The following is a 72,089-nucleotide window of genomic DNA, read 5'->3' on the forward strand; positions in this document are numbered from 1 at the left end:
TTCTCAAAAAACTGTTTTGCAAAGTAAAATTTGAGAACAATAAAACAAGTGCCAAACAAATCAATACTGGTGAAGTAAAACATTTTTTTTATATATAAAAATAGAAAACTGTTTTCAAATACACTTGCCAACAAGCTACATATTTTGTTATGGGAGTGACAGGAAATGAATACACTAAAAATTCCATAACTACTTAAAGAATTCATAAAAATGATTAAACTAGGCCATAATCTCATTATTCTTGAGAGTGGGAAACCCTACAAGGATGATGCAGTCCATTATCCAGCAGAATTCTGCTTCATTTTCACAATGGAATTTCAACAAATTTTTGTGTCTACGCATACAACATGCACTAACACTATTTTGCTTATGGTGCACCACGTCTGAGCGGTGTGTAACGTTCGTTCGTGTGAGACTCTGCAACCAAACAAATGTAGCTGGAGGCAATCACAGTCTAAGGTGTGATACAAAAGGCTCTATGGTATTGAAATTTCTCCATGAGCACCACACGCCCATGGTTTTTTATGATCAAGATCGTGGTTAGATGTATCACATCTTACACTCCACTCATATTTATAACTTGCTACAATAATTTTTCATAAACCTTTTCATATATCCACACTTTACACATTAGTCTAGTCGCTCCTAAATTCGACAGGATTTGTCATTGGAATGATCTGATCTATATTTGTGCCACACGCATAAATTTGTGACACCCTTTCATTGAGGCTTACTAAGGTGTTATAACATTCATGCTCTAAGAAAATGATTAAATACTTGACTAATGCTAAATTATTATTTACTAGAAAATATTCATAATTTGAACGTGTAGAGATGTAACCTCACTTGGCAAAATGACTCTGGCTGAACAACTCTCAAAGTAGCTAATATTTTCCGATTTCAGACTTGTGTTTTTAAGCGTTCGACTATCTGTTCAAAAGCTATTCTATGTGGTCTACTAACTCTGCGTCACATGTTATCAACTTGTTGGAAAAAAATAAATAGAGTAGAAGTCAATGTAAAAATATGGCAGCAAGAGTGAGAAATTTATATAATCTTGAATGGCAAATTTTTGTAACAACTAGCCACATGAACCACTTTGACCCACGTCAAATAAACAAAAACTTTCGAACGTCATCTGTCATTTATTTGCTATTATTATAAGTCCAGAAATCAAGCTTTTAAACCATAATTCATATCCGGCCAATTACCATACTGCAGTTAATTTATTTGTGGCCTAAATTTATTCATTTTTAAATGTTTCTACTGTTTCTAAAGTTAAAAATATAATCTGTGCCATTTCTTCAAAAGAAAAACCATATATGAAATTCATGATTTTGGTGCAATGCAGGATACAAGTTTTCATTGTTGAGAACAACTGAGACCTGCACCGTGCTCCATCAATGGACTTCCTGGACCAATTTTGTGTTGTTTTGCGGAATTAGGCGTTGTTTCATCACTTTGGTGAATTGAGATGATAGGAAGTTCTATTTGCAATTCCCAGATTCTTTGCCAACTTTGTTGGAGCTTCACTATCTACAACTTGGAATGATCGGAAACTCCTCTGAATGAACCATAAAGAGACTGTGATCTTCTGAAAGAGAATATATCATCAATTTTCACAGAGTAGGGTTGTACTGGTTCACTTTTCTCTGCAGTGTACTCTGAACTATGTAGGTTTCCATACACTCCTATACTTAATGTCTTCCTCTGAGGCGCACCAACTTTTATACATTCATTGAAAAAATCTATCAATTCTTGTTGTGTTAGCTGCCTTAAGGCTGCAACCTGTTTCAACATCATCCACAAAGATCAACTACTTGACTCTGTCAATCTTATATGAAGAATAAATTGTCAACTCATGTATGACGTTTTGCCTCCAAATTCAAAATTTTCCAAGAGATTCTTTACACTGTTATTATTATTATTATTATTATTATTACTATTACCATGATACTAGGGTAGGACTGCTTGGAGCCTCGACAAAAAAGGATCAGATAGAAGATGTTCATACCTCAGATTCTCTCCTATCAAACTTGAGGGTCCCATCAGAAATTTCTCCCCAGTAAAATCTACATTCTTCTCTTAAATTCTTGTGCTTCTCAAGCTTCATATCAATTAAGGCATTCACATTGCTCTGCATGACAAGCAATTCAGCAGTCAATTCACCGTGAAACCAAATCAAACCAGAATATAAATATATATATATATATATATATAAATAATAACAATTATTATTATTTAATTTCTTTTTTGCTAAGATAAAAACAAGAATGATGTTAAGGCCATCCCAATCATCAAGCCTGTAAAAATTCTTTCCTTTTGGTACACATAAAAACATCAAGATTTGAACCCAATTCCATCTATGATGTTCCACCCAAAAAAAATTACAATAATTAAACAATAATTTATCTAATTTACACCCAAAAAAGGACCCAAAAAAAAAAAGCAATAACAACAACTAAGCCTTATCCCCAAAATTTTGGGTTCAATTATGGATTTGCAACAGCCATAATGCTCATCTGTCCAGCATCCTAATCTGATGATTATTTGGAACACAGATCATATAAAATTGCCAAACCACCTAGCACTGAGGAAGTTCTGGCTGTCTTTTTACTTGGGGTATAAGATATTGTGATCTACCAAATGGACACAAACAATTCATTTGACAACCTTTTAGTAAAAAAATGTTCTCAAATGTTACATTATTGGCTTGACTGGCCAATAAGTGGCTATTATAAATAGTTACTCAAAATATATTTTAAAATCCACTTAAGTCAAAAGTCCATTCTCGTGTTTAGAAACCCTCCATTTTCATGTTAAAAATAATTGATATGCCTTGACAAACATGAAAAGAAACTCTTGAACTCTTTGCCTATGAGAATGTAAATTGTACTTTTCTAATTACTCAACTCTGATTCCAAATTATGTGCGCACAAATTGTAATCCTAAAGATGATGCATGAATCATTTCCATTTTGAGGAGATTAAAGGTTGTCATCCACAGAAATGCTGTTACATACCTACCACCTATATCTCGAGTAAAGAAACATCACCTTAACATGGTGCACAGGTCATGATAAAGCCCACATACAGACAAAAAATTAGACGTGTTAAATACTAGTTCTCACCTTGAATTCTTCATTGGTCATCTCATAAAGTTTACTCTCAAACATCTTGAGAAATGCCTCAACTCTCAAATCAATATTTCCAGGACCCTGTTAATGTTAAGAGAGAGTATATGAGGATTAAGCAAAGGGTCAACATTGTAGAAAGAAAGGGCCACACTATATACCTTCACCGTGGATTGGATGATAAACTGTACTCCACGAATACCAGAATCATTCCTACATTGAGTAAAAATTAGAAATTAAAGAGAAGGGCAGATATCCATGCAGCTGTGATAATGAGGGGGAACATATTTTACAAACCTCTGCATGAGCACAGTTATGTACCCAAGTTGCTCAACTGATCTAAGCTGGTGGAATGCTGGTTGCTTTGCAATAAGTGCAAAAAGCTGAAGCTTCACATTCAGCACAAAATCATCACGATGAACCTAGACATTGTTTCAACAGGATTGCATAAAAGAACAGTCAGAGCCACCACTGTGATATTACATCCAGGTCGCAAGGATATAAATTTCTATAATGATGCACTAAATAGAAGTTTGCATTACATGTTCTATTCTTAAAACAATAACATACCAGAGGTGTTGATGCTACACACATGCTTCCCATCCCACCTTTCTATACTATAAATCAGTTTGTCTTTCACTTTCTCTTAAATGTGGTTAGCTTAAAGGACTGAATGGATTAGTAACTGCTAAGTGGATACTTCCATTGAAGTTTTCCATAGGAGTCATTAAGTCAAAATATAAAAAAACCTTAAAATTTTCGCAGAGAAAATGGCAGCTTAAAATATTTTGCCAATTTCAGACAGAACCTTCTTGAGGATATTTTACCATGCTGCGGTAAAGCAGGAGAGAATAAAACAATACAGAAAAGTTAATTGCTAACTTCCCCTAGGAACCATTAAGTTTGTGACAAACTCAAGAGAGTAAAAATTAAAAGAATAAATCACTCCAGCATTAAACTGGACCACACCATCTTTTATAAGCACGTACCTGAATATAGTGAACAAGGGCAGAATTCTCATCATTTGGATTAAGGCCTTCCGCAGGGTAGAAGTAACTCATGCCCCTTTCAAGTTTAACAATTCTATTTGTCACATGTTGGGACGGGAATAAAGCTTGGCATATAGGGTTTGGACCACTAAAGAAAACATCTTCAATACGCTGAATCATTGACTCTGCTTCACTGGTTTCAATATTTCCTGTGAAGAGTAGATTTTTTTTTTTTTTTTTGTTGGGGGGGGGGGGGGGGGGGGGGTGGTTGGTAAGAATAGTAACGAAATGAATTAAAATCAAGACAAGGATGTTTGTTCATAATTGTAATACCCAGAAAAGAAAAGAAAAAATTTAGGTACTTAAATAAATTCACTTTGGGGTTAATAAAAGATTATATTATTATTATTATTATTGTTGTTGTTGTTTCTTTAGGGGTTTCTAGAAAAACTAAGATAATAATCCCTTGTTAGTTACCAAACTCATCAAAGTTAACGTATGCTATAGAGAGTTCTATAAAGGAGTCTCAAAATTCACAAACGAGAGGAGATTGTGGTGGAACTTTAGAGCCAAGATATATCAAAGCATCCAAGAACCCTAAGGTAAGAAATTCTAATAAGGAGTTAAGGACTCTAATCTCTTCACATTTCCATAATCTAGGGTTTTGGAAATTGATTTTTCAAGATTTTGAGGATTTAAGCAAATTGATTATGTAAAACCTCATACATCGATTTTGGGTTTTAGGTTTAGATCATTGACTTTAGGATGTTCACAACTTAATTTTTTAAGGGAATTTGTAAACAAATTAACCCTAAACATGATCTTAACATTGAATTTTCAACAAAAAAAAAATTATATATATATATACTGCATATTGAATTCTACTAGAAAAATTTGAGTGGGAACTTGATTTGGTTCTTAAGAAGGAATTAAAGAAAAATAAATAAAATTATGGAAAGAAAAAAATCTGGGAAATTGGATAAAGATATGGAAACTAAGGGTTCCTTGCTGGCCACGTGGTTGCGGTAGAGTGAGGCTCACTCCTTCGCCCAATTAGGCCTGAAAAAAGCCCATTATGGCCCACTTGCCTAGAATAGTCTAGTGTACTTGCCTAGAGCCTTATAACTCAATTGGTACTTCTTGGTGTTTCCAATGAAGACGTCTAGAATTTAAATCCCCCCTCTCCCAATTATTGAATTATAAATAATAAATAAATAGAGAGAGAGAGAGAGAGTAGTGGACCCCAGATTGGGCCAAAATTCATCCTAAAACATGTGATTTCTAAATTATTATGAAGTTTAAAAGGCTGTTTTATATAGGTACTCTCAAAATGTTTAGGTCAGATAGTTAAGGCTAGTGGTTAATTAATGATTTGTTGAACTCACCCTTTTCTTTCTCTTTTATAGATCTTGAAGAAAAGCAATCATATTGGACTAGTGTTGTGGGTGGTGTGTGATAGGAGCTTAGGCTAGTATCAGTAAGTGTTATGTGTTGACATTTAAATAACTTTTAAAATTTGTATTTGTGGAACTTCTACTGGTTGTAAGGAGTCTTCGAAAGAGCTTCTATTTATTTCCTTAGCTAATAAGATTATTTGAGATGAAACAGTTATTGTAATTTTATTGGATTTGAATAATTTCTAGAATCATGTTTTGGAATAAAATTATAGCATTTGATCAAGGGCTCTAGCTCAGTTGAAAGAGCACCTCGTTTACAGGCACGCCAATATAGGGCCTTGCACACCGAAAGGTGAAGTTCTTTCATGCGCGTGGCTGCTGTCACATGCCTAACTCATACATTTGGGATCATAATGTGACAATAATAAAGAATGGCTGTTATTAAATAAAATTTGCATAAAAAATTAAGAGACTTATAAGAACCTGCTATATAACACTCAAGGAAGGCTCTTGAGAGCATCACTGGAACGAATTTTGCAAGATCTTCAGCTTCAAGATGAGGAAGAATGCAAAGTTCTTCCATCCAAGGCCACGTGTGGTCTTGTAGTATTAAAGAGCAATAGTACATAGCCTGCTGATAGGGTTGTTGGAACTTGTAATTTTGATACTCCTTTGTTACCGTTTCCTGATAAAGAACATGTGGATATTATGTAATATGCTTTTGTCAAATACACAGCTTGAGATTTTTTATGGAACCCATAAGTTATAGGCTCTATGGATGAACCCTTCTCTTTTTAATAAGATAAACTAAAAGGGAAAGGTTTAAGCCCAAATGCACATGATGTCTACAAAAGACCATACCTTAAAGAATATAGCAATTACACGATAAAGAATAAAAAGAGAAAAAACAATCAAGAAATTTAAATTTAAACGGAAAAAAGGGCCATCAAGTGGAGAAAAAGGCCTCCCAAGGAACATGGCATCATGGAAACATCAATGAGCCCATAAAATACATGTAGGCATAAGTAACAAACACCCCCCCCCCCCCCCTTTTCCCCCCTCCCTCTCCCCCCAAAAGCCTGCCAAAAAAATGTAAATAAAGTTTGACCACTTTGTTGTGTATGATTATGTTCATAACTTTATCATGGGCTCCCAAATACTTCCACCTTCCACTTCAGGCTAACATCATTAGTGCAAACCCCCCCCCCCCCCTCTCCCCCAAAAGCCTGCCAAAAAAATGTAAATAAAGTTTGACCACCATGTTGTGTATGATTATGTTCATAACTTTATCTTGGGCTCCCAAATACTTCCACTTCAGGCTAACATCATTAGTGCAAATTAGTTAAATGAGAATAATTGGACACCAAAAGGTGTGTGATTAGAGAGAGATGTGGGCAAGTGAGTATACGCAGTCATGTGCATCTTGTATGACTAACTTCCAGTTTAAGAAGTTGACAAAGTATTTGATTAGACAATTTACATCATAAGGGCTGTGATACTACCGTTCGTTTCTCAGTTTTAGTTAATGGATCTCCTGTTGGTTTCTTTGGTAGCTCTAGAGGTCTTAGACAAGGTGATCCTTTATCTCCCCTTCTCTTTCTTTTGATCGTGGAGGCGTTAAGTTGTATCCTGAAGAAAACTGAGGAAGGAGGTTTCATTCAGGGTTTTCATGCGGGTCCTACTTTTTCTAATGGTATCTGTATTTCTCACCTATTATTTGCTGATGATACCATTCTTTTCTTTGATGCCTCTAGAGAGCAGATTCTTTCTATTAGGCTGGTTTTGACTTGTTTTCAAGCTTTTACTGGTTTGAAGGTGAATGTGGGGAAAAGTGAAATTATCTCTATTGGGGAGGTGAGTAACATTCAGACTTTGGCAAATATTCTTCAATGCAGGGTGGGCAGTTTGTCTATGCTTTATTTGGGTATGCCATTGGGAACCTTGTATAAAACAGCCTCTATTTGGAATCCGATCCTTGAGAGGATGGAAAAGAAGCTTTCTGGCTGGAAGCGGCTTTATTTGTCTAAGGGTAGTAGACTCACTTTGCTGAAAAGTACCCTTTCAAGCCTTCCGATGTATTACCTTTCCCTTTTTACTATCCCTAAAGTTGTGGCTAATAGATTGGAATGCATTCAAAGAAACTTCTTGTGGGGTTCGTCAGTTGAGTGTTTCAAATATCCTTTGGTGGCTTGGGAAAAGGTTTGCCTACCGCACAAGTTGGGTGGGTTGGGAATTCAAAATTTGGCATCCTTTAATCAGGCCCTACTTGGCAGATGGCTATGGAGGTTTGGCCATGAAACCACTTATCTATGGCGAAGGGTCATAGTCATGAAATATGGGGAGGGAAAAGGGGGTTGGTGCACTAAAGCTAGTAGAAGGGCTCATGGTTGTGGGTTATGGCGGAGTATTAGTGAAGGGTGGGATACTTTCGCTATGCATTTCTCTTTTGTGGTGGGGGATGGTTCTCGTATTCTTTTTTGGCATGATAAGTGGACTAGGGATGTTCCTCTTAAAATTTTTTATCCTCAGTTATTTTTGAGCTCAACCAATAAGGAGGCTTGTATTTCTGAAGTTTTAAGCCTTCCAGTGGGTGATAATGACAAACTGTGGAGTTTAAAATTTTATAGGGAATTCAATGATTGAGAGTTGGCGGCTTCCTACTCCCTTCTTCATTTCATCCAAACCCATATCCCGAGGGGTGGAGGGTGTGACAAGCTTTGTTGGGATCTTAATAGAAGTGGGAAGTTCGATATTTGGTCTTTTTATCATAAGATTTGAAATTAAGCTCTTGACAAAAGAAACTAATCATTAATCTTCGCTCATATCAAGCTTGGTTAGTTTAAGGCCTCTTTCCAAGTCCGTTCAATTGAAGGAGTGGAAAAGTGGAAGGATAAAAAATGGGGAGAGGATAGAAGAGATTTAGTTTTCTCCCATTAGTATTTGGTTGAGAGGATGGAAAAGTGGAGAGATGGAAAACTTATTTGTTCAATTGAGAAAAAAAATGAGAGGATGAAAGATGAAGTTGGTATAAATTTACAACTATGTCCCCCATTAAATTTAAAAAAAAAAAAAAAAAAAAGCAACACATTTTTTTATTAAAAAAATTGTGTAAGGACACTTCAAAATTAAAAATTAAAAAATTAAAAATAAATAAATAGCACAAGCCAAAGGAAGATAAGCACACAAAAAAACAAACAAACAAAGAAGTATAAAAAAAGAATAAAGGAACCAAAAAAAAATCTGGCAAGAATGACGCTCAGAAAAAAAAAAAAAAACCCTGGCAAGAAGAATGCCCATGTGCAAGTGCACATGGGCATTTTGGTCAGCTCAAAGATTGAGCTTTTCTCCCCATTTTAGGGAGAAAACACCCCACCACTTTCTTCCCTCCCCCCTCCCAATCAAACAACCACTAAAATGCTATCTCTCCACTTTTCTCTCCTCAATTTTCCATCCTCCCTAAAATCCCTCCAAACAAACATACCCTAAAGAAGGAACCATGAACAATAATATTCACAAGACATTGGTCTCTCTAATTAAAAGGAATCCTAATATCTTTGAACTTGGGCAATGAACAACTCAAGTTAGTGCTTTTATATAATAGAACTAAAAATTCACATTAAACAAAAAGAAGCAACAAGTTTCTCTCTTATGCATATTGGATACCCAACCCAAGATCATGGAAGAATCTACTCTGGATGAGCAGGGGATCGATTTTGGAGAACTTTCTTTTTTTTTTTTTTTTTTGGTAAGTAACCAAAAATTGTATTAGAAAGAGAAAAACCCTAGCACAGTGGTGGTGTACCAAGAGAGAAGTACAATCAAGTCAAAATACAATGATCAAACAAAAATAAAAGAGGAAAACAAGGCTGAGTTTGTTGCTAAGTGTTTTTGCGATAAAGACAAATCGTAAGGATGTAATTAAAAGCATTGATATAGTTCTATTTTCAAAAGTCTGCCATCAGAACTTTGAGATAACCCACAAAGTATGGACATGGACATGATACAACACAAGACATGGCTACACAAAAATTATTGAAAAATTAGGACATGACATTGTGGGGATACCAAAATTAAATATATATTAATTTTAGGACAAAACACTGGGGATTATCAAAATTAATTAATATATATATTTAAACATATCTAAAATCAAAGGAATATTGTTTTTTTAAATAACAAAATGTTTTTCTCCGAACTCATAAGGACACACGCATGCAGAAGTGACCCTGTCATTGGACATGGACACACCAGGGTTTTTGAAGTGTCCTACTTGTGTTCAAAGAAAAAAATTTAAAGGAATTCAAATGATCAGCTGTACAGTATTGTCAAAATCTAAAGCAGGAAAAACAAAGATAAAGAAATAGAGACTAAAACTAGTTCAATAGACAAGCATCAATCTCCAGAAACAAATCCAAACGATTGATTCTTAAGCTGATCCACTGGAAAAATTACTTCTATGTTTCGACTGGAAGGGCAAAGGGCTCTCTATGCATATGTGAGTATGTGACTATGTGCATGGAATTATTGAGGAATGTAAGGAAAGAAAAGGAATCCATGGACCAAGCTTCTTTGTCACTGTAAATCCATGTGACCAATTAAGAGTGTAACATAACTAAGCCACATCCTATGGGAAAACAGAACAAGATAAATCACGTCAAAGGCTAGAATACCGTATTCAATAATTGTGCCACACATCTGGCAGGTGATTTACTTGTATGCTCAGAGCACTTGCGGAAGCAAAATCAGCAAAATTTGCAGGCGGCAAACAGTTGAGATCTTTTAGGAAGAATGGGAATTACCTTTATCACAGAAAACCTATCAGGTTTTACTTTGAATGTTGCAATTTTTTCCACTACACTTTCCAGTAAAATCCTCAGTTTGTGATTGTAACCAACCAGAGTCACCTAAAAAAGTAAACCATACGGTTAAAACAAATAGCATCATGCTTCCACAGATTTTTTTAGAGAGAGAGAAGTGGAAAGGAAAGATAAAGAAGAGTAATTACAACTGAATGATGGATTTCATAATAATTTTCAGTTTGAAAAATTTTATTCCAATCATGAACATAATGCAAAAATGTTAAAATTGAAATAATACAAAATGTGGAAACTACTTTTAAGTCTTATGAATCCAATTACTTTGAATTTTCTCAATCAAAACACTTCTATTCACCAACCGGTCCATCCCAAATCACTTATATTATTAATGAATGCACACCAAGTGGGTCAAACCCACGACCTCACCCAACAACCAATTATTATAGGAGAGAGTGTCAATTGAGCTATGGTTCATTAGCATTGAAGTGCTTTATCCATGAAAGGCATTTACAGAATCAGATTATCGAAGCAACTCAAAAAGCTTAATAGTTTTGGACTGTGGGAAGAGTTAATAGATATTAGATATTCTCTTTAAAGGCCTAGAAGAGCACATTTTAGAAGCTCTATGACCTAAACCAGTTGATACCACCTTATATCAACCCATTTTAGACCCTCTTTCCAGATTATGAGTCACTCTAGTTAGTCCACGAACATAATGATTCCAGTTCTTTTACTGTATTAAAACTAAATTTTTTCTGAAATAGCACTCAGAAACTTCTGTGAAAGTCCCCTTGCTAAATTTTTTTTTTGATAAGTAAGTCCCCTTGCTAAATTCTGAACTTTCATTTGATGATCTGCCACGTACTTCAATCATATTATCAAACTTAAACATATATGTATTAATCAAATCAACAATCTAATATTTTTCTAGATATGCAATCGTCATATAGACAACGCTTTTCAAGCTTCCTTAGATCCCTATGAGATAAGCGCATTACAAAATATTTAAAGTTGAGTATCAATTTGGAGTATAAGAATCTAAAACCTAAAAAAATTAGAAATTTTGATTTTACAATTGTTGGAATATACACCCTGAGGTAAGGTCAATGCACGGAGAATCTGGGAGAACATAAAGTACTTGTGTATGAAAATCCAACACATAAATAGAAAATTAACCTATTGGAAATTGACAGAGTTTTGTGAAGATACCTGGAAACCACAATCTGTGTGGCCTATGCCATAATATAGACCAGCAACCTGAGCATAGTATGCTGGAATAAACAACTAAAAATAAGCTCTTCTCCCCAAAAAAAAAACCCTCAAAATATAGCATTGAATCTTCTATTTACAGGATATACTATTGAAATAAAGTTGTACTGCCCTCTTGCCCTCTTTCTGATAAAAACTACTCAGAAAAAAATTTTAAAAAATAAACAAAAATAAGAATCCCCGCTTGATTTAAGTAAATCTTATGAGCTTCAGCTTCTTACCATATTCATTCAAGCAATCCATTAACAACCGTGTGAAAATATCAGTTAGAACTTCTGCTTCAGGAGAGTTGCCAGCATGGGGACAATTAAAATCTATCTTAACATATGCCTTAGGCGTAGAAAACATTGTGTCAGGCTTGAACCATAATCTGGAATATGATGACTTTCTTAAGAGAACTGGAAATTTGACCTGTTTCAATGTCAATAAAAAAATTAACAGGAAAAATAAAAGAGAAGAGACGAGGTCACATGAAATTAAATTATAATATTCATCATACGTTCTCTTGAGCGCTCTTAAGTGACAAGTCAGTGGGAATGAACACATTGGGAGCTGGTAGATGCAAATTTTCATTAGGAGCGCAAAGCATCCATTCCTGTAATTAAATATATATAATTTAAAAGAGCAGTCAATATTTACTTTCATCACAATTTAAGTTTCTAAAGGACATGACAAAATCAATTGAACAAGCAAGAAAACTCATTTAAGTCCAACTCGTCTACAAACCTGAATCATGGAGCTGGTAATTTTCTCAATGGAATATGCAGTTCCATACCATGGCTCAACCTTGTCGGTATGACCTTCAAATTTCTTTGATTCCCAAAAGATTCTGTAGAAACAGCTCATTAGGAGAACTACTATGACTCAACCATAATGGAACATGCAAATGGAAAGGACTATATCGTATAATGAGAAACAACCAAATCCCCAAGTATTAATATCCAGTATAGGAAGGACTGAATCCTATAATCATATGAGAAATTGTAATTAACATTGATAAAGTTTGAACTATATGCAAAATTCTTATGGCTGCATCCATTCCATTTTAGCTGAAGATGAAGCATACTTAAGAAGATCACAAAAAGATGGCTACACCTTTCATCCCCATTTCCAAATGCAACCATCAAATTTTAAATTTAGAATTTTGGCAAAACTGCTGAAGGGTACACATCATTTCCATTGAATTGAATCTGCTTCTTAATATGAGCATGAGGGCACAATTACTAGTGCCATACTGGCAAAGAAGTGATGTGTAATTCCTATATAAAATTATGTGGCAGCCACTCATAGCATGGTCAGGGCGCCAAATAAAAGGGTAAGGCTGTCTATTACAAATGGCCTACTAACGATACAGATTTGTACAGTATTTCCTAATTATAATAAGGAATCCAACTATTGGTTTGAATGTATTCTTGTTTTACACATATTCCCAGTAGTTTTGAGTATCTTTTTAATAAATAAAGGCTTTCTTACTTTATCAAAAATAAATAAATAATGCATATTAGAAGACAGATAGCGTAAACTCTCCAATGAAATCAATAAAAGAGAGGACCCCGGATCAGGGTCAGTCACATGTATTCTTCTACTCCATTCTATTCTGTGCAAGGCCATAGTCTCTATCACTTCCTTAATTGACATGTTCTTTTTAACTACCACTAATAATGTTATTTTCAAAAAATTAGTGTTAAAAGAACCAAAAACAAAGGAGTCTACAAAGGAAGGAAATACTATAGTTTTTTTTTATTTTTTTATTTTTTTATATATATATATATATATAAGTGCAAAGGAAGGAAATACTATAGTGGAACGTACAAATGTCCCATAGTTCAGATTGATGCGAGAAAAGCAAATAATTTAGTCTTTTTCAATGTTGCAAGTCAACTTGTATTTTTAATGGGTCAATGGAATTTTATTATAGGTGTTATCAGTTTTTTGATTAGTTAAACCACATGAATTTGTTCACCATGGTGAACATGATGTACTTCGTTCAATAAAAAATTCATTACCTATCAAAAAAATAGATAAGATACCAGTGAGGCAAGGTTTTATTAGTTAATTAAATCAATTAATATTTTATTTTATATCCTAGAGTCAAGGGTATTTTTGTAATTCAATAAGTTGGCTTTCCTAAGTCAATTAGATTTAGGTTTAGTTTAGTAGTCCATATAAGGGTGCTTTGGTACACCTATGGAGACAAGTTTATGATAGATAAAATTTCAATTAGAAAATTTTCTAATGATCTAGTATCGACTCCACCCTAGGTGCTGACTCTTAGGTTTTCTACCCATTTTGTATTGATTCGTACGCTAGTTTTTTTTTTTTTGGTTCTTTTTCATGTTGCATCAACTTGTTAGGGTTCATCCTAGCGGTTGGAGGCTTGGGATTAGTTGTAGACCTAGACATCCTAGGTTCGATCCCCACTAGGAGTTCCCTTGTATTACCTAATACACGGTTTTGGTGGGTGGGGGTTGTGTATCTCCCCAAGGGTGGGTCCAAAGGGTCCTGCTTGGTGAGGCTCCATGTCATAAAAAAATTAAAATATATATATGATGTATCAATTTTGGTTTGTCCTGCATCACGAATATACCACTATAATCTATGCAGCTTCTCTGAGCAGTAATAAACAACTCACCGGATGTTGTCAATAGATAGCTCCTTTAGTACCATTTGGATACTGTCTTGACTAAACATAGAAGGCAAGGATGAGCCCACCAGCCAATCTTTTGGGGGATATATCTGTAAAACAATTTCAAATAACCAATTAAAGAAGTGAAAAATTATTAATGTGCCATTCCCATGCAATCAAGATTATTGTAACAGAAATAACAATTATAAGCTCCAACTTCCTTATTACAACCTACAATACTCTCCCTGCCCAACAAATAGACAGAAAAAGGAGCAAACAAGTTTATAAATGTCAATCAGGAATAGAATATAATTAATTAATTTTTTAAATTCCCTAGTTCTAGATCAATTCATATGAACCCGTTATAAGAACTGTGAATGCACTCTTCCAAGCTTCAGGTATGTGAGTTAAACAAGGATCATTCCACTTTATTTACCCAAGAAGAAATACAATGTTCTGTTTTTGCTGGACCCTTCAACCAGCCGAAGCTTAGTTGACACAACATGACCTAGGTACAGTTTTTGATAATAGGCCTAGGATGCACGGACACGGGTACGGGTACAATACAACAACATAAGCAATTTTAAAAAAATTATAACATGATACGGCAAATAGGACAATCCTCCCAAATATTAGCACAATGTTTATAGATGAACTTTAACAAACAAATGATAAAGACCATTAAAAGATGATAACATATATAAAGCAAAGCAAAAGAAGTATACAAATAACAAAAATTGCCTACATTACCTGCATATTTGATGCAACATTGACCGCATAATCGATAGGAGGAATCTTGTCCTGATAATGGAATTTTGTCTCGCAAACAGCTGAGAGCTTCATTAACATATTAAGTTGACTTAGTTCTATGAAAAACCATAAAGATAAACACAATATGTCATATACACATGCATACATAAAAACATACTAACTATATGCACATAATACCTCATCAAATATCCATTTGTGAATTCCAGACTGCTTTAAGAGGTCAATATATTTGAATAGCAATCCAATAATATCTTGCATGTGCTCTGCAGTTTAATAGTAATCGATCAAATATATGATTATATGATCCAGATTATTAGCAGCTCACCACAGTATAAAATGTAGTATGTACGAAAAGTTATGTAACCTGTGTCATAATAAAATAAGTCTATGCTTATTGAAAAATCCAATTAAAGCTATAGGGGAAAAGAAGAGAGAAAGGGGTGGGGGGGAGCAGAACAACTAACCATGACCAGCATCAGTAAGATCAATTACTACTTTGAAGAATGAAAACTCCAAAGTCCATTCTGCTTCACCTGCAGACAAACCCGTTGCCCATCCTGGAATTTTTTTTTTTTTTTTTGGGAAGGGGTGGGGGGAATGGAGGAACTGTATTAGATGGCCTTCAAAGATTATGAGATTAACGAGGACCATAAACTGATAAACAAGCATAAACATAACCTAGAAACTATAATTTGTACACAGTTAACTCAAGCAAGATCATCCAGGGCAATTATGTTAAATGCACCTCATCACTCCCATAAGGTAAGCAGGACATATTAACATTCATCAATCCCATGCATAAATATATTCCTTCTTTAGGCACTATGCTTTGAATCTTAGAATCTGAATTTGTAGTTCCTAACTTCATTTCATTTCCTTCAAGACTGACACATCCCAGAAAAAATTGTGCCTTAAAATTCCATAAACAACCCTCTTCTAAAACAATCTTGTCCCTTGTCCACTTTGAACATGTTTGCAGCATCTTGAGTGACATATTCAGCAAACAGGGACTACTCTTAGGTTTTGCTTCAAATGATCAAACTATAATTTACTTTTCCTAGTTTACTACTTTATAAAATTAAAAAGAAAATAAAAATTAAGCTATATATTTCTGCGGAGAATCTGTTCTTAGTTGCCCATCACTTAGCTCAGCATTTTTAGTTCATTGGAGGTCAGTAGGCCAATGGTCTACAGAATGATAAGTCCCCTCCCATCACTAGAGGTCCATCTTTAAAAAAGTGTGATTTACTCAAAGGTCTCTGGTATGATGCCATTAGGCTTTACAAGAAAACTTGTCTTCACCAGTCAAGTCATGAAATGACCGATCTAATGGTGGTGGATCTCGATATGCTCCAGATCCAGATGTGACTATAAGCAGGTAAGTCCCTGGCATCATAAGATGTGCCTTAACCAATTCCAGAGGAGAATCAGTCCTTCATTGTTGACACCCTGATCGTGTGCTGTATATTAAATATGGTCATAGGGTTGTTTATGATGCTGCAAGTAGACCGGATGCAAAGCTTTATAGAAAGCTGAGAGATGGCAATTAGGTTTGGAGCCCTGCTCATTCTGATGATCTGGTGGCAATTCAGAGTAAACTCTGCTTCGTAGGAATGGTTGAGGACAGACCACTTTGGATTCCATAGAAGTCTGGTCAGTTCACAACCTCATAAACCTGGAATTACATTAGAAGAGTAGACTAGAGGTTGGTGAAAATTGTTGTGGTTCCCAGAAACCATTTGTAAGCATGGCTTTATAGGTTAGTTAGCTATTTTGAACAGGCTGCCAACTAAGAATATAATGCTTCAGTGAGGGTTTAGAAGGGATTTTCTTTGCGTTTTATGTAGGAGACAGCTTGAAAATAGGGAGCATCCTTTCTTTGAATGCTCTTTTGCTAGAAGAATCTGGTTGTGCATCATGAAATGGTCTCCTGTTGTAAATCCACGGTTACAATGGAATGATATTTAGAATGGGGTGTCTCTTACTGGAAGGGGAATGGTCTCAGAGCCACAGTATGTAAATTAGCTTGGTGGGCTGCTGTTTATCGCATCTGGTGGCAAAGGAATGCAGTGCTACACCAGGGACTTATCAATTCTGAGGAAGGCATACTGAAGATAATTAGATGGGAAGTTAAATGTAGGATTGAGTCAGGTGGTCATTTCTGCAATTCTATCCTAAATAGGACTGTTTGCTGCTTATGGGGCAATAGCTTTTGTCTTTTTCGGTTATAGGTGCTGTTAGTTTAACTTGTTATTGTGCTGGTTATTTACTGATGTTGGTATTTGTGCTACTGGCTCTGCCAGTTTGAAGTTTTTGTTGTTTCTGATTCTTTGATCTGTATTGAGCCTTCTTTGTGGTAATAAATTTGCTTTTTCATCAGGGGAAAAAAATCAGTCCTTCATGAACATATACTAAGTATTGACAATATAGATTGTTTACCATATTAAATTTTTTTTTTTAAATTGGAAAAAATTAAAAAGATGACAGAGAGACGAGATAAAAGAAAAATCATAAATGTGGCTCAAAGAGGGAAAATAATAATAATTTTTTGATAAATAATTAACTTCCTTGAAAAAAAAAAATGACAGAATACAATGACCCAAAGCACACAGAAACATTCAATAAGCAACTGGCAAAAATATTTCACTCCACCCACCAAGCCCAAATGAAGATGAGAGACACAAAGCATTATTGAAATATCAACATTTTGACAAATGTCACCAAAACTATTTTATAAACTAATCAAATACATAAATAAAGAAGCCTTAATTGCTTTAATAGTGATATCTTCACATACACATTACTGCACGAAAGTCTTGTGTGTAAAAAGTGGGTATACTACACGAGTAGGGAAAGGGGATTGCCCCAAAAGGGAATGACAGAGTACAATACACAAGTAGGGGAAAGGGATTGGCCCAAAGTGAGTATAATACACTTCAATGAATAAAGATGCATTTAATGTACAATAAACACAATAAATATTTGTAACACTTTTTGGATACTCATGTAAGTAACTCTTATATGCAAGAAAAAGGGACAACCCATTATAAATAAATAAAAATCCTTGTCCATCCAAGTTCAGATCTAAATTCGGAAGTTAAAAAATACAATCTACAAACAATCTGCCTCTAGAAAAAGGACAAATTTCAATTTGTGTACCAAAAAAAAAAAAAAAAAACAAACAAACAACCCATTTATGTCAATAAGGGAGAGGGAGAACAAGAAAAGGCTAATTATCTCTGTAATTAAAATGAATTATAACCGAAGGTCACAGTAAGTACGAAGCTGAAACATGTTACTAATCCTCATTTTTTAATAAATAAAATAGACACAACATCTCAACTCTAAAAAGAAGTGTCTCAATGTGTAGCAATAGAAATAATTATTATATGGGAAAGTTCTAACTACATCAAAATTTCAACCTTTTAGAATATACAGATGAAATCTGCTAGAAATTGATAGTATGAAAAATGGATATGCAAAACCCACCCAATGTCTTCAAGATGTAAAACAAAGATCCTTCTCCTTCATGGCCAATAAGATGACCAAGATATCTGCATGGCCCTTCCTTGTAATGTCTAATCTCCGGAGTTACTGGCCATACAATTCTCAATTTGTGACCTTGTTTTATTGGGACAGTTCTGACAAGTATCTGAAACAAAAACACAGCTAAAACAATCCATACACAACATAAAAACTTTACTGCATATGTTCAAAAAAGTTTCTCTAGAAGTTCAACACATGCAACTTTAGCTTAGCATGTAAAAAATTTATCACTTGTATGCATACCTGTAAATGTTCTGATGTGCAAGGCTGACCAGGACAATGGAAACAACTTCGGTCAGTGTTTCGAATGTCCTGGAACTTGTCCTCCACCATGTTTTGAATTTTATCAAGCTTTTCTGTATCCATGACATAGGCATTCTAATTGTTGATGATTAAAGAAACTACAGCATCCTCAAGCACAGAAGTACTATAGGAAAAGTTAGTTACCTTTTGCATATATAACCAGATGCATGAGGTTGGCAGAATAATTTTCTTCATAAAATTTAATAAGCTCATTTCTGGTATCCAATCCTTTTGCTTTTGGTCTAACCTCCAAAGTATCCCAGTTCCCTGCACACATAAAAGATATATATGTGCGTGTGTGTAAAACTTTTATTGATATAAAAAAATAGACCACATACACAGGATGTGTACATGAAAGATATTTAGCAACCATAAGAAATGATAAATATGGTGAACTACAATATAAGGGTAAACATCAGTGTTTCTTATAGAATAATCAGTATTAAATTAATAATTTATATTTCTTTTCATTTTTTGCTCAAGAACCAGAAGTAAAAATGAAAATAATGGACAGCTTCTTTCTTCACACTTATTTGGTCCAGTGGTCCTTCAGTTTCAATAAAAAATTTGTAACTTCACCAAAATGAAAAATGACTACACATATCAGAAAAAATTATATATGCCAACACAATATATGAATTAAACTATGGAATTAAATTACAACTTCGAATTAAAACACAAATCTTCCAAGAAAATAATAATTAAACTACTGACCTGTGCTGAATTTATGATATGGATGGCCCTCCATACTTAAATGTTTCTGAAGCTGTACATAAGCAACAAATTTCACATGGAGAATGCAATTAGAAGCATATTTTTCAAATGAACACTACCAGTACCACTATGGAAACTAATCAACATGGTTTGATTCACATGAAAATGCGATAATAAAATGAACAAAAATACATAATCTGTAATGGTGGCCATTAAATTTTCCTCTGTGCAACTTAAGCACTAGTTTATCTTGCTCAAAAGCTGAAATAAAAGACAACTCTAGCAAGAAGTTACTGCCATTTCCTTAGTCATTCTAACTAGCATAGGAACACCAAGTCTTTAATGGTCCAATTGGTTGGGTGGAAACAAGGGAGGAAGGAAAATGGATGAAGGAAAATGGGAGTTTTCTAATGTTTGGTTTGGTGGAAATGAGAGAGGATGGAAAATGGAGTGGGAGGAGTTTTCCATCTAGGCCCACCAAAATCTATCCTCCCAACTGAGCACCCATAATTTTGGTAACTCCCAAGAATTTTAAATTCTCAACTTAAATTCTTGCCAACTAAACACAACCCAAGAGACACTAGAGGAATGATTATCTATTACCAAAAGAAGTAGGCAATTCATCTTTATTTGATTAAGTTAAGATGTTAATCAAGTCAAGGAATAAGAAACTTCCGTAACAAGGGAGACTCAAAGTGCAGCCTAGTGCCATAAAAGGGGAAATCATATCCATAGGAGACTACACACCTTAGCAAAGACATCAGAAAATTATACGAAACACCAGATCCCTCAACCCTTCATGACTCTTTCCACATAAGGGTACTTGATGAAACAAAATTGATCAGAAATGCTAATTGTGAGATCCCACTATTGCTCGATACTAACAACCATGAAAGCATGCTTATTGTGAGATCTCACTAGAGCCCAAAACATGAAAACCATTCAAACACTGATCTTATAATAACCTTCCCATTTTTATTTGAGATTGGTACTTATAGGGAGGCATCTGTGGCTGATATGGAGCTTACCAGGGATCAGCTCCTAGCTTTATTTGCAGGGACCTTGTTTGATTGGTCTTGTGCATGGAGTTTTACTTCTAAGGAATCCATTCCATTGTTTTTAGATTCCCTATCTTCCTGTACATAATTTTTTTTTCTTTTTTTTTTTCTGTTGTTTGTACATATTTTTTTCTGGCTATTTCATTTTTCTAATGAGGTATTCTTCTCTTAATACAAGTTTTCTAACCTATCAAAATAAAAAATAAAGATAATTTAAACTGAGTACTTGATGTTTCCACACCATCAAATGTAGGTGGATTCTGCTGCCCCTCTCCAAAATAGGCACAATGGGCTAGATTCCAAACAAGGGAGTATTGTTTACCAAAACAGTTTCTCCAACCAAAAGTAGCTCTAAAACACTGTTAGAGATAACCTAATTTTCCAGATGCAACACTGTTGAGCCTTAAAAGCCTCATTATAAAAAATAAACATTACATATACCATTGCTATTCAACCTCCACCTCATGGAATTAGAAGCCTCATTACTTGGAATATTAGAATATACAAATCTAACATAGAGTCTACCAACTCCAACTCCCAATTAAAAACATCACAAATGAACATGATACTCAATGAGCACGTCCTCCCCTTATTCTGAGTCCCCAAGTAGGAGCTAAATGAGGAATATTTCCCAACTACAATGGCATACAACTCAAGATTCATGTCTCTTAGTGGTTGGGTCTCACACCATAGACCGTGCCATAACCTGATGCAATTAACATCCCCTACTTTCGGCCTATTAGCCTTGTTGGGGGGTTTATAAAATTCTTGCTAAAGTTTTGGCTTCTCATCTTCGCATGGTTTTAGGAGAGATCATCTCTGCTCCTCAGAATGCCTTTGTTCTTAATTGGCAGATTCTTGATTATGTTCTCATTGCTAATGAATGTCTTGATAGTAGATTGAAATCTGGTCAGCCAGGGTTGTTATGCAAATTGGACATTGAGAAAGCCTTTGATCATGTGAACTGGGGATTTCTTACTCTCTTGCTTGAGCGTTGTGGTTTTTCTGATAAGTGGAGGCAATGGATCTCTTTTTGTGTATCCACGGTTCGTTTTTCTATCCTTATTAATGGTACTCCTCATGGGTTCTTTGGAAGTTCAAGGGGGTTGCGGCAAGGTGATCCTTTGTCTCCCTTGTTATTTGTATTGGTTATGGAAGCCGTCGGTAGAATGTTGGATAAGGCTGTCCATGAAGGTTGTTTGTCAGGTTTTAATGTAGGTGCTTCTGCTGGTAGATCTTTGATGGTTTCTCATCTCCTTTTCGCTGATGATACTCTAATTTTTTGTGATGCTAATATTGATCAAATGCTAATTCTCCGAATGGTGCTCATTTGGTTTAAGGCTGTGTCTGGTCTGAAAGTTAATTGGGGTAAGTCTGAGCTGGTGGTTGTGGGGGCTGTTCATAACATGGATCTTTTGGTGGCTGTCTTAGGCTGCAAGCAAGGGTCCCTCCCAATGAAATATTTGGGTCTTCCCTTGGGGGCAAAATTTAAGGACAAGGCTATTTGGAACCCAATTCTTGAGAAGATGGAAAGAAAATTAGCAGGTTGGAAAAAATTATATTTATCCAAGGGAGGTAGAGTCACATTAATTAAAAGCACTTTCTCTAATCTTCCTACTTATTTTCTCTCTCTATTCCCTATTCTTGCTTCTGTGGCCAACCGTATTGCTAGACTTCAGCGGGATTTTCTGTGGGGTGGCCTAGGAGATGAGCCCAAATTTCATCTGGTTGATTGGTCTATGGTGTGTACACCGCTTTCTTCTGGTGGATTAGGGATTAGGAATCTGAGAACTTTCAATGTAGCTCTTTTAGGGAAATGGCTATGGAGATTTGGGCAAGAAAGGGATGCTCTTTGGCGTCAAGTGATAGAGGTGAAGTATGGTTGTGATTGGGGTGGTTGGTGTTCTAGCTCTTTCTCTGGTCCTTATGGAGTCAGTTTGTGGAAAAATATTAGAAGGGGGTGGCACTCTTTATCTCGGTTTATTATGTATGAAATTGGAGATGGATCAAAAGTGCAGATTTGGCTAGATTGTTGGTGTGGGACTTCTTCGCTCGCAATCCGCTATCCTGAATTATATAGGATTAGTTGTAGTAAAGAGGCAAGTGTGGCGGATCTAATGAGGTACTCCAATGGAGCCCTCCATTGGGAGATTCAGTTTTGTAGGGAGGTGCATAATCGTGAATTGGAAGCTTTCAAGAGCTTCATCAATTCCATTTATAGCACTCCTGTAAGGGGAATCGAGGAGGATAAGAGATGTTGGCTGCCTTGTAAGAGTAAGGGGTTCACGGTTAGTGCATACTACCATCTTCTTGTTGGCCATAGTGAGCAGTTTTTCCCTTGGAAAAGCATTTGGAAGCAGAAGATCCCCTCTAGAGTGGCTTTTTTTGTCTGGACCGCAGTCTTGGGGAAATGTCTGACAATTGACAATTTAAGGAAAAGAAAGGTTTGCATTTTGGATTGGTGTTTTATGTGCAAGTGTAATAGTGAAAGTGTTGACCATCTTTTCCTCCATTGCCCGGTTGCTTCGGAGCTATGGGATATGGTTTTTGGTCTATTTGGAGTTAGTTGGGTCATGCCATTGTCTGTTGTTGGCTCTTTGCTTGTTGGCAAGGTCGTTTTGGTCGCCATTGTAATGGAGATATTTGGAAGATCGTTCCACTTTGTTTGATGTGGTGTATTTGGAAGGAGAGAAATAGTAGGTGTTTTGAAGACATTGAGCGTTCCATGCCTGATCTCAAGCTTCTTTTTCTCCGATCCTTACTTGACTAGTTCTCTGTGTGGAGAAACCAACCTTTTTCTACTATTTTGGATTTACTTGACTTTTGTAATTTTCGTTTTTAAATTGTTCACCCCTGTATACTTCCTGTGTACTTGGGTGTCTCTCTTATTTTGATATCAATGAATCCTTATTACTTATCAAAAAAAAAAAACATCCCCTACAACATACTATACATAACTCACAAATTTATCCCAATCCACTAATACTCTTCCATAAACTACATCCATGGCTGCCCCTTACATCCTAAGAAGCACATGTGCGGGTTCGGGTTCGGGTTCAGGTGCAGTGCGGCAACTCGGCAATTTTTAAAAAAGTAGGGTGCGAGTGCAACGGGATACGTTTATTAATAAATTATTATATATATATATATATATATTTTCTATATATTGCTAAGCATATTTTCTCATATAATGGTAAACATATACCAATTTAAGGGCAATAGTAGATAAGGAACTTTTGAGATCAATTTAATATTTATAGCTGATATTTAGGGGGGTAAATTTTGCAAAATAATATTATTTTCTAATGATAAGTAATTATTTAAATTGATACAATTACCAAATGGTTTGGCTATTATTAAGCTAAATGACATAAATGGTTGAATTTAATATAGTGTTTAAAAAAATCATAATAAAGATATTCAAATTTGGGGGTTTTACTATAAATAAACAAATGTGTTGGGATATTTATAAACAAGGAAGCTTCCAAGAAGCTCCATTGCCAAGTCCCACCACTACCCACATGCATTGCTTTATTAATTTCACATTCCAAGGCTTTATTTGAAAGTCAACAGTAATCTGTCATCAAACTTTTCCTTGTTGAAAGTTCCAAAGGAGAGAGTTTCGTTGGTAGCAGCCAGCAGTTGAGCTTCATCCACCGCATCTCCACATCGTCTTCTTCTTTTCTCTTCTTTTTTCCATTTTCCTCACAAATCATTTGGTAGCAGATCTTTCTTCTTCTCCTTCCCTTTTTTTTTTTTTCTCACAAATCTTTTGGTAGCAGATCTTTCTTCTTCCTCTTCTTATTTGGACAGAATCGGACCGAATTGGAGCTGTTTCGGCCTTAATCAGAAATTAAAAAAAAAAACAAAGGATTCACCTCGGACGTGCGTGCAGCCACGTTGACGGCCACACAGCGGTCCGTGCATGTCAGACGCAGGTGCAGCACACCTAGAGCTGCACCCATGCTTCCTAGCTTACATCCTATGTAGACCATTGATCCCAATCATCCCCATACTTTCAAGCCAACAACTTGCCTCCAGAAACGAGTACCTTTAACTCCATGTCGTCATAGCCATTTACCCAACATGGCTTGATTAGAAGTATCCAATACACACAGCCCCATACTCTGATTTTCAATTGGAGCACAAACTATATTCCGATCCACAAGAAAAAATTTGAACTCGTCACTCGCACCACACCCACAATTTTTTTTTTGCAATCTCCAATCTTTAGTCACAAATGTCAGGATAGTAAACAACGAGAGATAAGTAGGTAGACTGGATAGCAAGCTCTTTAAGAACGTCAAACACTCTAAGACGACACCCTTTGAGACTCAAATACTAATAGCTAAAATATTGTTTTCGTCTATAAAGTTTGCATGGATTTCAGTTTTCATCCCTAAAATATTGAAGACCAATTCCAAATTCTTGCTATGGAGAATCATATTAAGAGGGGTATTGTGCTGGCAAATTGGTGTGTGATCAGTGTGATGTGTAGAAGTAATGAAGAAAATCTGGATCATTTGTTATTGTATTGCCCAATAGCTTTGGATTAATGGAATTTTAGATTTTGAAGTTTTTGGAGTGATGAGTGAAGTAGTGATGCCTAAGACGATCACAGGTTTATCCCAATGCTGGAGGCGAAGTTCAAAGTTTTTTAGTACTGGAGCGTTGAGTCATGAATGTCACCCCTTATCGTTTGATGTGGCATGCGTATAGGGAGAGGAATAGGAGGGTGTTTGAAAATCAAGAATTATCTACGGAGAGTTTCAAATAACAACGTCTGCCTAGACTGAAGGTATTGATGATGGGCAACTTAGCTATTCAAAGTTTAATAGAGACACCCTTATAAAAGGCTTCCTATCACCATTGATGAAACAGGGAATGACTAGTGAGTTGGGTTGATCCAACTAACAAAGTGTGGCCCACTGGGTTAAGAAATTCAAGTTGGGAGCTGTATAGGGGGCTGACCCAAAAGGGGGAAAAAAACCTCATGATGAAATTGGAAAACACTACAAGGCCAAATTCCAAAAGTGGCTTCTAAATATCTGAAAATAATCTGACCATACAGGACCAATGAATTATATTAACAATGGTAGCACCATAGATATGAGAGTAGTTTCTACATTCATTTCAAAGATCTACTTTTCCTAAAAAACTATCTACAGCCTTGAATTTCACTCATATAGCATTCAAGATTGATATATCCAGCATCTTGCAGTTATAAATATGCTTAGCAAAGGCAATAACCAGTACCTGGTTCATTCTCCAAGCATCAGACAACAAGTTTTTCTGATTCTCTGCATGAGAATGAGAGAGAGAGAGAGAGAGAGATGATCAACAATAAATCAAAAAGAGGCAACTAACGGTGTTAAAGCCAGAAAAGAAGAACAAACCAGAATCAACAGCTTTGATTTCCCTGGTGGTAGCATCAGCTGACATCAAAGGTTTAATGAAGAACTGAGCAAATCTGAACAACAACCAAAACGACATTGTAGGGTTACATTTTGTGGGAGCAGACAGCACACAGGTACAGTACAAAAAGGAAGAACAGAATGTACCTGTCCAAAGCCTCTTCAAAACCATCAGTATTAACATCAAAAAAATAGTTTGTGTTCTCTGAAGATGTAAAAGCATTTGTGCAGCCTCCATGCTACGCATCAAGAAGATTAAAAAAGATGCATAGAAATTTGGGTGTTAATTATGTTAGGAAGGGTATGAGGGTGTAGGCATGACTTTACACTGTTTTTATCTTGTTAATTCTATTGCTTTTAATAAATTAAATGATGACACATAAAAAAAAATAAATAAATAAATAAATAAAAAAGTACCTCAGTAATGTACTTGGAGTAACTATCTTCCAAAGGATATTTCTCACTAGCAAAAAACAGCATATGCTCTGCATACAAACAATAATAAATATCTCTAAGAAATTCAAAAATGAAACCCAGCAAACAGACTGAAATCTTTGATGTTGTATTGTAAATAATAATAATATATAGACATGTATATAAATGAATGATAAGAGCTATATAATATAATATAATATAATATAAATAAAGAGTGAAAAGAAAAACCAAGAAAATGGGCGAGTCCTTCGAGGCCTTGGGGGTCGCTGAAGGAGCCAACACTGACACTCATGGAAGCAGCGCACTGAAACAAGAAACAAAGAAAGAAAAACCCTAAGATTAAGATAAAGAAAATTGTGAATTGTGAATTTGAAAGAGAGGAATAAAGGGGGGTTGCCTTATCGGTATCGGGATCGGCGATGAGAAGGACCTGGAGGGAGTTGGGAAGGACGATCCTCCTATACTCCCTGGTGTCCGTTCGAGCCTTCACTATCTCCGCTTCTTCCTTCCCAACCGCCATCTTTGACGATCAGAGTCGACTCAAAACTCACAAGTCGCAACTTCGCTCTGCCCTCAAAGACTCGAAAAGAAAGAAAGAGGAGAGAGAGAGAGGTTAGGTACAATACAGGCAAAATAGCATTTGACGAATGAATAACGGGTCTTCTACTTTTGGCGTTTGCTTGGGGAAATTATTATCACTCCCGAATATAAGGGGGTGTTTGGATAGAACTTATTTTGCTGAAACTGAAAACTGAAAACTGAAAACACTGTAGCAAAATAATTTTTAAATATGTAAATAGTATTGTGGGACCCATTTTTAGTGAAAAAGTTGATAAAAAGTGAAGTTTGTGGGACCGTGAACAGTGCATAAATACACTGTTCACCGGAGAATGGGTCAACCATTGCGGCTGAAAAGGCAAAAAAAAAAAAAAAAAAAAGGAAAGGAAGGAGGAAACGCAGACGCAGCAAATAAAAGTGCTATCCAAACTAGCACTAAGTGTATGTTTGGATCCAACTGAACCTGCGTTTGCGTCTGTCTTGCTGCGTTTTCCTCTTTCTTTTTTCTTTTTTTTTTTTTTTTTTCACGCGTTTTGAGTATTGCGGTTACTGTTCATGGACCCACAAATTTTATTTTTTATCAATTTTTTCATTAAAAATATGTCCCACAGCACTATTCACATATTTAAAAATTATTTTGTTACAGTGTTTTCAGTTTCAGCAAAATAAATTCTATCCAAACACACCCTAAAAATATGTATCACAAGAATGGTAAGTCTTAATTATTAAATTTATGATGGGCTCATTATTTATATATAAAAAAGAAGTGTACGTATTTATAGTATTCTAGAGTATCTAATAATTTTCCATAATCAAGTGATATAATCTACCATTTTATTAAAAGATTATTGACTCAATCATTTTAGTGGGAGTTTTTAATAGAATAATAAATAAGTGAGGTGATCTCGAAGCACAGCACAGTATAATTCCTAGAGAAGAAGAAGGGCATATATACTACGCTTTTTGAGTTTGACGGTTTATTTCCTATCAAGTACAACTGCCCACCACTAGGCCTACACTTTTCCCTGCTCCTTCCAACATCCTTTTTCTTCTTTTTCTTTTCTTTATTTATCAAGGTCATACAATTTATTATTTTAGCTACATATGTCAAGTCTTTTTTAATAATCGAACAAGATTAAGAATCTTCTCAACCAAAAAAAAAAAAAAAACAGTATTAAGACTTCTGGATTATTCTAATTTTTAATAAATGAAAATTTTCAGATTATTCATTTAAAATTATTTGAAATACAAATTGAGTTCAAATTTATTACCAAATCAAATTACATATTCAAGTATAGTTTATTTTTCTTGTTGAACAAGCAACTTGTTCACAAGTTAACTTGATGGGTTTTTTCTTTTCACAAGTTTACTTAATGGGTTTTTTCTTTTCATGATGGGTCACAAGTTTACTTGATGGGTTTTTTCTTTTCATATATATGCTTATAATTAAAAAAAAAATTATTATAATAATTTAATAATAATAAAAAGTTTTTTTCCCATATATAAGTAAAAACTAGCACTAAAAATATCCTACCTGTTTATAAATCTATGCTAATAATGATAACTAAATTATCATTAATATTATGCAGTAAGGGTAAGGGCCCAAGATCATATATTGGGTTTTGGACTTTATCCGGGACATTGACAAGTCCGAGGAGGAGCAAGTAGTTATTAAGGGATTCCCAGTTAAAGACTCATAAGCGGGAGATGAATGGAAGGTGATCCGAGGAGGAATCCCTCCTCGGATACGACGAATGTAGCCCAAGTATGTAGTATAGCAATTAAAGTGACCCTCCAAAAGGCTCTAACGATAAAAATGTGCCCCATGAACATACAAAAAAGAAAGAAACTCAAAATATCTAAAGGAAAAGCTGCAACCACCGCATTAAATGCATTGCAACTACTTTTCTAGCCGCATTTATGTGGAAAAGACCTCTGAACAGTGTTGTCTTGGCTACCACGACTCACAGAAGGCTGAAAGGGGTGTTTGATGGGACGGGCACTTAAGTAGGGATTCAGATGATCAACAAGTGTAGGATCAAGATGATCCAAAAAGACCTATATAATATGAGAGTGAATTTTTGTACACATATCTTTCACCTGATTCAAGCCTCAAAACATTCTGTTCCCCTGTTTTTTCCCTCATTTCTGCATAGTTTGTTTAATGGAAGAAATTGTTTGTTTTTGTGTTTGTTGGGAATGCAGATCCTAAAACGGAGATGGAAGACACAAACACAGACACAAACAAATCTGGTTCTTCCTCGCCAAGTGGCTCTCCCTTGAGAACCGGACATTGTCCCTTGCCAACTATGCGGTCTTCTTCGCCATTTTCACAATCACCCTCGCCATTGTCGTCTGGCAGCTCACCCTCAGAATCGCCATTAAACAACGAGTAAGTGTTGAATTTGTAGTTAATCATGTTTAATTATGATTGCGTTGATAGAATTTGTGAATCTGTGTAATTATGAATTTGTTCCTATTAATCAATGAGTATGTGTAATAATAAATTTGTGATAATTTGTTTTGATTCTAACTCTCAAACTTCTGAACCAATTAGGAATCTGAAATCCCCGACGGTGGACTTAGTGGGAGAAGACTTAGAGGTAGAGGAACAAGAAGGGACAGAGGGAGAGCAAGAGCTTACAAATGAGGACTTGGATACAAGTTAAAAAAAAAAAAAAAAAAAAAAAAAAAAAAAAAAAAAAGACTACCTCAGATGTTTGGTCTCATTTTACAAGGAAGAAAGTTGATGGAAAAGTTAAATCCTAATGCCATCATTATAACAAACTTTACTTGCGTGAGTCTAGCCAAGGTACAACTCATTTGCGTAATCATTTAGCAAGATGTCCACGGATGAAGTTTAAAGATATAAGGGATATGCGACAACAAGTCTTAATTAAACAACAAAATAAGGTGGATGGAACTATAAGTTTAAATACTTACCAATTTGATCAAGTTAGAGTGAGGAATAAGCTTGCTTGTATGGTCATCCTACATGAATATCCCATTTCAATAGTTGACCACATTGGGTTTAAAGAATTTGTGGCTGATCTTCAACCTATGTTTAAACTTGTCACAAGAAATACTTTGAAAAGTGACATTCTTAAAATCTATGATAATGAGAGGGAGAAAGTTTTGAAAATGACGGACAAGAATGGAAGTAGGATGACAATCACAACTGATATGTGGACTTCAAGTAACAAAAAGAGAGGGTTTATGGTCATTACCGCTCATTTTATTGATCATACTTGGATGTTGCAAAGCCGAGTTTTAAGGTAATTTTTTTATCTATAAATTGAATGTTAAAAACTTTACATTTAGAATATTTATTGAGTTATATTATAATTATTCATATTATTTTTCTAGGTTTGTTTATGTTCCTTCTCCACACACAAAAGATGTCCTTGCTGAAATCCTTGTTGATTGTTTTTTAGAGTGGAACATTGATAGGAAGTTGTCCACAATAACTGTTGATAATTGTAGTACTAATGATGCCATGATAAGACTTCTCTTGAATAAGCTTGATACTAGTTCTCTTATGTTGGGTGGGTCTATGTTGCATATGAGGTGTGCTGCACATATTTTGAATTTGATTGTTCAAAATGGGTTGTCTCTTATTGGTGATGGTATTGAAATGATTCATGATAGTGTGATTTATTGGATTGGATCACCAAAAAGGAGACAGAAATTTGAAGAAAATGCATGTCAATTGCGTGTTCAATACACCAAAGAGTTAGTCTTAGATTGTAAAACTCGTTGGAATTCAACTTACTTAATACTTTTTACTACATTGATTTATAAAAATGTTTTCCCACGTTTGACTAAACGTGAAACATCTTATACTTGTTTGTCATATGATTATGATTGGGAGTTAGCCAAAAATATTTGTGGGAGGTTGGAGTTGTTTCATAGTATGACTGAGTTTTTACTTTGGTGTGTGAGTTGAAAATTGCATTGAATAAATATAATTTGTCTTCAAATGAGATGATAAGTACGATGGCAGAAAGCATGCTCGCTAAATTTAATTCTTATTGGGCTAATGTTAGTGTTGTTATAGCTGTTGCTACTATCTTAGATCCAAGATATAAGATGAAGTTATTAGAGTTTTATTATCCTAACATTTATGGTGATAATTCTGATTTGGAGATTGAAAAAATTAAGAATCTTTGTTATGATTTGCTTGATGAGTATGGAGATATAGATGAGTCCCCTGTAGATAATGAAGGAAATTCTCATATTCCTGCAAGTACTTCAAGCCGTGTGGCACAAATGAAGTTTAGGTTGAGTGGGGTAATGTCATCTTTTGATTTGTTTGTGAACAATAGTTCAAAGAAATATGGGAGTGCTAGAATGAAATTTGATCATTTCATTGATGAGGGAGTGTTGAAGAGGCGTGAAGATTTTGATATTTTAGGATGGTGGAAAAGTAATGGCCTCAAGTATCCTACTTTACAAATGATTGCAAAAGATATTTTAGCCATTCCTATCACAACTGTTGTTTCAGAATCTGCCTTTAGCACTAGTGAGAGATTTTTAAGTCCACATCGTAGTAGGCTACATCCCAAAACTATAGAGGCAATGATGTGTGCTCAGATTTGGTTATGGAGTGAAATCAACGGTTAGCAATTGTCTAATTTCTATTTATAAAATCAGAATTGTATTTTTATATTTGCTAGTTACAATTTGATGAAGTTTATTCCATTTTTTAATTCATTGTTGTTGTAGGTTCTTCAACTATGTCTGGAGATTGTACACTTCAATCAATTCTTGATGATGGGGAGCCTAATGAAGAGGATAGGAGTTATGTCGCAATTGTGGATGATTAGACATTTTGTATTAATTTAGTAGCCTTTTTAATTTCTTAGACTTATTGGATTAATTTGTTGATTTGTAATTATTCTAAGCCTTTTTAGCCTTTTGTAATTTCTTAACTTTTTTAATTTGTTGGTTTGTGGAGGATAAGACATTTTGTAATTTCTTAGCCTTTTTAATTTCTTAGACTTGTGGGATTTGTTTTGTAACTTTTTAATTTCTTGAACTTGTTGGGCTTGTGATACTTAGTTTTTGGACTTGTTGGATTTATTTTATTTTTATGTTTAGCTGGTGATTTAGTTATGATTTATTGATTTATAGATGTATAATTAACAGATGATTTATTGATTTATGATTAACCTATGATTTGTATTGATTTGGCTGCCATATAACGTGGCCCAAATGCCAAAAATCTTAATACAAAAAAATCTTAATAGGCTTGAATGGCTTGAATTGGCTGCTATATATGGCTTGAATGGGTTTGAATCTGGCAAAAAATCTTAATGGGCTTAAAAAAAATGGTTGGGCCAGATTTGGACCCAAGCAGCTAAATGGGGCCCATGGGGCCCGACGGGGCGGGTCTAGGCCCCGGAAAAAAAAAACCTGATTAATAATCTGGCCGAGTCCGGGTCACGGGTCTTGGCCAGCAGGTTGGGTCCGGGTATGCAAAAACCCGGCCCGAACTCGGCCCGTTGCCATTCTTATCACCACTCCCTAGGACTCGGTGCAGTAATACCTACAAACTATAGCCACCTCCTCCGTCAGTCTGTTCTCCGTGTCCAACACCCCACGCTCATAGGATGCCTTCACCGCGGCCTCAACTGCTTCCCTAGCCACCCGAGCTGCTTCCTTGGCTTTCTGCAGCTGCGCCTTGAGATCTAGGACTGATTGCTTTTCGGTGGCCAGATTTATCTCTGTTAAATGCAGCTTCTGGTGTATATCCTCAACCTGCCTTTCTGTGGTCTTCAGGGCCGCCTCGGCATTATCACGAGTTTGGATAGCCTCTTTAACCTTCTTGAACAAGCTCTCATTTTCCTGCCTAAAGATTCCAACAACTTTCTCAGACTCAAGGCGGGATTGGACCTCAGCGTTCACCTCCACTCGGGCGTTCCTAACCCACTCCTCGGCCACATAGATTTGCTAGGTAACTTGCATAAAGATAGTGGAAGGGTTATTAAAACGTATGCAACATGTAAGTGAACATAAAGTCTAAAATTTATACGATGAAGGATGTTTGGTTTACCATCGCAAGGTCCCTCTTCAACGACATAAAGAGGTTCGGCTACCTAGTATTCCTGAGCCCATCCATATCTCGGGGGAGAAGAAGGGGCTGCTATAAGGCCTCGACGAGGTATGTAGCCTGTCCCCTTTGGGACTCCCAAATTGTGGCATCCCAAGAAATGGGAGCACCATCTATCTCGAGCCGAGGGGATCAAGTACGCTGCCCCTGTCGCACTTCAGCCTCATCTTGGCTGTCCACGGACTTGGCCCTCTTATTTTTAAGCTCTTTGGCCTTCTTCTGCTGTTTGACCCCCTTTTGAGGACCGACTTCGTCCTTCTCCAAATCATCAACTGTCTTTTTCCTCCTCAGATTTGGATTAGCCTACAACCCGAGGTTAGTGGGAGGCAAGGGAAGAGGAGGGAGGCTGGCAGGAACTTGTACCTTGGGGACATCTCTGGAGGTTGGTCCCTTGTTTCTATTGGGCATCAAGCCCTTTAAGCCGAACCTTTGCTTCAGATCCATGCCTTCTTCTTCGACTTCTTGGTTGGAATCGATCCGGGCAACTATCAACCTCGGAGAATGTGCCACGAAGAATCGGTCAAGATCAGCGTCAGAGTCCGAGAGCTCTATTGGCCTTGTCGGCACTTCACCTTCCTCGTTAAAGCGAAATTGATCAATCTTAGCTTCAAGGGATGAATGAGTAGAATCTATCTCTTCTCTTGGAGCGGCTACCCCTTGAAGAACATGTTGAATAGGTGGAAGGTCTCTCCGAGCTAAAAATCCCGGCTTGGAGACGTCAATCCGAGCCAATTTGGGACTCCCGGCCCTTATAGCCTGGCCTACGTCCTGGAAGATGCGAGACAGCGGCTCATAGTCCAAAATCAGATTAGCGGCCTGCAACTGTCCACCTTCACTCACGAAAATCTCCGACTTTAGGAGGTAATTGAGAGCTTGAACGTTGACTAAACTGATCTTCAGGGCGATGTGATATCTGCAAAACGTCCGAAAGGGAAATTGTGGTTAATCCGAGAAAGCAAATAACCAAAAGCAAGTAAAAGCGAAAGCTTAGAAGACTAAGATCCCCGCCGAGGGACTCAATCCTAGAGTACCCCACCTGGTGTTCCTGCCCTAACTAGGCAGTGAAGACTATTGTGCCATTCTCCGGAAATGACCAGATAATCGTCCTTCAAGCCTTTGTTGGACTTCAGAAGGCAGGATATCAATCGCACCTCGTCGGATCGAGATTTGAGGTAATATCCCCCGGAAAGGGAATGACACTCGTATAAATGAACAACGTCGTGCCATGTGAGGCCAAGGTTCATTTGGTCATTTAAAGCATCTATGCACCCTAAAACTCAGAACATATTGGCGGCGCACTAGTGGGGGGTCAATCTATGGTTAAGCAAATAATCCCTGATTATCCTACCCATGGGAAGCGTCATTCCTCCCTCTATGAAAGCAATCATGGGAATGATGACTTGATCAGTCTCTCTATTAGTGACTATTCGGTCCGGAGAACAATATTCTAAACCCATTCCTTGTGGGATATGGTATCTAGCTCTAAAACCCTCCATACCGGCCGGCGAATCTACTAGGTGCTTGAACCTACCCATCTAAGTGGCCAGAAATGACGCAGAGAAAGGTTTCTAAAAAGAAAAAAGGCCGAGGAAGAAGGTCGAGAGGAAAAAAGAAGAATATAATGAAATGAAAGACTTACAGGAATACGTATGCTAAATCTCTAAAACTTTTAGAAAAATTCGCGAAGGCTTCTCACAAGAAATAGCTATGGAGACTCAGGAACTTAGAGTGTTTTTTGAGACGAGGCGCTGGAATTCTCTGGAGCACTTGAAGGTTTTTGAAGAAAAGAGGAAAATGGTTTCCCTCAAGGCTTTATATAGAGGGAGAGAGTAAGTGGGAATAATCCAGCTCAAAATTCTAGGAGAAATGTCAACCGTTGGATTAGCGCCTCACCGTTGGATGCGGGGGACATGAAGCCGCTTGGAGTAATTAATAACGCCTCGTGGGCTACGAAGCGTCAGTGACAAGTATGAGGCACGTAAAACCGCATTCCCACACATGTGAATCAAAGAGTTAGTGGGTTTTATCCCCTAAAAATCAAAACCCTACTTTTCCTCCTTGGATAAAAGGGAAAAACCGGAATTTTGAGGGGCTATTGTAGGGGTAAGTGCCCAAGATCATATATTGGGTTTTGAGCTTTATTCGGGACATTGATAAGTCTGAGAAGGAGCAAATAGTTATTAAGGGATTTCCAGTTAAAGTCTCATAAGCGGGGGATGAATGGAAGCTGATCCAAGGAAGGATTCCTCCTCGGATACGACGAATGTAGCCCAAGTGTGTACTCTAGCAATTAAAGTGACCCTCCAAAAGGCTCTAACAATAGAAATGTGCTCCATGAACATATGAGAAAGAAGGAAACTCAAAATATCTAAGGAAAAGCTGTTACCACCGCATTAAATGCATTGCAGCTAATTTTCTGGCCGCATTTATGTGGAGAAGACCTCTGAACAGTGTTGCCTTAGCTACCACAATTCACAGAAGGCTGAAAGAGGTGTCTGATGGGACGGACACTCAAGTAGGGACTCAGATGATCAACAAGTGTAGGATTAAGATGATCCAAAAAGAGTTATATAATGTGAGAGACCCTCCATGAGAAGGGGATCGGAAAAGAGAGAAAAAAAATATTATAGCACTCTAAATTACTCTGATATCCAAGAGTGATCATTATATACAGGTTTAACCTCCTCAGATTAAAAGTCTATTGATATCAGCATCCTTTATTTGTGTTTGATCGTTATGCAATTCAATACTAGCCGTTGTCCAACTCATTAGAACCTAGTTCTTTGACCCATTCTCTACAAATTTATTATATTGGGCTCATTGGGCCAAGACTCCATACATTTTGGGCTTGGGCTGCAAATTGTGACCCTACATATGTTATTTGAATTAATTAAATAATATTGTATTAATTATTTTTTTATGAACTTACAGAATTTAGATTTAAAAACCTTGTATTGTTAAAAATTGTATATAATTTTAGTAAAAATTGAATTATTTATATCATTACTAAATTATAAGTAATAATATATGTTATGAATTTATTTACAAACTTATATAACTATATTCCAAGTTTATTCGAGTATGTTTAAATTATTTATACATAGGATATTACAAAAGGCAAGATCAACACATACCATATTACATATATTAATCAAGTTTCAAGCTCAAAGGCTTATATACGAGCACATTATTATATTTGAAATTTTACTTGTTTAATTATCAAGCCTAAACTTTGGATTGAACTTGTCTCATTTATTAAATAAATCTATCAAAGCAAGTTTTTTATCAAGCCAAGCTTAAACTATTCATGAACAACTCAATTCTCTTACAACCCTTTTGCTTGATCCATCACTAACACCACTTCTATTTCATCAATTATAGAAAGTCATGTCAATAATTGTGAAAAAAAAAATTATTATATTCTTAAACATGTTGTTTCAATAATTGGTGTGCTCTTGTAAATTTTAGGAAAAATTACACTTTACCACCCTAAACTATACCTCTAATTACACTTTGCACCATAAACTTTTCGAATGCACGTTTTGTACCCTAAACTATGATCATTGTTACACTTTATACCCCAATATTAAGTTTGGTGTTAACTTGGAAGGAAAAATATGGCACCACGTGAAAAAGACTTAATTACTTATCTTCTCAATTATTTAAAAACAAAGGATAAATTACACTTTAACACCCTAAATTATACTCCTAATTACACTTTGCACCTTAAATTTGAATTCCATCTAAGTTAACAGTAAATTTAATATCAAAGTGCAAAGTGTAACAAGAATCATAGTTTAGGGTGCAAAACATGCATTCGAAAAGTTCATGGTGCAAAGTGTAATATTGGGTATAATTTAAGGTGGTAAAGTGTAATTTTTCTAAAATTTTATAATTGATTTGCTGATATACTGAAAGTATGTAAAAATACTAACATACTTAAATGAGGAGGTTTTAATTTTTTTTTTAAATGCAACAAGTTAAATATTTTTATTATTTAAAAAGTCGGCAATTCTTTTTATGTATGTTTATTATTAAAAATTAAATATTACCGCACATTTAGCGTAATAGTCACTCTATAAGTATAAGTTTTTGTGAGAATGGTTAAGGTTCAAATCTCAAGAAGAGAGTTTATATATATACACTTAGATTAGGCTAAAGTAAAATTTTTATCTCTTCTTACAGGTGACTTTGATTTTTATTTTTATTTTTTATTTTTTCGCATGGGCTGAAATTGTGTTTTGAAGAGTGTGCCTTTTTTTTTTGAAAGGGAAAGTACACGAAACCCCTTATGTAGATTTTTTTTTTTTTTTTAATGGGTTGGGAGGGCATATGACCTTATCCTCCACACAGACAATGATTATCACACACTAGTTATTGTATACTCACTACACGTAAGGCTGTAAACGAGTCGAGTTTTGTCAAGTAGTGCATGTTCAAGTTTGGCTCGTTGGGGAAAGTCAAAAGCTCAAGCTTGGCTTGAGCTCGTAACAAGCTGAAAAATAATGTTTAAGCTTGAGCTTGTAGGAAAGCCAAAAATATTGACCTAAGCTCGAGTTTGAGCTTGATATTAATCCTACTTACGAACTAGCCATTATTCAAATTAGAATGTTACATAATTAAGTTCATTCATATACCCTTCATTATCTACGATTTCAACAATTGTTCAAAATACAATTTTTACATTCACGTTAGATAATAAAGAACTAGAAAAATACTTGTTTGTAACTATTATGAATAGGAAAATACTAACATGTGTCATAACTTTACATTAGATGATTGATGGTGAAGAATCATATGTAACTAAAAGAAAATGTATTTTTCTTTACATTAGGTCCACCCCAGACTTAATTTATTTATTTATTTTTAAATGCAACTAAAGTCTAAAGTCTTTATTGGTTAGTTTTGAGGGAATGAAAAAATTAAGGTAATGGGTAGTTGTCCCATATTGGCCATGCCATTAGATATGTGTAATGAGTATATCTAGTTAACACATATAAACTTATAAATGAGTCTTACTTAAATTGTTTTATATCAAGCCTCATAGTTCACGAGCTTAATCGTGAACAATTTTTTTTGCTTGGGCTCAACTTGTTTATTAAATGAGCCTAAAATTAAGACTTAAGCTTGGCTTATTTATAAACAAACAAACAAACATGAACGAGCTTCTTATCGAGTTGAGCCCGAGTTGTACATGATCAACTTGGTTCATTTACAGCCCTAACCACACACTGTCACGTGGGTTGAAATTGTGTTTTACAGGGTGTATATGTAAGGTTGTCAAAATCGAGATTCTATGTAGGATCGCAGGAGATAAGTAGGATCGCGGATCGTAAGATCTTACCTATTTTCAGATTTGAAGCAAAAAACGCATTGATAGTGATTTTGTATATTAAATAATCATGTAAATTATGAATCTTCCATAAAAAAATAAAGATTTTGTTCATATGATGTAATTTGCATGTCCTATATAGCTACGTCTATACTAATGAAACAAATATATTTAAGTTTTAACGCAATATATTTAAAAAGTTTAGTGAATGTTTAATTAGAAACCAAACAAGTACCAAAATACTAGCACACTTTTTCCTTCAGCAACAGCTCTTGAACCCTCATTATCTCCTAACATTGATAACCAAATGATATAATAGTGATCACACATTCACACTATACACATGTAACTTTTACTTTTTTAAAAAAAATCTATAAAGGAAGGTATTAGAATTGTTACTTCATTATCTTCATCAAAATTTGTACCATCATCTTCTGGTCAACACCCTTTGCTAACCACACATCATCCGAAGACAAGTTCTTCAAACCAATTTCTTCTTTTGCACTTGATGCTTTAGCTATTTTCTCTTTTATCTTCAAGTTTTACATAACAAATACCAACTCATTCTTTTTTTTTTGGTTCAAACAATTTTCTCATTTTTGAGTGTACTTAAAGTTGTACTAATTTTAATAGAGAATTCTCAATTGGTGGATAATATACCAAGGTCATTTGGTCTTACTATTCCAAATGTATTTCAATTACTTTCACAACCTGAAGAGTTATATGTTAAGCTCAATATTCTTATGTCAAAAATTTTCAATTCAAGAAAGTCATCTCCATATGAGTCTCACCACTTAGTTGATACATTTATGAGGTACAATGTCTTAGTCTTGAGATTACAAATTACAACTTATAAAGATGAACTTAAAAATAAAAAATTATAAAATTATAAAATTAAAAAAAAAAAACTGATTTTTATGTTTTGGTAGGATCCCATACAATCCTACACGATCCTACATGTGATCCTACAATTTTTACGATCCTTGTGCAATTCTAAACGTTTTGGTGAAGTGTGATCATAAAATCGTGCGATTCTATGATCCAGATTGCGATTTTGACAACCATGTGTATATGGTAGTGTATGTGACTTGTGTGCAACAATATTTTCCCTACAATTGAGATTCCAAGTCAAATTTGTCCCACACACACATTATTATTTAAAAAAGAAAAAAAAAAAAAAAAGAGGATTGCTCTAGATTTATAATTTGTACCTCGCCTGCAGATTTTATACAATTCAATACCTTTCTAAACATTGCGGGTCTTACAAGTTACAACCACAAATTAAAATATAAATAAATATAAATAAATTGAAGCTACGACCACATTTGTCAAACAAAAAAAAAAAATCCATCCATTTGCTAGCTTTTCTATTTTGACTTGAAAGACACCTTATATGCATTATCTTTAGTGCAATGCATGGCATTAAACATTGATATAAGAGGAATTAATATAAACTCACAATCATGACACTAAAGAGGAATTTTGCAGAGGTATACCTACTCAGGAATCGCACTTCACAATAAAGATTCTACAACAAAGGAATATCACCTTTTAACTGAGATATTCAGCCTTCCCAATAAGGTAGTGAAAACATACAAGGGGCTTTTGATGAATAGTGGATTTAGTTTTTACCACTTATCAAGAATACTACATGGTTCACAAGGCAATTTTCTTAATTCTGCACTCTTGGTGTTCTGTTGCTTATTTGTACTAGATTTGTTGAGGTACAAGCGTACGAAATGTTGCTGTAATTTGCCAAAATCAATTTTTAAGTTACATGTGTTCAAGCAATGCAATAACAAGAATAAAAATATAATAAGCCCTGTGAAGCTTCAGTTGCACATGACAAATTCTGGGCTAGGAATGAGGCTTTTGGACCAAGAAAAAGTACATTGGTGAGAAGATCCCTTTCCTAACAGTAAACAAATAAACATAGATTATCAATACCTTACACAAAGATGGGATATGAATGTGATCATACAGGTGATGGAAGGTAAACATATATATTCATGCACTTTAAAAGGGATTCCAGAACTCTATGCTTTTAAGGTTCATATTATTATATGGTGTGTGAATAACAGGCCTGAAGAAAACATGGGACATGAGTGCAAAGAAACTCACCTTCCACCTTCAACAAGAGCGTCTGCTGCTTGCTCCAAGAAGGACTGAACTCTTTGACTGCCCTCAGGAGCAAGGCCCAAGAACTCTAAGGTTTTGACCTACAGGTTTAAAAGAAAAAGTCTGTTGTAGATTATTCCAAAATTTTGCAGATAAGAAAAAAAAAATTGGCAGCAGCTTGGGGTGGAGGAGGGAGGTTGGTCAAATTATGTCTTCTGATCCTCACTTCTTCAGTGTCACCAGTACCTTCACTAGCACATTGACAGGTTCTTCGTTTTATTTTCCTTCTTATGCTTTCTCCACCATTAACACAACAATGCTACAGTCATTCCAACCACCAAAAACAAAAAAACAAAGAAGACAGTATGGAAAGAGAAAATCGATTTCCTTATTCCACCTTTTTTGTTGCAACTCTTGGCAAAAACAAAATTTGTAGTGTTGTACTGCCTTTAAAGCCTTTGCTTATGCAGCAAATAGATTGTATGAGGTAATTACTAGCAAATAGGACAGGTTTTAGCATTCTTACCATGTTTCGAGTGATAAAACGTCCAAAAGCTGTTACTCGGAAGCTAGCTAGTGAGAACTGATTTTTGTCCAGAGGCAAATACCAAGGGAGAGGCGAGTTGACAGCAACATCCTCCTCCCATATGATCTTTACACAAATTAACAAAACATTAAATGAATGCTTCTCTCATAATTACACTAAAAAATTTGTATTTCAAAGTTCAAAGAAGGAGATAAGTGAAAAAGTGAAACTACCACAACCATGCTACTCACCTCAAAGCCTGCAACTTTCAAGGCTTCAAGACATTGTCCCTTTGATCTGATGCCAGGAAGTCCATTGCCAAGCTCAACTTCACCCTGTTTCCATGAATATAAGCTTGTTCTCATAAGTGCATTATTACATATTACAACAAAATGGAAGAACATTATTGTCCCTATAAGACCTTAATCCTTTGGTGTTCTTGATTCAAGGGATCAAAAGAATCAGTTATGCACCACTCATAAGCAGCAAAACATTGGCCAGGCTTTAACACTCTGTATATCTCTTTGTAACAATCAACCTACTCCATTCACAAAACAAAGAACAAAGAAAGTTAAATGTCAAAAAAAAATTATGAACAACTAGATGGACAAGACCAGAAAAGGCTAATACTGAATATCATTAGCCTTTTTAGACTCCTTTTACGACATACCGCATCTGGTGCATGGCATGTGGCTTCTATTGCAAATATTGCATCAAAAGTATTGTCAGAAAATGGCATTTTCATGAAGTCCGCCTGAATCAACAAAAAGTATAACCCGCAAAGTCCAACTTCAGTCAGTAGCTATTATTAGTGTCATATTAGAAATAGCAGTAATTTTATGAGCGAACAAAAGCATAGGCAAAAACACTTTAAAGAAGTAATTCTCTCTTGTGAAAAGTAAAAATTCACCCAGCCCAGCACAAAAAGGAAGGAGGAAATAAAAATTCATCTTCGTTAGATTAGACATATCCAACCTTAACATAGTTGCAGGTCTCATCCACCTCTCCAATGCGATTTAGTTCCTGTGAAGTAACCAACCTTCCAAGCATTACTGATAAATGACAAACATGACTCAAACCATTTGCATGAATGGAAAAAATTAGTAAAATAGAAATAGACAAGAAGGAGGAGAAGGGTAAGGGGAGAGGAAGAAAATAAACTCATATATTCTATCCCTATATGAAGTTTCATGTACCTTTCCTCTAGTTATTTGATATTCGTTGTTGTTTATCCCGGTAATTGATGCACCACTACACAAAGTTTAGCAGGAAAAAGAAAATAACCAGTATTTTCAAACAGATTCAGTTGATAAATATAGAAAACATTCAAAAGAAATTCTGTGATTTCAGAAACGTTGGTGAAAACCTCTACAGCAGAGTTGAAAGCATTGGCAACCATCAGTTATCCTTTATCACACAAACAATCATTTAAACAATGAAAACGAGGATGAACATTATGGTCTTCAGTTTTATGTAAATATAATTTCCCTTTCTCGATAGGCTAAAATACAGAAAATGAAAGCATTTGGAAATTACAACCAAATTTAAATAATTTACCAGGAGCATACTTACTATGACTCAGAGTAACTAAAAGAGAAAGCTGCATGCCACTTGAGAAAATCCTAATGGATATTTGCTGATCCTAATATTCCACGTGGATTAAGTGTAAGCTTAACTGTGTATTTATAAGCTCTTGGACACCCTCCCCTTGCTAGCTGGTTTTTAAGGGTGAGTTCTACAAATGGGTTTGTAATGTTTGGTATCAGAGCCAGCCACCACATCGAGTAATCGGACATAGCTCATTGAGTATGGGATCAAATGAGTTATGATTCTATGGTCGGATCTCAGAGGGGGCAACCTAAAGGCTAGATTAAAATTACTAATAGGTGAATGGAGCCACCAAAAAGAAAAAGGGCTACCATCGGGTCAGTGTCATTAGAGTAAGCTGTCGTGGACGTCGGTTGCGAAGCATGGTGGTATATTATAATCTTAATGTCTCACATGGATTAAGTGTAAGTTTAACCATGTAATTATAAGCTTTTGGGTACTCTCCCCTTGCAAGCTGGTTTTTAGGGATAAGTTCTACCCATAGGTTTGTAACAGATACATTAGATTTAGAAGTTAGGTCGGTAGAAAACAGGGGGCTTAGGAATGAATGTTGTTTAAACAAGCTCTGTATTTTTTTCCCCTTTCTATTTGACAAGCTAAAGCAGTTTTGATACCATGTTAGGAAAGGCAAGACATAGCTCTAGTACCACGATAAAGTATACGAGAAAATATAAAGAAGATAACATGATTCAATCTTAGAGCTTACATCCACAACGGAAAGCCCTTGATGGTTACATATTTACTATTAAGCTCTCTATGTTTTACAATGACCTAATTTGATTGTATTTATAGTAAGCTAAATCCTAGACTTCTATATACAAACCCAAGGTTACAATACTTGCACTACAAGTAGGATTATGATAAATTTGCTTGTACTCCAAGTAATATTAAGATCAATTTACTTGCACTACAAGTAGGATTAGATATAATGAACCTAGACTAGAATTATATACCAAACTTGGGCCTTCATAACTCTAATATTCCCTCTCTCCCCCCCCCCCCCCCCCCCCCAAAACTCAAATTCAAGGTGGAAGCTTGAAGACAACCTGAGTAAAAAAAGGTGAAACCTTGAAGGAAATCATGACTGAATTGGGTATGGAATGGACCAAGCATGACCAAATTATATGAAGCATAGATGACAAGCTGGAACAAAGGCTGGACACACGTGATGTTGGAGGATTAAATTCTGTGAACAGTTCATTCATACCTGTGGAGGTTATTAATCAAATGCATGGACTAAAAGACTTTGCTTGAAAATGATGGAGAGTTTTGAAATTTTTGTCTCTAACAGAACAGTTGTAACCTCTTCAAACTTGCGTGTCTCCTTACCAACTAACAAGGTAGTCAGCACATTATCATATGAAGGTAAAAGCAAGGTTAAAGGCAATAAGGCTTAATGGCTTAATCCTCCTCCCCAATCTTGGCTTCCACACTAGACAACTGAGTAGTCAATTTGTTAAAAGCATGTAGAAGATATGCATTGTGCTTTGTCATGAGAAGTCCAATCTCATGACAAAAGCAATAGTTTAGACTTTAAATGTTATTAGATCATGCCTCTGATTATTAACCTGCACAAGACCAATGTTTATAACCAAAACCTAGATAACCAAATACATCTTGTAAAAGCAGGAAACACAAAGATAGACAGGACAAGAAACGTATTGGACATGCTATTACCACAAAAAATAAAATAAATAAAAAAACTACTCTTTTTTCTTCTTGGTATAACAGATGAATTTCTAACTATATCTTTAAAATGAAGAGTTTCCAATCCAGTACCATGTATAATTAAATGCAAGAGCCATCATCATCATCAACAACAAAAAAGTCTTAGTCCCAAAGCTTTGGGGTAGATTATGGATCCTCAACAGAACAATCAAAGTTGGTCATATGTATTTTTTTTCCACCATGCTATCCTATCCAAAATCATACTCTCTATTACGTCCTTACTTGACAAGAAAGTTACCTAAATCTAGCAATTTCTCTCAGGGGCCCACCAATTCCACATCCTACGTCCAGCACCTGATAATGACAATAAATTTACTCAATGAACAAATTTGCATTGGATGGGAAAGAATTGTGTTATCTTAGATAATATTATTTTTTAAATTGTATTAATAGGATAGTGAAAGAAACCTTCTGTCCTGGCTTCAAACCCAGTTGCAGAGCAATAAAGTGCTCGTGTCGCTTGATACTCTCTCTTAATGATTCTCCCTTCCATCTGCCAAAATAAGATTCACTATTTATTTTTAACAATCTTCACTATGTAGTTATATGCAATTGCATGTATGCATAGAGATAGAAAAGACAAAGGCAACTTACGCCAATAATTCATCCTTACCTAGCTGCAAAATGGAAAGATTCACCCCAGCCATATTCATAAAAGCTTGTCACAAGATCATAGTATTTGTTAACCTAGAATTGAAAGGGCATTACAATTGATCAAATGACTTATCTTTACCAGATCAGAAATGCAGACGCATCATTAATGACAATATGTGCATCATAGTTTCAAATTTAACAAGAGGCAATGATATCCACCCAATATTGTCCAACTGACAAAAAATGACCTACTATAAATTCAGAAACTTAGAAATATAGTATTCCGCCATAGACGGATATCTGAAAAGTTTAAAATTCTGAACCATTTTAAGAATTGTTTATAAATACACATCAGCAGTGATGTATTACATAATTAGAATTAAAAGGAAGATCCTGGTAGTCTCCTTATCTTTATGCATTTTATGTAGAAGAAACAAAAACTGAAGCCTAAATCCAGTGCATGGATGCATAAATGGATGATAAAGAGCATATGCAGGCATTATCAAAGAACTTATCAATTTCACATTCAAATGATCAAACAAGCCTTAAACCTATAAGGCCACTTTTTATTCCCCCAAGAAGAAAAATGGAAAGAGAAAACAAAATTTAACAGTATACATATCATTTTCATCATTAGTATTATTTTCTTGCAGTTTGCAAACAGCTACATAAGGGATAATGAAGCATATGGCTTGTCTTTCAAAGTACATCTCCATTGGATAGGTTCATAATAAGCACTTACCACTAAAGATAATACCAGATGTTTGAGACAAAAAGTTGGGATGGAAATGAAGGAATGAAATTTTATATTTATAGGGTCCATTTGGATGCAGTTTATTTTGCTGAAAACTGAAAATAAAAAAATAAAAAATTTTCAGATTACCGTTCACAAGGAAAACACTGTTCACTTGCCTTCTTGCACTGAGCCCTGAGTTAGTAAAAAAAAAAAAAGGCCCGAAATGCAAAACGCATCTGACGCAGATGCAAAACGTTGAATCCAAACAGTCACATAATCATTTAACAAGTATCCACAATCATTTGATTGTAAATAGCCAACCACAACATCACAATATATACTGGAATAATCTTTACTTGTTTCATGTCAATCATCAATATATGCACTAGAATATATTAAAATATAAATCTCTGAGATGGTTAGTCTAACTAATATTAAATAATAAAAAAAAAAGAAGCTCAACCAGCATCAAATAAAGAAAGTTTTCTTACCATGTCCTTGTAGTTAGCTTTTCTCTCTTCCTCATCCCCTCCATGATGTATGTGATACTTCTCATATCTGAATTCCACACCAAATTTTATACCAGCAAAATTGAAGCAAATTGTGTGCATTATACTCAGACCACCAAATTCTACAACAAGGGTGTGGCTCAAAACTCAAAAGTATCATTATTTAGCAATCCCTGAAGAATTAGTCCATATGTTCCATCTGACATAACACAAATTGGTAAAATTATTTTGTTACAACGCCACTTCTTTTACTCTTTTTTGATAAATAACCACACCACTTTTGCTCTTACAAAAAGAAACAAGAAATTAAAAAGGAAGGTGCATTGTGCGCCGTGAAAGATTTATATAATCTCGCGTATTATTTTACTCATACAAAAAGGATTGGTACATTATGCACTGTACTTTTTTGAAGACCCAGATGAAGTAATCATTGTCTGAGAGTTGAATGAATTCAAAACCAACGGGAGGCTAAACTATTATAGTTGCTTCAAAAAACAGTAATATTTGGAGGGTACTTACATTCACCACTGCTTTTGAGAACGCTACCAAAGCAAATTTGACATTCCGAAAAGCAAGAAAAGTACTCTCACTCTCACTCTCAGTATAAAAACCAAAAACAGAGCATAAGCGTTCTCAACAAGTAAAGGTAGGTAGGTACCTTTGAACAGTTGAAAGCACTTGCTCCTTCTGAAGCTTCCCGCCAACCCCAGAAGCAAGATCCAGTGCTCCAGATTTTGACATCTGGAAACAACAACACACCGATCTATTCTATCATATTCATTTTCATATTCATATTCATTTATCAACAAACAAAAAGACTGAATACTATAGAGCGTGACATGACATGACATGAGTAGACAGCATTTTAGTTACATCTTAGTCTTACTCACATTGGATTTGAGTTTTGAGATAGACACTGCTTTCCTCTTCAATTGCGAGTCAAACGCATCAAATTCAACTACCTGCCGTTTTCCTCTTCTGTCTCATTGTCATTGGTTTATGCTCCTGGACCTCACCAAATTGGACCCAGACCCGGTAACCGGCTTGAATCCAAACAAAAACACCTTATACGAATCAAAGATTTTTGGGTAAATTCCACTTACCACCCCTGAGGTTTGGGTTAATACCAACTAGGTCCAAGACATTCCAAAATTGACCAATTTGGTCCATAAAGACTATTTTGTCCCTAAACACCACTAAACAATGTTAATCTCTGTTAATTCTCTCTTCTCTCTGTCCCTCTCTGTTACTCTCCCCTCTTCCCTCCTCCCTCACTCTCTCTCCTCAGATCAGCCATAACCACTCCTCAGATTAGCCACAACCACTCAGATTAACTACGACAAGAGCCACAACACAATTTTACTACCCATACCAAAACCCAGTCAAATCTGCTCCAACAATATCCAAATCCTCCAACACATAGAAAACTCACCACCACCATCACCAACACATAGACCTGTTACGTTTGAGAAAGGAGAGAAAAAAAAAAAGGAAAAAAAGAAAAAGATAAAGAAGTAAAATGACTAACAGATGCTAACGGGGTTAGGGATTAAAATGTTTTCAGGGACAAAATTGTCTTTTTAGGATGAAATTGGTAGGTTTTAAAATATTTTGGACTTAATTGGATATTATCACAAACCTCTGGGATGGTTTGTGGAATTTACCCAAGATTTTTTTATCTGAGTAAAGACGTGTTAACTTGTGACTGAACTCGTTTTTCTTAAGATCAAGTCAATCCATCAGACCCTTTTTTAACATTATTTTTATTTTTTATTAGAATCATACTAGCAAATCACTCCAAATATGAACTCAACTATTTCAAGGTAATAGTTACTTTGAATCAAATAGCACCCATCACAAAGTTTTCTTTTTAATATGACCGAGGTAAGAAAAATAGAAAATTCAAATAAATTAAACTTACAACATAAATTTTGAGAGTATCAACTATCAAGTAGCTTAGACTTTGTTTAGCAAAAAAAAGTAGCTTAGATTTTTTTCATCCAAAAAAAAAAAAAAAGTAGCTTAGATTTTTTTTCATCCAAGAAAAAAAAAAAGTAGCTTAGATTTTTTTTTTTTTTTTTTTTGGGTTGCTAAATATGAAGTAGCTTAGATTGAAACAATATTTCTACATTCTTTGGCATGATAAAAATCATAAAGTACTTAGAACATTGGTCTAAACCCCAAATTTATACTATAAAGCTCATAAGATCCTTATCATTTGTCAGTCTCATATATTGCAAATAAACCAACATTTCTTTTGACGTCTCAAAGCATAACAAAGTCTATATATAAGATGACAAGAATTGAAGGAATACGTCACTATTGCCCGAGAGAATACCACTAGAGTAGGGATGACAATTTTTCCATGTCCCGCTTAACCCGCCCCTCCCTGCTTCGCCCCACATGGGTTTTTCCAGCCCCACAAAGGTGGTGGGGCGGGGATGGGGCAAGATTTTAGCTCCGCACCATGAGACGGGACGGGGATGGGTTTAGACTTTTTAAACCCACCTTGCCCCTCCCCCTCCCCATCCCGCCCTGCGTTGCTAAGGGTTATAATTGTAAATTTTTCATATCCTAAAACCCTACTATTTAAACAAACATATCAATATTAACTTATTTTATTCTATCCAATGTAGTTATTTGTCTTTATTTTGTTATGTGTTATACTATGAGTTTTTTTTTGTTTTTTTATTTATTTATGATTGTCTTGTTAAACACTTGGATATATTATTCAATTTTTTCTAAAAATTGATTTGATTTAATGGGATGAATTTAGTTATAATTTCAAGTATATTTTTATTAATGAAATAGGTTTCATTAAAAAAATTGTACTAGTTGTATGGCAAGTTAACAAAAAGTTGAGTTTTACGGGGTGGGGTGAAGCTTTGCGGGACCCCAAAGGGCGGGGATGGGATGAGAAAGTTTTCCCCATTAAGCGGGGCGGGGCGGAGATGGGGCAAAACAAAACCATGTAGGTCAAGAACGAAGACCCCATCCTTCAGCCTCGCCCCGTTACCATACCTACACCAGATTCATGAGCCTTTATTATTCATTCTTTAAATTTTTTTTTTTTTAATGTAAGAAATTTTTAAAACACCAAAACAACGTTGTTTTGGCACACTTAACCACAAATCACCTAACTTTCGTAAAGATGATATCATTAGTTAACTTTCAATTGTGTCAACTTAAGAGTGTATGCACTATTTAACTTTAATTTTGAGTATTTTGTTATTTTTTGACCTTTAGTATTTTTTTTTTGTTCATTTATTATTATTTTGCTGGGATAATTACAGATTACCCATCTATGGTTTAGCCCGAATTTAATTTACCCACCTGTGATTTTATTTTTGACACTTTACCCACTTATGTTTCACTCAGTTACTACTCCGTAACCCATCTCCCTTTTAGACATTACTCTAACACATTTTTTATCAAAAACAAAACCCAAAACAGATCAAACACTCCTCTCTCCCAAAACACACTCCCATCCACATGAGGTAGATCTACTAATTTGCTTGAAAATCATGAGTACATACAATATGAACATTTTAGCATATCAATAATTATGATAAAGTCAAGAACATCTGAACTGAAAGATGTACCACAAAATTAGCAACTTGCGCAACAACAAAAAGGAAAAAAGAAGTCACTAGTCTCTCTCTTTCCAATTCCCTCAATCTCTCTCTCTCTCTCTTTCTCTCTCTGCCCTCCATTTTCCATGATCCATGAAATCCACCCAACACCGATTATCAAGATATAATCACCAACTAGAGCTGCCACCGCACCACCAAATCCACGGTTGGATTTCTCTCTCTATCTCACTCTTTGATCTAGCCATTCAAACCCAGGGCTCTGAGGTATTCATATGTTCTTTTATAATGGCTGACTTGGGGGTTGAATCATGGATTAAGGTATGGATCTTGAACAAAACCCAAAATCAATTCGTAGAAAATCTCACTTCTTTTTTCCAAAATTTGTTGAATGTTTGATATTGGGTTATTGATTGGTGATGGGTTTTCTGAATTATGAATTTGGTTAGTTGAAGGTGTTGGATTAAGGCTGAACGTGGTTGCCAAGGTCAAGGTTGCCTCATGGTGGCGGCAAGGTGGGGGTTTAATGCTCTCAGCATTGAGATTTTTTTTTTTTTTTTTTTTGTGGGTTTGTTGTTTTCCTTTGAAACCTGGGGTTCTTCAAAACTGTGATTTTTTTTTTGTTGTTTTGCAAGTTGGCTTTCATGATGAAGGTGAATATGGTGGTCTTCTTGTGTTCTGGGTTTGAAATTCTTTTAATTTGAGCTATGTTTTAAGAGACACATATTCTTGGGTTTAAAATAGCCCATTTTGATCTTGTTTTCTTTTGTTATGTGTTATACTATGAGTTTTTTTTTTTTTTTTTTTTTTTTTTTAATTTTTATGATTGTCTTGTTAAACACTTGGATATATTATTCAATTTTTTCTAAAAATTGATTTGATTTGATGGGATGAATTTAGTTATAATTTCAATTATATTTTTATTAATGAAATAGGTTTCATTAAAAAAATTGTACTAGTTGTAGGGCAAGTTAACAAAAAATTGAGTTTTACGGGTGGGGCAGAGCTTTGCGAGGCCCCAAGGGGCAGGGATGGGGTGAGAAAGTTTTCTTCATCAAGCGGGGTGGGGCGAAGATGGGGCAAAACTGTCATGCCCTGAACCCAACTATAAAGACAGGCACGTGACAACTGCCGCACGCTTATAAAGTAAGCACCTTATTAGTGTACAAGGCCTTCTTAACATCTAAAATTTATCCTCAAAAATTAAATCAAATAAATCCAAAATACCTCAACAATTTCCTTATGAATAGATCTCCAATAATTTAAAAGGAACAAAATCCAAACCTCATGTACATAATGCCAATTGGCCAAAAAATATAAAACTATTAGAAGACCATCCAATCCCAGAATCACTAAGCTTCTTTCCTGCTCACAACACAACATCAAAACTCCCAAAACTTGCTATTCTTCACAATCTGAAACTGAAGGGGAAAAAGGGAGTGAGTTGACTACTCAATAAGTAACCAAAGTCCTAATAAGTTCTATCAAGTAGTGGATTTGTAAAGTAATAAGATGTAATATGAGTCTTCAAAAGTTATAATATACTATGAGTTTTCAAAAATAACTAAGGAGTTTCATAGTCTTAAAATAATAAGTTGCAAATAGATCACATACTTTAATCTGACAAATATATCATAGCTAGTTTAGAAAGTAGTCAGTTTTCCATATATCAAAGCTATAACTTACAATATGTTCCAAAAAATATATATAAGCAGTTTTGATGACTCAAAATAGTTCAAATACTCAAACGTAATTCATATTCTTAACAATCTTATGACTATGGTCACGCTATATCCCTGTGACTGGGCATTAGAGTACCAATGAATAACCCCCACTGGCTAGGTATCAGATTACCAATGAATAACTCACATTGGTTTGGGTATTAGAATACCAATGAATAACCCCCATTGGCTGGGTATCAGAGTATCAATGAATAACCCCCATTGGCTGGGTATCAGAATAAATTCATAGTCAAATTATTCATAATCATATATATGAAATCATAGTTTCTAACAAAATATATCTTATTCAAATACATATATATATATATATATATAATCATATATTCAATATTCAAATCTATTTGTGATATTTCTATAATTCTTTACTTTAAATCAATATAGCTAAAAAAAAAAACAATAAAATAAAATAAATATTATATTCAATGCTCATATTTATTGGTGGAAATTCTTTATTCTTTACTTTGAATCAGTATAGCTAAAAACAATTAAATAAAATACATTATATATTCAATAATCAGATATATTTGTGATAATTCTTTACTTGAAATCAGTAATACAATAGAAATAAATTGTAACAACTATAAACAATTTTCAGTAGTTAAAATACGCAAAGATAAAACCAATCAGGATAAGGTTACTTACCTTCAAAAGCCATGCCAAAAGAACTTCTCCCTAATACTTCTTCTAAAATCCTTAGATCCCACCTCAATTCCAAGTTAATTCAAAATCCTTGCAGTTTTCCAAGACCAATCCAATGCAAACCATTTTAGCAAACTAAATAAAGAATTTACTCCAAGCAAGTTTGTCACTTAGATCCTTGGACCTTAAATCTCAATGCCATCCAACACCACAGTGACAACAAGGCAAAGATACTTTACACATGAAAAGACTAAGTCCTTGGAAATCTTCAAATAATTGGTATTGGCTTTATCTTTTATCCATCAATAAGGAACCTTACCGGACAAATCAATAATGCCCATAATGGCCCACAAGCATCTAGTTACGCTACCCTCAATAAGAATCATGGGATAAAGTGTTGTGCTTTTAGTGATGAAATTTTTGCTAACTGGATGCATATGGGTTGGCTTCTTAGAAAGGAGAAAGGGCGAGAGAAAGGAGAGGGGGGGGGGGGGGTGGATGTCAACTCCACTTAGAAATCTTAGGCGTGTAAAGCAAAGGGTGGCTAGGGTTTACATGATACAATTAGGGTATAAATATTGTTAACTTTAATATCAGAAATTACTAAGTTACCCCTAAAAATAAATCTCATTTTTATTTATTTGTTTCTTTTGGAACCGGGTATTACAAAAACAAAACCACGCAGGGCAGGGACGAAGACCCCATCCTTTGGCCCCGCCCCATTACCATCCCTACATCAGATTCATGAGCCTTTATTGTTCATTCTTTAAATTTTTTTTTTTTTAATGTAAGAAAATTTTAAAACACCAAAACAACGTTGTTTTGGCACACTTAACCGCAAATCACCTAACTTTCGTAAAGATGATATCATTAGTTAACTTTCAATTGTGTCAACTTAAGAGTGTATGCACTATTTAACTTTAATTTTGAGTATTTTGTTATTTTTTGACCTTTAGTATTTTTTTTTGTTCATTTATTTTATTTTGCTAGGATAATTACAAATTACCCATCTGTGGTTTAGTTCGAATTTAACTTACCCACCTGTGGTTTTATTTTTGACACTTTACCCACCTATGCTTCACTCCGTTACTACTCTGTAACCCACCTCCATTTCAGACGTTACTCTAACACATTTTTTATCAAAAACAAAACCCAAAATAGATCAAACACTCCTCTCTCCCAAAACACACTCCCATCCACATGAGGTAGATCTACTACTTTGCTTGAAAATCATGAGTACATACAATATGAACATCTTAGCATATCAATAATTATGATAAAGTCAAGAACATCTGAACTAAAAGACGTACCACAAAATTAGCAACTTGCGCAACAACAAAAAGGAAAAAAGAAGTCACTAGTCTCTCTCTTTCCAATTCCCTCAATCTCTCTCTCTCTCTCTCTTTCTCTCTCTGCCCTCCATTTTCCATGATCCATGAAATCCACCTAACACCGATTATCAAGATATAATCACCAACTAGAGCCGCCACCGCACCACCAAATCCACGGCTGGATTTCTCTCTCTATCTCACTCTTTGATCTAGCCTACCATGATTCAAACCCAGGGCTCTGAGGTATTCATATGTTCTTTTATAATGGCTGACTTGGGGGTTGAATCATGGATTAAGGTATGGATCTTGAACAAAACCCAAAATCAATTCGTAGAAAATCTCACTTCTTTTTTCCAAAATTTGTTGAATGTTTGATAGTGGATTATAGATTGGTGATGGGTTTTTTGAATTATGAATTTGGTTAGTTGAAGGTGTTGGATTAAGGCTGAACGTGGTTGCCGAGGTCAAGGTTGCCTCATGGTGGCGGCAAGGTGGGGGTTTAATGCTCTTAGCATTGAGATTTTATTTTATTTTAATTTTTTTGTGTGGGTTTGTTGTTTTCCTTTGAAACCTAGGGTTCTTCAAAACTGTGACCTTTTGTTGTTGTTTTGCAAGCTGGCTTTCACGATGAAGGTGAATATGGCGGTCTTCTTGTGTTCTGGGTTTGATTTTTTTTTTTTTTTTTTAATTTGAGCTATGTTTTAAGAGACACATATTCCTGGGTTTAAAATAGCCCATTTTGATCTTATTTTCTTTTGCTTTTTTTGTTTTTCTTGTTTTGGGATGAGAGAGACATAAAATGTCTGTAATTGTCCTTTATTTTGCATGTGAAAAAAATATAAATCAACTTGTAACCTGACCTGTATATGGGTTAATTGTGTTTAGATTAACCCGCTTTCGACCCAAACTCTATTAATCCAACCCAATTCAATTGCTAGGTCTATTTGCTCCCAGTTGTCTTTAGCCTTAAACTTAAGCCCGTGTCCTTTTTTATTTTTAGTTTTCACTTGAAACTGTAACAATTTTTTTTAAAAAAAAATTGATAATTGGGGTGGGGAAGACTGGAAAGGGATGTGAAGATGTTTTGACTAAAAACACTAGGAGATGTTAATTGGCTATTGTCAAATAGTAATAGAGTTAACTTATTCATGATTGTCCACACAATGAAAAACTGTCTTTGATTCTTTCCCCAAATTTAAATTACAGCTTTAACCCAAAAAATCATTTCAATTCCTTTTTTTTTTTTTAACTTTATTTATTTATTTTTAAGTTTACTATTTCTCTTTGAATTAAAGTCTCAATATTAGTACCATTGTATTTTGCCTAATTCTAGTACCACACTCTTTTCAAATTTTCCTTTGTTTACTTAATTCAATTAATTGTTAGAGTGCCTAGGGATGGCAATGGGGCGGGGCGGGGCCGGAGGATGGGATCTTTGTCCCCCCCCCCCCCCCCACATGGTTGTTGCCCTTCCCTGTCCCCACCCTGCCCCGGGGTACGGGGAAAACTACCTTGCCCCATCCCCGCCCCTTGGGGACCCGCCCCACCTCGTCCCTAATACAATTTTATATATATAAATAAATTTTTTGGTACAATAATATAAATCACAACAAAACAAAATGTTTTAAAATCCAAGCATTTAAATAAACCAAGTATTTAAATAGTCTAATACGTAACAACATAATTCAAAATTTCTTATAACAAAATAAACATTGTCTTTGCATGAATAGAATCATCAAGGATAATTGACTAGTTCTTTAACAAAATAAACATAAAAAATAAACATTGTCTTATAACAAATAAAAATTGACTAGTTCTTTAAGAATAAATTCGCTTTCTCCAATGTAGTGACACCACTTTCTTCTTCATCATCAGAATCATCAAGGATGTTTTGGAATGTATTAGCTTCAATTCCATCTACAATAGATGAAAGGCCTAAAAAAAGTAAAACAAATTCAATCAAACAATTGAAAAATATAGTGAAGAATGCAGCAACATAAATCATTAAATAGATTAACTAGTAAATTTGATTACCTTTGATTTCAGCCCATAACCAATTTTGAGTACACATCAATGCCTCCACGGTCTTTGCATGAAGTTTACTGCGATGTGGACTTAGCAGCCTACCACTTGTGCTAAATGCTGATTCTGAAGCAACAGTTGATACTGGAATGGCTAGGATATCCCTTGCAATACATTGCAAAGTAGGATACTTAGGCCCATTAGATTTCCACCATGCCAAAATATCAAACTCCAAAGTTCTTGGCATTAGATCATCCTCAAGGTAATGCTCCAACTCCAATTTAATATTCCCACCCTTTTTTTTTTTTTTTGACTAAGATATCTTTCAAAGTCCATAAGGGAGTCATCAACTTGTGGATCCTCACTTACACAAGTGCCACGAGTACCTTCCCTACCCATTCTCCCAGAAGTATAATCACGAATCATTTCATAGCAAGTATCTCTAACTCTTTGAATTTCATTTTCAGCTTCATCACCATAATAAGAAGAAAATAATATTCCAACAATTCAATCTTATATCTTGGGTCTAAAATGGTTACCACAGCCATAGCACCATGAATCACATTCCAATAACAGTCAAATTTTTCTAACATTTTAAATGCCATACTCCTAATTATATCACTTGGGCTTGTGAACCAAGAATTCAAAGCAATTTTTATTTCACACCTTAGGAAAAAAAAGATTAGCTGTAGGATATGAGGTACCTTAGAATAGCTCTGTAACCTTGTAAAACAATGCCAATCTCTCACATATACTACTTGCCATCTCCCATTCTTCCTCTTTTGGAATGCACTTATAAGATGACTCCCTTTGGCTCAATCAAAAAAAGACATCTCAATACTCTATAGCAGTAGAAAGCATAAGATAGGTAGAGTTCCAACGAGTCTTACAATCAAGGGCTAGTTCTTTGGTACATTCAACATGTAATTGTCGAGCCGTATCTGTAAACCGTTGCCTTCTTTTTGTTGATCCAGTCCAAAATTCCACAATCTCACGAACCTTCTCAATGCATGATCCAATAACATTCAAACCATCCTGAACAATCAAATTAAGAACATGTGCTGCACAACGCATATGCAACATTGATCCACACATAACAAGGGTACTATGTTGAAGCTTGTCTAGTATAATATTTATAACTACATCATTGGTACTGCAATTGTCCACTGTCATAGTAGATAACTTCCTATCAATGTTCCATTCCAACAAGGTTTGTAAAAGGATATCAGAAAGCACTTCCTTTGTATGTGGAGATGGCACATAAATAAACCTAAAATAAGAAATTTATATTATTATAACTAACAGTGCAATAAGTTCATACAATATTTGAAAAAAATTTAAATAATAAAATGAATATATACTTAAAAAAATGTACCTCATAACTCGGCTTTGTAATCTCCAGAAATCATCAATGGAGTGTGCCGTTACAATCGCTTTTTGTTTTGTGAAGTCCACATATCAGTGGTAATAGCAATTCTACTCCGATTCTTTTCTATTTCATGCATTGATTTCTCCCTTTCATGATCATAGATGCTCATAATGTCCTTCTTGATTGTGTTCCTGCAAACCATCTTGAACAATGGTTGAAGAGAAGTTGAATATCTTCTAAAGCCAATGTGATCAACTATAGAAAGGGGATACTCATGCAAGATGATCATACGTGCGAGTTCTTTTCTTGATTCATCTTGATCAAAATGATAAGCATTCACACCTGCCATTGAGTCCACATTATTATGATCCCTCACCAAAATTTTTTGTTTCATATCCCTAATGTCCTTACACTTTTTCCTAGGACATATTTTTAAGTGGTCATGCAAATGTTTAGTACCATTTTTAGAACCCCCTACAAGCAATTTCGTACAATAGTTGCATTCAGCTTTGTCTTTCCCATCAACTTTCCTTTTCTTAAAATGATTCCACACAACTCATTTCAAACTCCCTCGTTCCTCAGTTATCTCATTGTTAGGTTGGTCTTGGGCATCTTCTGGCCTATCCAATGGAGTTGAACAGGGAGTTGTATTATCTTCATCAACCATCATTGGAGATTGATGGCTGCCAATGGGTGTGATAGATGGATTGGAGCTACCATTGTTTTCACTTGAAGTCATTCCTAAAAAAATTATTTATGATAATTTAGTAACTTAGCAATCATAAAAAAGTAATATATATACACCAAAACCTAAGCCAAAAGTCTCCAACACAAACAATGTAGAACAATGTAAAAGATAAACTTATATCACTTATGAAAAATTCAAGTAAATTAAACCGTGTGTAATGCTTTCACAGATTTTAAGGAAAAATATTGTCGATAGAAAGATATAGATATAAGCATTTAACCACATTAACAAAGATAAAATCTTTAAGATTATCAATCAAACAAGTTTTAAAAACTATGACTCTATCACATAGTAAAGAAAAAAATAAGTTAGATATAAAAATATAAATATAACCGAATAGAATGAGTACTAAAACTCAACTACGTGAGATATATATATATATATATATATATATATAAACTCTTTTAAGTGTAAGCCCTTCACTATTCTGGCTTGTTCTGGAATTGAAGAAATTTTGAACATTCAATTTTGCAATTATTTTAATGTTTTTGGAATATAACCGAATAGAAGATCTCTCCCCTCCTGTGAAAAATACATAATGAAACAATGTGCAAAAACATGAAACAATGTGGGGCCGAATATATCAACAAACCTACTGCCTACTATATTCAAATATATGAAACAATGTGCAAAAAATGTGCAAAAAACATGAAACAAACCTGCCTACTGGAAGTCTGGGCACTACATAACGTGAATGAGATGAACCTTGAAAACACGTATGAACTACAGAGAAGAGGGATGGGTCAGAGGCGGCAATAGCAATAGGGTTTTAGAATAAAAAATATTTTATCTCATATCTTGTACTCTTGTGTTTCACTTTAAATATTAGTGATTTAGGGATTACTAAATTTACAATTATAGTCTTTATTAGTGCGGCGTGGGGACGAGGCGGGGTGGGTTGGGGATAAAAATATTAAACCTATCCCCACCCCGCCTCGGGGTGTGGGGACAAAATATTGCCTCATCCCCACCCCACCACCTTTACGGGGCGGGGCGGGGTGGGGCAGGGCAAAATTGCCATCTCTAAGTGCCTCCAATACGAAGACTAGTTGGTCTTTGTTTAGCAAAAAAAAAAGACTAGTTGATCTTTAGCCTAGGTCGTTTCCTTTTTACAGGTCCCCAGCCAACGAATCCCTGGTTGTCCAACCTCCTTGCTCTTTTGGAATTATTGTTGTGCTTCTTATTCTCAATATCCACCCACCTCTACATGTGTTACTGAATTTCTTCTGATTTCTCATTCCATGTCGATTCATAAGGGGCCTTTTTTTTTTTTTTTTGCCAATGTTACATAACATTGTTGATCTATGTAGTTTCAAACGCACCAAAATTCAAATTTTACTACAAATGTCATTCATATGCAATAAGGTTTTGAGACCCGGACCATTCATTGAATCGTAAAAGGGAGAGGTTCAAGGTTTTTGAGATCGAATCGGGGTTGAACTGTGATGACGTCATAATTAATTAAAGCCTAAATATAGATATTAAATTTATAAAACTAGCAAAATTGACAATATATCTATATATGTGAGGGAAATTTAATGATTTTCAAGCATATATTTAATAATTAAATAAGAAAGTTAATAAAATAAAATAATAACCATGAAAACATTAAAAGTTATGATTAATTTTTGAAGTAAAGTTGAATATCTTTGAAGGATTTTAATTATAATTTTTTTTTTATTCTTTGTAAGAAATGGATAATTTAATTAAGTAGAATAAAATTGTGTTAAGTTTTTTTAAAAAAAATTGCTAAGGGATTGGACCGCATGGTTCTCACCGGTTCATGCGGTCCAACCCCGGTTTTAGGGGTTCACGAAATTAACAAAAAATCTGGTTCTTTAAGCTTAAAAAACAGATTTTCATCCCGATTTTCAATTTTTACGGTCCGACCTCCCGGTCCGGTTCGGTTCTGAAAACCTTCGTACCTATGCAATTGGGGATACATTTCATAAAGTGCATCTTTTGACTGACCAGACAAAGAGGGGAAGGGAAGATAGATATGAAGAATAATACATCACAACGCACTAAACTATAGTATCTTTTTTTATGAAAATAAAGAAAAGCTTTAGAACCTTGAGCATAGTATTATAATCTGTCGGTCAGATTTTAAAAGAAGTTCAAATCAAACTATGAAGATAAATAAAAACTATATATGAGCTCAGATGACCTTTCTAAACATTAAGAAAGGTAAAACATTTTGCGGTTACAAATTTATTCCAAAACCCCCTGTATTGTTGATAAACAATTACCATACTAGCAGCTAATAGACAGGAAATACCCTAATATTATCCAAGATAGGGCCGCACATATGACCATAGTCATGAAGCCTTGTGTGATAGTAGGCACTGAAAAATGTTATCCTTGTCCTGGCGGAAATTGCTTGGAACTTGAAACTTGCAGTTTTAAACCCACCCTTTGCTTGTGATTCATATGGAACTTTAAGAGTTTCCTTAGCAGCAAAGGCTTCTACCATCATAGAGCCATGGCAGGCATTCTTTGCATCTCCAATGGTGAATGTGAGGTTGTAGAACTTGTTGGGAACTGTTCTAATGATTTGGGCAATGGCACTTTCTCTCCCTGCAACCAATTCAATTGCAGCGAGTCCTGAGGGTACGAAGAAGTGCTTCTTGTCAATGTACTTCACTGGTTTGAGGGACTCAATGATCCAGCCGGGAAGTGGTGAAATTAGGTCTAGTTGCTTGGGAGGGAGGAGGATTCCAGTTGAGAAGTTCTTGAACACATGGGGGCCAATTTCAAAGTCACTATTTTTTACTAGGTTACCTGCATGGAGAACACAAATTATCCAAGTTAAAATTTAACTTTGATCACGTCTCATAAAGTGGAGGTTACTAGTTTAACTAAAACTCACTTATTAAAGAAAATAAATATCCTAACAGATTATCAAAATTTTAAGGCTGTCCCATTGCATGACCATTTGAGGACTGCATGTATTTCTTAAAGAACTAGCTATGATTTGTTTCTTATCAAAGAGACAAAGACCTTAGGCTATTGAGGCCTCTGATTCCCCAAAAAGGATGAGCCCGGGTTTGATTCATCGGCTCAGGGCCGGCTCAACAAATTTTGGGGCCTTAGGCGAAAATTTTAAATGGGGCCTTTTTATAATTAAATATTAATAAAATAAAATATATTTATATATTGAATTTTTTTATTTAAAATCTATTTTTCTTGCTTTTTGAGATGCAAAATTACTAATTAAGTTTTTGTATTTAAGTTCCTCTAACATTTCTTTTTCAATTGATAATATAGTTAATCCACTTAATCTTTCTTGTGACATAGTAGACCTTAAATAAGATTTTATTAATTTTAATTTTGAAAAACTTCTTTCCGCAGATGCAACCGTAACAGGTATTGTTAGTAATATTCTATAAGCAATATATGCATTTGGAAAAGAATCTAGTCTTTTTAAATAATTAAGTACATTAATAGGAGTATTTTCATCTATTTGCACAATTTCTTTTAAAACTATTAGTTCTGAATATAAATCTAAGCCATTAATATCATAATAAATATCATGTTTGAGTTAATATGATATACATCAAATTATTAATTAGCATAATAATTTATAATAATAAATAAAATGTCAGATTATAAATAAATTAATTAAAAAAAAAAAAAGGTTGAGAAACCGTCGGACCAAAGTGAATAACTGGTCTTTAACCAAAAAAAAACTGTGCTGTGGTCAGTGGTTTGTCACGTGACGTGACAGACCACTGACCACAGTACTCCTATTAAAAAGAAATTGAGAAGCATGAAGCATCCAGCTGGATCAGCTTTTTTTTCTCCAATTCTATGGCTAAGTTTTAAAGTAGATAAAGGTCCAGCAGAACAAAAAACGTGTCCCATCCCATCCAAAAGTTGTGCAGTGCAGTGAATGGGTGAAACAAACTAAAAATATATATAATATAAGTTAAAGAAATAGATGAGTCTTGCGTCTTTATTTTCGGAAAGACAAAGAGAAAACAGAAAGAGGGGAAGAAAAAACTGAAGCAGAAAAATACCTTCGGTGACTGCCGGCTGGTGCTTGGTAGAGTGGTATGCAGGAATCAACAAAGAAAAATTTTAAGCTAGAGGGGCTGACTGAGTTGATGAAAAAAGATCAAAATCAAGATGAAGATGAAGAAAAGAAAGGTAAAACCGTCAGAATATAGATGAAGAGGCAGAGAGTTGAGAGGTTTTTCTTTTGTTTTTGATATTTATAATCTCTATTTTAGCATATTTCAAGACAATTACGTTATATTATTAATGAATTTGTCTGCTATTAATTTTAATTTTAGCATATTTCAAGAATGAGTTAATACATTTGTCTCCTAAAATTTAATTGTGTTAGCTGAACTTTGACTTTTTTTTTTTTTTTTTCCTTTTTAATCTATTGTATTTTAAGATACAATGGGGCCTTTTTAATGCATTTTATTGACCAATAAAAATGCTTAAAAATTTTTTTAACTAAAATATATAAATAAATATATTATATATAAAAAAAATTTTTACAGGTGGGGCCTTCTTTTATTTGGGGGCCTTAGGCGGTTGCATCTCTTGCATCTGCTGTTGAGCCGGCCCTGCATCGGCTCTCCCTTTGGAGGTGGGAAGTGAGCTTAACTTCCACTGTGGGAGGAAGCTAAGATTTATTTCTTTATTCTACATTTTTGGTTAGCACTAAATTTCATTTTGTTTTAGGTGGCATACTTATTTGGAAACTACCCTAGTTTTGATTTGAAAAAGGGGACAACCTGTTAACCTTCATCTAATGGATAAAAGAAAAAAGAATTAAAAAAAAAAAGAGGAGTAATGAAAAAGAAAAAGCATGATGATTCAAAAATTGTTTTGGGCCTAAAATGTGTCCACATTATAAAACATATGCTGAGCAAATCAAAAGTTCAAAGGTAAAGAAATTTAAGCCCACCAAAAAGTAAAAGCAAGAATCATAATGTCAAAGCAATCAGACCAACCCAACCCAAACCAAAGATGAGGGAATTAGGAAACGTGCCTTTAGAATACTTGAGAGGCAACAGCTCCTTGATTGCAATAGCATCCAAGAGGGGTCCACAAGTGGGGTCCTCCTGAACCCCAGGGTTGTGAAATGTGACCTTAACAACCTTAGAGGTAGCCATGAAAGCCCAAGCATAAGTGTCACCCCCATCGCTACTATAAAGAGTCTGAATAGAAAGGTCTGCTGAGTAACCAGGGACCGAGATCCTTAGAACCTCGTCTTGAGCACAGGTCCTTGTAGCCCCAAATGTGAGAGAGTAGATTGAGCCTGGATTGACTGTCACATTCTGTGAGATGGAGGCCTCATTGCCTAGTCTCACCGCGTGGACCCCACGAGGAATGGCAAAGAAGAAACCACCTGGCTGGGGGCCACCTGACACATACTCCACCAAGCCGTTGATTTCCCATTTTGGGAGAGAGTATTTCCCTATTATCACTGTCTTCTTCAGGTTTGATTTTGCTGGTGATTCTTCGAAGTCCCCATTTGGGAGGAGGTCTTAACAGCAACACACACAAATATGAGAATGAATAATACAGAAAACACTATTACATATTCATTATGCATGGCACATTATAAGGTTTGTTTGTATTGCGCGTCCGCGTTTCAGGGTTTTTTTTTTTTTTATAAGTCCAGCGCCTGGTGCTTTGTTCATATATGGGACATGAACAACACCAAGACAAATGCACAGTGTTCTCTTTAATGAACAGTAATTAAAAAATATTATTTTATTATTTTCAATTTTCGTTAAAATAAACTGGTACAATATTCTCTTTAATGAACAATAATTAAAAAATATTATTTTATTGTTTTCAATTTTCAGTAAAATAAGTTGTATCTAAATGCACACCATGTCTATGTATAAACTCCCTTTTGATATTTCAAAAAAAAAAAAAAAACTCCCCTTTGAGAATGTCGTTTTTATCATTAATTGATAATGTTTTTATTTTTATGATGTATCATGACAGCAAGTTATTTAAAATGTTGTGAAAAATGTTTATGTATTAAACTAATTGCAATGCAAAGTGAAAATAAACAAAGAGAGAGAAAAGTTATGCTATATCTTTGATTCGTTTCCCTTTGAGGGGGCAAAAATTTCTACTTACATAAATGACGTACAATATGAACAAGTGAAAAAGAGTTAGCGCTGATTACCATCAAGATGTAGAGGTATAGCTGCAGAAGCAGAACCGTTGCACAGAAAGAAGAAAAACACAAAAAGAAAAGACAGAAGCAAAGCCATATTGTTTTGTTTTGCGGTGGAAGAAGCAGCTAGAAAGTGTTTTAAATAGACCAAGAAAAAGAAGCCTTTAAGTAATTTGGAGATTTTAAAAATAAAAGGGCATAGAGTGGGACAATATTTATATGCTAAAGTTTGAAAGAAAGATGGAGGCAAATAAGAAGGTAAAAAGCCCCCATGTTAAATGGCCACCAAATTAGGCGGGCAATGTGTCGGTCTGTCTCTGTTTTTTTTTTCCAAAGTTCTGACTCGCTTTTCCAACTAGCTAGTTCTTAATTTGTCTGTTACACACCCACACCACATGAGTCATGAGTCATGACCCTCCATTGGTTGCCGTGATTTGCTCCTATGATATTCACCATTTTAAGTTCAACTCATTCAAAATCCAACCACGTGCCATGACACATGTCTTGATTATAGGGTAATTATATTTTAGATTGATTATCACAGTTCACAGATTATAGATGTACAAGTTTCGTACAAAGTTTGACTAACTAAAAAAGAGGCATGTGCTAAGCTTTGGTTTCAGCAGTGATGTAAAACGGATTCGGACAAATTAATAGATTTGTTTAGCCAAGTTTGTTGGAACTCATTTTGATTTTTACATACATTGCATGTGATTGTGATTCTTTTATTCAAGTCAATCAACCTTAGATAGATTGCTTTAGCCCAGTGGGCTCTTTTGTTTGGGAAGGTGGGGAACTATCCCAGCCCCTCTCTGGTTTGGAGCTCCAGTGGGCTGATGGGCTAGCTCCTCTTGTTTTCTGTAATCTGGTGTTCTTCAAAAAAACCTTCTTATTATTCACCAAAAAGGAAAATCAACCTTGATTGATCCGTTTCCACTGTTACAAGCCTTAATTTATTGTCTATGCTGAACATCATGATCACTTTTAGTTTTTGATAATCAAAATAGTATTATGCATAGAAGCTCATTTTCCTTTCTGTTATGCAGTCGGGAATGAGACCTGACAATCCTTGAGGGAATCATATATGTGCATTAGGTGATGAAACAAAGATGTATAGTGATTAACAAAGCGGTAATAGTAGACATATGGAAAAACTACAAAGTATTGAGACTTGTTGATGTAGTCAACCACTGCAATATTGATTTCAGCTTCTATAGCCGCTTTGCTTATTATTGATCAGATAGACCAGCTTGATCCTAAAGCTTCTAAGTTATTCTTTCAGAGTAGTCTTTTGTACTTCCTCAAAGCTCTCTTTCTAGCTTAAAAATTAGGCTAAAATGCAAAACTGACTCTCTAAGTTTTACCTTTTATCATTTCAGTCCTTTAAGTTTCAGTTTTATCATTTCAATCCTTAAGTTTCAAATTTTATCAATGCAGTCCTCCGTTAACCTTCTGTCAAATGCTGCCGTTTACTAACCAAAATTCAGTCGTTTTGGATGATTTTTTTTTCTGTCTTAATTTAAAAAATTGAAAAACGTTAATTACCCAAAAAAAAAGAAAAAAAAGAAGGAAACTAAGGGCTCAGGGAACGACATCGTTCCCTAGCTCCTAGTTCATTTTTCAACAATGGAAAGATGAACTTTCTTACAGCTGTTTTGTTCAAGTAAAGACAATATTGCTTGAATTCATTTTCTTGCAACTGCTTCTCAAAAGGTGAAGAGTAAAATACTTGAATAATTAAATCAATAACAAATACCATTAAGAAAAATCCTATTACTAACAATAACTTTAGATTTTTTATCACAGGCAATTCATCGAGCAGGTTGAGTGCAAACCTTTCGTTCCAATTTTTGCCGCAATTCATTGGAGGAAGCCAACTCTGCTTGCAATTCTTTTAACTTTCTGCCATATTCCTCCTCGGTTTGCTTTTGCTTCTGTATCCATCCATACACCAAAATCCAACTTTTCTGAGAAAGTAAAAAAAACCTTATGATCTTGTTCTGTACCTCTAAAGTCGTGGCACTAACCTCATGATCTTTGGACGTGCTTGCCTTTTAGCCTTTACCCATATTTGCTTCTTTTCATCATCTTTTTCTATCCAGGATTTTTTGAAAAGAAAGAGAAGTTTTTCTCAGAAGAGACGAGACTTTCCTAGAGAGATGTAAAATGAAATGGCTAGGGGAACGATGTCGTTCCCAGAGCCTTTGGTTGGTTTGTTTTTTTTTTTTTTTTTTTTAATTAACGTTTTTCAGGTTTTTTTAATTAAGAAATGAAAAAAAAAAAAAAAAAAAATCATCCAAAACGACCGTAGTTTTGGTTAATAAACAGCAGTATTTAACAAAAGGCTAACAGAGGATTGAATTGACAAACTTTGAATCTTAGAAAACTGAAATAACAAAACTGAAATTTAAAGGACTGAAATGATAAAAGGTAAAACTTAGAGAGTTAGTTTTGCATTTTAACCTAAAATCTATTACATAATAATTGAAAAGCTGGAAAATCCTTGATTATGCCAGGCTTTAGCTACCAGTAAATTCACAATTGTATCAAGAAGAATAGGACTATGATCAGTATTGAGTAGACACCCCATTTGTATCAATCAATGAATTAGGTACCTGGCTTTTTTCAAATTTCCAGTTTATGTTTATGTTTATCTTTATCATGCCATTCAAAATAGCGTTTTTAAATGGTAGGAATGCCATTTCTCCATATTTTAACGTATATATAAGTTTGTGAAAGTAATGCGACAACTGATTCCAGTAGCAGATGATGATGTATACCAAAATAGTGTTGTAAAATAATACCACTTCATCAATGAAAATAGAAAAACCTTATTCTCCCATAAAAAAAAAAACCTTATTCTAATATTTGGGTTATTAATTAAGCCCAATACTTCCAAGAGCTTTTTGGGTTTGACCTACGGTATTGGACCCCATACACAATGGGCTGGCTTTCAGGCACTGACATTCTCGATTAGTCTACTAAAACAGCAGTTAGAAATTGTTTTTCACGGTAGTATGGTACACATCAGCCATGTCCAAATTCATTAACAAAATTGTATCCAAGAAAAAAAATCATTATCAAAGGAACATCAAGAAGGGTCTGAAAAGCACAATGAAATTTTCTCTCTTTTTTCGAATTACTCAACTTTTATTAGAAGAAAATAAAAACACCCACCCGAGAATGAAACCCCATCTCCCTCACACCCCAAAAGAACTACAGGTGCCCAATTGGCCAAGTTATGGCCCAAACAGTTGCCTCCTGACACTACATTATTACAAGTCCAAAACCTAACAGAAATAAGAGTTGATGTCTCAATGCATTATTATTATTATTATTATTATTATTAGTATTATTTTTGTTGGGTAGAAGACAATGAATAGGAGGGGAAGGGTAGCAACCCTTATGCGCCCAGGACAACATGGAGAGAGATTGGCACTGCTCACTAGTGAGAATTAGAGAACTCAAACAAAAGACGTAAGTTTTGTTGTCCCAAGACTTGGCCACTAGAGCACCTGCCACATTGGTAAAAATAATGCATTTGCTATTATAAAGGAATTTGTTATTACGTAGTTACATTTAAAATCGTCCAATCCATCACTCTTTTTTTTTTTTCTTTTTTAATGCAAATAAGTTGAGTGAATTTTAGGCCCTGTTTGGGGAATTATTTTGTCTGGAATATGAGTTCTAACTTGTAGACTTAACCCATCCACCATACAGAACATATAAAGGTGCAAAATTGCGGTCATGTATGGGGCCACTGAAAACTGGGCATTATATAAAATTCGGAGTTTCTTGAAGTGACACTTACAAATTTGTATTAGCCAATAGGTAAGCTGATGTCTGCTGGTCATATAAATTTTGTATAATCCAATCAAATGCTAATGGTGAATTAAGATAAGAAATTGGTTTCAAGGTAACTTCAAAATACAGAAAATACTCATTCCGATGGAGTATAGTAAAATTGAGTTTCTTCCTCTAACATTTATTATAAACCTTACCATGAGTTTAATGAGTATACCTCACCATAAATGTGAGAGAAAGAAGTATCATTCATCGTGTTCTAAAAGTATCTAAAAATTACTCTCAAAATACATCCTAAGAATTTAAATCACATAGAGGAGGCTGAGGCTCCCATGACCCTGAGTTGAAACTGGAGAGTGAGGGGACCCCTGATGCCCCCAAAGAGGTGAGACAATCCATGATACAAGGCTCATGATGCATGTCTAGTAAAGGGATAGCCCAATCTCAATCAATAGAGATTCTACAGGGAAATCCCATTTGCTTTTTCAGTCCCTTTATTTTTTTTTTGTGGTCATATGGATGACAATCTCCTAAAGTGGCTTCCCCACACCCATCACCCATGCACATGCCATTGGTATAAGGTGGTGGGGAAAGGGGAGTGGAGTCATGTCCTTTGAAAGTGGAAAGGTGCCAAAGAGAAAAGCTGGGATATCTATGTCTATAGGATCTATTTTACTTGTTCCTTTGTGTTAGTACAATTAACACACAGCACAGGGGATGTAATCACAATTATTATTGTATGTTTTAGGGTTGGTTTTAAAAAAAGGACCCTTTCAAGTGAATATTAACAAATAAAGGTCCCATACATTTCATAAAGAACTTCTATAATTAAAGTTGCACCCATTTTTGCTTATGATTATGGTATCTAGCTTTTTCGCTCAAAGTATTATTAGACAAACATATAATTCGTACAAACAAACTCATTACGAAACTCATTTTTATATTTCATTACAGAATTTAAAGAAATAAGAGCCTTGAGACTCACCTTTTACCTCCTAATAACACTATTATATTAATAAAAGCTTACACGAGCCTAAGGAAGAGAGAACATCTACCTCATTATATGTTAGAGCATTCACATTAGGTTCAATCTCTTTTAGCCAAAATTGATTTGAAAATCCCATTTTTTTCAATTTCAACTAATTCACTATTCAGAGCTTTCGCAGTGATGATTCTAAAAATTTTAGTTTTTAGCAACTCATGCTACTTTATCTATTTTAATATCTCACTTTACAATGTACCTAGCATCAAAATTTTTTTTTAACCACTTTATTTAAATATTCTTTCTTTATTCTTTATTTTTTCTTCCTCTATGTTTCTTTCTCTCTTTCCCTCCTTCCTTCTCTACACCAACAAACTCACACCTCCTCCTTTTCAACCTAGCAAACCATCACCCACTGCCATCCACCATCATCGAAAAAAAAATCAGCCACCATTAGAGACGGATCGGACCACCGAAATCCCATCGTTAGACTACTGAAAATAATATAGGACACCAAATCACCACTGAAAATCGAACCATGAACCAAACCAACAAACTATACCATCACAAAAATGGATGAACTTAATAGAAATCTAGCGTGAATATTCCATTCTTGCTTTAATTGAGGCCAATAATCATTTATCCAAAAAGAAAACCTGAAAAAAAAATAGTTATTTATTTGCTAGTATGTATGTATATATATATATATATATATATGTAAAGCCTTGCACTGTATATATCTTTTCTTTCACACTATATTGGTCAAGACTCAAAACTATATAAATGTGGAACCTTTACAATCCTACCACAATGGCCTTAGTAAGAGACTGATTTGGAGTTGGCATTCCACAGGGAATGGAACTAGAATAGAACTCATTTATCCGAAAGGAGTCGGCACATTTCGCATCCTTGATCCTACCAAAATGGTGTTTATTTATTTATTCCTGAATGGTGTTTAACTGTTTATTCTATTCTACCACAATGGCTTAGTTAAGAGACTGATTTGGAGTTGTCATTTCATAAGGATTAATGGAACTTGAATTAAATGATGGTTTGGAAGATAAAAAAAAGCCAAACAGAAGAAGGGAATGGACAAGCGCTTGTCCTAAAATGAACAGAACAGAACAATTACATTCCCTCTATTGATTACGATCAAATTTACATTTTAATCGTACATCAATAAAAGATAAATAAAAAATAAAATATGTGATACGAAAGTTATATGTTTCTTATTTGATATGATCAATTATATGTTTCTAAACCTATAAAAGACAAAGTTTAGTTATAAATTTGGTTATAGTCAATAATTACAACTCAATTCAATATCTTTTTATTGGATGTAAATTTTGAAAAATTCATCATTAGATTATATATATATTTTTTTTTATAAAATACATTTTCTTCTTACTTTATACTTGCAAAATTTCTAAAAAATTAAAAATCATTAAATATTTAAATTTTAAGTTTTATTTTATAGTTTAAAATTATGCATAAAAAAGAAGTTTGTGAATTAAATAGTAAATAAAATTTTATTGATACAAAATTTGACATGTTTATTAAGAATATAAATAACATTCAATCTCATAGTTAGATTTTCAAAAAATACAACTATGTTAATTTTTTTTTTTTAGTGGGAATTGTAGTTATTGTCAATAACCAAATTTATAATCAAACTTTGTTCACTTTTAGATCTAAAAAACAATAAAAGAAAAAAAAAAGATCAATCTTTCTATTTCATTCTATCCATCTTAATTTGTTTTTTTGAAATTTCAATTCCTTCTTTCTAACACACTGATAATTTGCTCGCGGGGAAAGAGATTTCCATGAGCCCTTTCTTAGTGATCAATAGCGGGGTGCTAGTCAATAGTCAATAGTCATGATGCTATCAAGCGCTCTTTTTGGTTTTGTGTGATCTTTTACTTTTAAACATAGGTGGCATTTTTTATAGTGGTCAGTATCAAGAAGGGTTTTAAGAATTCACCCTACAATTATTTAAATATTTAAAAATTAATGTAACCTGCTGTTAATTAATATTTTTGTTAGCTAAATGATAGAATTACCTTGACCAACAAATCTTACAAATATGTTCAATTAAAGCCTAAAATTTAATATTTAAAATTAGGAAAATTACAGATAATTTTTTTTTGAGAAACAGGAAAATTACAGATAGATTACAAGGTTTTGTGTTATTATCGCATGGGTGAACATACACAATTGAATTAGTTTAAGGCAACTACAAAAGAGTAATTCTATATATGTATAATTGCTTACAACAAATGGTGGATGATAGATCCAAGTTTAGGTTTTCGTGATAGAGTTGATGTCAATAAAACACAAGCATATTGACAAGTAGTGCTATATAATTAAACAACAAAAATCTCATTAATTATGGGTCCGTTTGGATACAACTTATTTTTGCTGAAACTGAAAACACTGTAGCAAAATAATTTTTTAATGTGTGAAAAATTACTGTTCACTCTATTTTTTACTGTTCATAAGCCTAAAATCATTGTTCATGGACAATGAACAGTGACATAGGCGCTGATCTTAAAAAAAAAAAGGAAAAAAGGAGAAAACGCGGGTTTGCTGAAAATGTAGGCGCAGGACATGGATCCAAACGTCCACTATATATAACATGACCCTTGACAATTTGAAAGAAAGCTTTTTCTTAAAAAGTTTAGCAAAAACATTTGCATATGTTTTCAAGTCACAAGGTAAAGATTGCAGTTTGTTTACTTGGAAGCCGAGGAAAAAGTAGAAAATGAAAAAGCATAAAACAAAGAAAATGCTTACAATATTTTTTTTTTAATTTAAAAAAAGTGATAGAAAATCATTAGAATTTAGAACCCTTGTCTTTCTTCTAAAAAAAAGAACCCTTGTCTTTGGTAAAGTGGTGCCATGTTGGATTGCATGTAGTACAAAGTCCTTGATTCATGCACAATTCCCGGCTTGATCTACGTTTGGCTTGTTGTTAAATTTGATTTAAAGTTGTCATTACGTTGAAAGTAACATAATTGATTCATTAATAACAAATACATTATATTTTAAAAGCGGGTTAATAAAAAGGTTTAAAGGTATTGTTTTTGACAATTGGAAAAAAAAAAAAGGGTGTTGTAGTGCATTTACCATAGTCATGAGCAAAAGGTGGTAGCTAGGGCATACATTATGATGATGCTGTCTTTTACTTAAAGTTAATGTAGCCGAAAGATTTTTATTTTTATTTTTTGAGGAGGCGGGAGGCCTAGCAATGTTTAATATTGATGTTGTTAATGTTGTGACCCTTTTATCTTATATGATGACATATAATAGTGGTGGTCAGCCAGGCCTACTGTCATACAGACATGTCTTGTCCCTACTTGTCTGTGAGATGCCCTTTGCCAGGGTCCCACTCCCACGCCACCACATCAATATCAATATG

At 34.8% G+C, this 72,089-nt stretch overlaps 3 protein-coding genes across 6 annotated transcripts; all 3 read right to left on the reverse strand.

Moving 5' to 3' along the window:
• Positions 1-1,114: 1,114 nt before the first annotated feature.
• LOC126693800 (insulin-degrading enzyme-like 1, peroxisomal) lies at positions 1,115-27,106 on the reverse strand. Its single transcript, XM_050389935.1, has 26 exons — positions 26,870-27,106; positions 26,701-26,776; positions 26,455-26,522; positions 26,185-26,276; positions 26,020-26,093; positions 25,880-25,923; positions 19,566-19,617; positions 18,996-19,118; positions 18,792-18,904; positions 18,492-18,654; positions 15,467-15,559; positions 15,180-15,265; positions 14,982-15,068; positions 14,238-14,341; positions 12,332-12,434; positions 12,105-12,200; positions 11,827-12,016; positions 11,546-11,607; positions 10,319-10,423; positions 6,003-6,204; positions 4,123-4,331; positions 3,431-3,555; positions 3,295-3,346; positions 3,131-3,217; positions 2,015-2,137; positions 1,115-1,788 (listed from the first exon to the last, which is right to left on the reverse strand). Exons 1-26 carry the CDS (start codon positions 26,990-26,992, stop codon positions 1,537-1,539), a joined length of 2,904 nt encoding a protein of 967 aa, XP_050245892.1. The 5' UTR covers positions 26,993-27,106; the 3' UTR covers positions 1,115-1,536.
• A 12,894-nt stretch (positions 27,107-40,000) lies between these two features.
• Positions 40,001-47,347, reverse strand: LOC126693801 (cycloartenol-C-24-methyltransferase-like). Of its 4 annotated transcripts, XM_050389936.1 has the most exons (14): positions 47,184-47,347; positions 46,952-47,034; positions 46,276-46,342; positions 45,068-45,141; positions 44,863-44,947; positions 44,693-44,748; positions 42,315-42,369; positions 42,094-42,141; positions 41,789-41,872; positions 41,540-41,656; positions 41,370-41,453; positions 41,119-41,244; positions 40,596-40,693; positions 40,001-40,386 (listed from the first exon to the last, which is right to left on the reverse strand). In XM_050389936.1, exons 2-14 carry the CDS (start codon positions 47,032-47,034, stop codon positions 40,332-40,334), a joined length of 1,032 nt encoding a protein of 343 aa, XP_050245893.1. In that variant the 5' UTR covers positions 47,184-47,347; the 3' UTR covers positions 40,001-40,331. The 4 variants fall into 4 exon arrangements, with proteins under 4 accessions (XP_050245893.1, XP_050245894.1, XP_050245895.1 ...); XM_050389937.1 differs by lacking the exon at positions 47,184-47,347 and having other exon boundaries at positions 46,276-46,492; XM_050389938.1 differs by lacking the exon at positions 47,184-47,347 and having other exon boundaries at positions 46,276-46,492; positions 46,813-46,953.
• Positions 47,348-59,795: 12,448 nt separating this feature from the next.
• LOC126693802 (uncharacterized) lies at positions 59,796-65,693 on the reverse strand. Its single transcript, XM_050389940.1, has 3 exons — positions 63,895-65,693; positions 62,740-63,237; positions 59,796-60,515 (listed from the first exon to the last, which is right to left on the reverse strand). The coding sequence occupies exons 1-3, from the start codon at positions 63,980-63,982 to the stop codon at positions 59,995-59,997; spliced, it is 1,107 nt and encodes a 368-aa protein (XP_050245897.1). The 5' UTR covers positions 63,983-65,693; the 3' UTR covers positions 59,796-59,994.
• Between the last annotated feature and the right edge of the window lie 6,396 nt (positions 65,694-72,089).

The sequence above is a fragment of the Quercus robur genome, chromosome 7, assembly GCF_932294415.1.
Source record: "Quercus robur chromosome 7, dhQueRobu3.1, whole genome shotgun sequence".
NCBI lineage: Eukaryota > Viridiplantae > Streptophyta > Magnoliopsida > Fagales > Fagaceae > Quercus > Quercus robur.

Coding starts and splice junctions, on each gene's coding strand:
- LOC126693800 (XM_050389935.1), bottom strand. CDS start 26,992: ATGGCGGTTGGGAAGGAAGAAGCGGAGATAGTGAAGGCTCGAACGGAC. Junction 26,523..26,700: donor AGGACTCGCCCATTTTCTTG/GTTTTTCTTTTC, acceptor GTTTGTATGCAG/AGCATATGCTGTTTTTTGCT. Junction 26,094..26,184: donor TTTGAAGAGGCTTTGGACAG/GTACATTCTGTT, acceptor GTTGTTGTTCAG/ATTTGCTCAGTTCTTCATTA.
- LOC126693802 (XM_050389940.1), bottom strand. CDS start 63,982: ATGGCTTTGCTTCTGTCTTTTCTTTTTGTGTTTTTCTTCTTTCTGTGC. Junction 63,238..63,894: donor TATACCTCTACATCTTGATG/GTAATCAGCGCT, acceptor GTTGCTGTTAAG/ACCTCCTCCCAAATGGGGAC. Junction 60,516..62,739: donor GCCTCTCAAGTATTCTAAAG/GCACGTTTCCTA, acceptor TTCTCCATGCAG/GTAACCTAGTAAAAAATAGT.
- LOC126693801 (XM_050389936.1), bottom strand. CDS start 47,034: ATGTCAAAATCTGGAGCACTGGATCTTGCTTCTGGGGTTGGCGGGAAG. Junction 42,142..42,314: donor ATCAAATAACTAGAGGAAAG/GTACATGAAACT, acceptor GTTACTTCACAG/GAACTAAATCGCATTGGAGA. Junction 41,873..42,093: donor AGACCTGCAACTATGTTAAG/GTTGGATATGTC, acceptor TTGTTGATTCAG/GCGGACTTCATGAAAATGCC.